Source organism: Aptenodytes patagonicus, chromosome 1, assembly GCF_965638725.1.
Source record: "Aptenodytes patagonicus chromosome 1, bAptPat1.pri.cur, whole genome shotgun sequence".
In the NCBI taxonomy this organism is placed as follows: domain Eukaryota; kingdom Metazoa; phylum Chordata; class Aves; order Sphenisciformes; family Spheniscidae; genus Aptenodytes; species Aptenodytes patagonicus.
The window spans coordinates 193,675,469-193,741,896 of record NC_134949.1 but is presented as its reverse complement, the minus strand read 5'-3'; the positions used below and the strand labels follow the sequence as shown (position 1 = coordinate 193,741,896).

The 66,428-nt window shown below is 41.7% G+C and overlaps 1 protein-coding gene across 2 annotated transcripts; it reads right to left on the bottom strand.

Moving 5' to 3' along the window:
• Nucleotides 1–38,479: 38,479 nt before the first annotated feature.
• On the bottom strand, nt 38,480–62,893 carry DNAJC15 (DnaJ heat shock protein family (Hsp40) member C15). Of its 2 annotated transcripts, none has more exons than XM_076363413.1 (6): nt 62,715–62,893; nt 55,600–55,651; nt 53,603–53,676; nt 46,717–46,793; nt 41,981–42,051; nt 38,480–38,868 (listed from the first exon to the last, which is right to left on the bottom strand). In XM_076363413.1, the coding sequence occupies exons 1-6, from the start codon at nt 62,814–62,816 to the stop codon at nt 38,798–38,800; spliced, it is 447 nt and encodes a 148-aa protein (XP_076219528.1). In that variant the 5' UTR covers nt 62,817–62,893; the 3' UTR covers nt 38,480–38,797. The 2 variants fall into 2 exon arrangements, with proteins under 2 accessions (XP_076219528.1, XP_076219538.1); XM_076363423.1 differs by lacking the exon at nt 62,715–62,893 and adding an exon at nt 62,447–62,527.
• Nucleotides 62,894–66,428: the final 3,535 nt, after the last annotated feature.

Sequence of the window (66,428 nt, the reverse complement as noted above, 5' to 3'; positions counted from 1 at the left end):
TTCTGTCCATGGAGTCAGCTCGGGTGGGTGTTGTGTCTGAGACTCTCTAAAGAGGAACCTTCCAAAATCACTCTGCAGTTGGCTCTATCCCAGAAATAAGCTACTCAAACAACGTTAACTTCCAATGGTGGAGGAGCCCCCCTGCAAGAAAAATCTGCATCTCTAGCTCTACAGTTCACTGGTTGATAAAGAATGGTGATGTTAGCAAGAAAAATTTTCTTGTCCTTGAAGGCTAGCGAAGACATATATTACTCATGGAAAGCAAATATTTGCCAGGCAGTCAAAACTCATTTCAGGACATCATTTTGACCCCTCCACTCTGACTGGCTGTCACCTTGGTGGAACTTGTCACTTGGTTAGATGGAGACAAAAAACCTAAAGCCTCATCAGGGTGGAATCTACACTTTAGTCTTCAGAAGATGAACAGCCATGGATAAACAACATGCCACCAGTCCAAGGCTGATTTTTCTAATAAAGAACTGCAAGACAGGAACTGCTTTGCAGGATGATACTGGAAGCCCGTTGTGGACAATAAAACATATCAACAGAGAAGGAAGCCAGATGGTGGCTCAACAGCAGAAGGTTTCTGAAACGCATTTCCTACTCTGAGAGGTTCTTGATTGACAGCTCTGGAAACCGATGTTTTATCTGTCCACAGGGCAGGACAGGGAAGGCATCTAATATTGTCCCAGCAGAGGTGTACAGAAATCACCTGCCATTTCATTTCCATTCCTATGAAGGCCTTGCCTCATCTGTGCAAACTGCAGAGGAAAGAGACAGCTGCAGAATGCACATTTGACCCTGATTTGAGGCCACAGAACTTCTGCTAGTTAAAAGTTTAGTTTCAGGGCTGGATTTGAATCTCTGATCTATAAAATGGATATCCTACTCTCCTAGTAGGAAGTTATCCAATGACTGAGGAGGGGAAGGCAGCCTTTCTTGAAGTACAAATGAAGAAGCATGCCCTGATGACCTCATTCTTCCTCCTCAACCTTCACAATGAGCAAGATTTGGAAGTATGTAGCTGGCAAAGAGGTTCGTCCTATTAGAAAGACAGCAAAAGAGCTCATGTTATGTTCACACAGCATGTTTTGAGGTGATTTTTAAGTCTAAAGAAAACCCTCTGTAGTTTATAGCCATGAGATGCTCTTAAAACAAAGGTTAGTACAGGGAAATGGAGCAGCAATGAAAAAAAGTATTATCTTTTATGAGCACTTCACTGCTCTTCCTCTTCGAAGAGATTTCAGTGTGGAGGCTGAAATCCCTATTGTTTCAAAGGTTTATGGTCAAGAGCAGGAATAACATGGGATTTACAGCCTTTCTTTGATTTTTGTGGTCCATGCAGTTCAAACGTCTGAAGAAAAACATGGAGGTGCATGCCCAGGTGAAATGGAACTGGGCGGTCGTTTATGCAACACAGAACTCTTGCTTTTCTGCAGTGCAGATCTTTTTGTTTACAGCAATAAAACACGGGCAGATGGTCATAAGTTCAATGATGTATATTGGTCATGCAACCAGCAAGAAATCTGTACATGTTCAGGATTCAGACTTCAAAGTTTTGTTTGTCTTTCAAAAATGATGAGATTTCTGTCATACGCAGTCTTGAGAGAGACAATGGAGGGTAAACTGGATGGATCTGGGCAAAGAGCCCTAATCAAAGGCTAACTAGTGATGTGACTGTCACACAGTACTGTGCAGAGATATCCATGCTAGAAGTAAGCAGGCTAGTTTCGCCACAGGAGACATCATAGCTGTGTTTGTACAGCCTCTGTCCAGCCCAATACACTCTACTTACTGCTCCCAGGTTAAGTGATGTGGTACTGTCTGGGCTGTCTTCTTCTGGACTTCTTCTTTCTACAGGGTTTCTTCTTCTGAAAAGTTTATTTTTAAGTAGTTGAAGCCTTGTTTCAGGCAGTTAACAAGCTGTATTGTCAACAGAAAACTATGAATTATCTGCAGCAAGAGTGGGTGGATCTTAATTGAAAAAAGAACCTGGACACCTTCTTCCTAAATTTGCTAAAAGCCTTGAAATGACCTTATTTGCCAATTTCAAAAGGAGATGGAGCAGCAAAAAGGTTTCCAGAAATAACCAGAATAAGGTTTGAGCTCCCAGACCCATTTGGCTCATACCTGTCCCAAGTTCCCCAATCCAGGCATGCAACAACGTTCAGAGAAAAGCAAAAAAAAAGCTGTTCCAGAGTTTAAGTCATGTGAGTAATTCAAAGCGTTGGGAAGGCTACAAAAGGTCCCTTGCGGGCAATCCCAAGATCAATGCTACTGTTGTTTTGTGTAACTAATCTAAAGTAAGGTTTTCATTAACTCTCTTTATTTGATGCATTGTGAAACAATCCAAATGAGAATGTTTAGGCTGGCAAAAAAAGCAACACAAAATCCCACAAGAGCCCAGCTAAACAGTACACATCAAGAGCTGAGTAACAAAGAAAATAGCTCTTGATACACAAAGTCTGTTTTGCAGCTAAGCTGGAGATGGACAAGTTTAAAGCTATACATGAGTACCAAGGCTCTTCTCCCAACAGAGATGTTGGGAAATTACTACTTTGTGCCATGTCATAGAAGCATAACTCACTACTAAAAAGTTCTTGTTAATCACAGGTGTATTACATGACAATACACGGACTTGGGCTAAGCCACAGCCCCTTTGCTTTCTGAACTACTGAGTGTCTGAGAGCCGTCACCAAATAAATACATAAGCAAGGGAATCTGTGACCGAAACCAATATTAAAACTATTCAGCAGCACTCCAAAACCCAGCCAGACAGTGCATGTTCCTTACCAAGCATTTGCTTTTAAAAGCTATCAATAGCAGGATTTTCACTGGAATGTGGGCATAGAGCTAAAGATGAGAGAGATTTTAGCCACTCAACTAACTTCACAGAATATCCTGTGACTGGAGGCACTCACCACTTCATGCTATAGTCCAGAGAGCAGACCCTAATTTTTCCTTGTCCGGGTGAGCACTTTATCTGCTGAACTGTTGGATAAGCAAGATGTCACACTGCCCCAGTTTCCATCACTTTGTGCAAGGTTTTATCCATCCAGCATGTTCTGAGGATATCTGCCAGACTGATCCCCTAGCTGCAGCTGTAGGTACACACCTCACTGCTCAGCACTGCCAAGGCCACTGCTGGGTTTTCAGATAGTCCTCAAATGTCTTTGCGGCATACCTTCATGTAGCCGTGATGGTTGATAACCATGGTCGTCTGAATTCTAAGTCTGAGAGTCACTCACTTGCATTCTGCGTAACATACGGAAACACAAGAAATCTGGGCCTTGAAGTATAGCACATGGATGGGCAGGACGTTCTTAGAATCATAGAATCATAGAATCATTGAGGTTGGAAGACACCTCTAAGATCATCGAGTCCAACTGTCAACCCAACACCACCATGACCACTAAACCATGTCCCTAAGCGCCTCATCTACACGTCTTTTAAATACCTCCAGGGATGGGGACTCAACCACCTCCCTGGGCAGCCTCTTCCAATGTTTCACCACTCTTTCAGGAAAGAAATTTTTCCTTATATGCAATCTAAACCTCCCCTGCCACAACTTGAGGCCATTTCCTCTCATCCTATCACTAGTTACTTGGGAGAAGAGACCAACACCCACCTCGCTACAACCTCCTTTCAGGTAGTTGTAGAGAGCGATGAGGTCTCCCCTCAGCCTCCTTTTCTGCAGGCTAAACAACCCCAGTTCCCTCAGCTGCTCCTCATAAGACTTGTGCTCCAGACCCCTCACCAGCCTCGTTGCCCTTCTCTGGACACGCTCCAGCACCTCAACGTCCTTCTTGTAGTGACAGGCCCAAAACTGAACACAGTATTCGAGGTGCGGCCTCACCAGGGCCGAGTAGAGGGGCACGATCACTTCCCTACTCCTGCTGGCCACACTATTTCTGATACAGGCCAGGATGCCCTTGGCCTTCTTGGCCACCTGGGCACACTGACGGCTCATGTTCAGCCGGCTGTCGACCAACACCCCCAGGTCCTTTTCCGCCAGGCAGCTTTCCAGCCACTCTTCCCCAAGCCTGTAGCGCTGCATGGGGTTGTTGTGGCCGAAGTGCAGGACCCGGCACTTGGCCTTGTTGAACCTCATACAGCTGGCCTGGGCCCATTGATCCAGCCTGTCCAGGTCCCTCTGCAGAGCCTTCCTACCCTCGAGCAGATCAACACTCCCGCCCAACTTGGTGTCGTCTGCAAACTTATTGAGGGTGCACTCGATCCCCTCATCCAGATCATCGATAAAGATATTGAACAAGACCGGCCCCAGTACTGAGCCCTGGGGAACACCGCTCGTGACCGGCCGCCAACTGGGTTTAACTCCATTCACCACAACTCTCTGGGTCCGGCCGTCCAGCCAGTTTTTGACCCAGCGCAGAGTACACCTGTCTAAGCCGTGAGCCACCAGCTTCTCTAGGAGAATGCTGTGGGAGACGGTGTCAAAGGCCTTACTGAAGTCCAGGTAGACCACATCCACAGCCTTTCCCTCATCCACTAGGCGGGTCACCTGGTCATAGAAGGAGATCAGGTTGGTCAAGCAGGACCTGCCTTTCATGAATCCATGCTGGCTAGGCCGGATCCCCTGGTTGTCCCGCTCATGCCTTGTGAGCGTCCTCAAGATGAACTGTTCCATAATCTTCCCCGGCACCGAGGTCAGGCTGACAGGCCTGTAGTTCCCCGGATCCTCCTTCCGGCCCTTCTTGTAGATGGGCGTCACATTGGCAAGCCTCCAGTCGTCCGGGACCTCCCCCGTTAACCAGGACTGCTGATAAATGATGGAGAGCGGCTTGGCAAGCACCTCTGCCAGCTCCCTCAGCACTCTCGGGTGGATCCCATCTGGCCCCATAGACTTGTGAGTGTCCAGGTGGCATAGCAGGTCATTGACTGCTTCCTCTTGGATTACCGGGGGTCCATCCTGCTCGCCGTCCCCGTCTTCCAGCTCGGGGGGCCGAGTACCATGAGGATAACTGGTCTGACTGTTAAAGATTGAGGCAAAGAAGGCATTGAGTACCTCAGCCTTTTCCTCATCCTCAGTGACAATTTTCCCCCCTGCATCCAATAAAGGATGGAGATTCTCCTTGGCTCTTTTCTTATCATTAATATATTTGTAAAAACTTTTTTTGTTGTCTTTAACGACAGTGGCCAGATTGCGTTCTAGCTGGGCTTTTGCCTTTCTCATTTCTTCTCTGCACGACCTAACGAGATCCCTGTACTCTTCTTGAGTCGCCTGCCCCTTCTTCCTGGGCTTCTAAGGACGCCTCTCTTCAGATCTTCTTAATCCAGCCTTTATCCCCTCTCATCTTGTCTACAGATTGCTGTGGGTTTGTGTATGTGTCTGTGTGAGGTCTCAAGACCATCAAGTGGACTATAGCTTTTTATCTCCTCGGCACATCACACCTTTTAATTTGTTTGTTATATAATTTCTGTTTATTTTATTGGAAGTCATATGGGTAGAGGGGAATTGCAAAGGAAAATAAAAAGGAAAATAAAATTGCAAAGGAAAAATGTCTACCAAGCTACATAATAAAATACATATGACAATCTCATACATAGGGCAAATCTACATGTAAATGGCAATCCGTCCAATTTACAAAGTAAGGAACCAGCAATCGCAACTGAGAACCTATAAAGATTTATATGAATGCATAATATGAATTAATCCTGAAAGATGAAAGGCTACCTACTCAGAGTCATTTTGTCCTGATGGACCAAAAGCTACCAGTTACTTAAACTTTAGTTCAAATATGAGAAACAAGAAACCCAAACTGTAGTGCCTGACTGAGACCATGGATTACCAGTACCTAGTTTCAGGCACTGACACCACTACAGCACCTAAATTCAAGAGAGCAAGTGTGACTCAAGGCTCCTGCCATATGACTGGGGAAGTAGCTACAAAACTTCAGTCTGGGATTTGGCAGGTAGGGGCAGAATCCAGCCTTGGCTGAACAGGTCCCATGCAAACAGGGCTGGACCGTGCCTTCACAGTCCAGCCGTGCTGGAAAAGGAGAAATAGCTCCCACCTTTCACTCAGGACACTCTGCTTTACAGGCATCATGACAAGGTGCGTGATACTGCAGTTAATTGAAGGGGAACAAGCATGGGGAAATTGCACTTTGTCTTCACCACAGGCAGCTTCTAGAAAATCAAGGGTTACAATATCCAGCCAATGATTACTTTATCCAAAACACAGAGGGCTGGAGCTTGTCTGTGGCAGTGACTTTATCTCATCCCAGTTTAGGCTCTCAAGCAGACAGATCCAGTGTTCAGTCCAGCCCAGGATCTTGCATTGCCACCTTGTTAAGGGGGTGCTGAATTCAGGGACCCATCTTCAGCTGTGGCTTACTGGAAATGCTAGACCACAGCTTGTCAACCTTCCTAGAGCCTTCCAATTTTAGTGAAACAAGGGAACAGCTGGTAAATGTTGCCACTTGAAGCAGGGTTTTCAGTGATGAGGACCACGACTGCTGTTGCCCAGGGTGCTCCTAAATCTGCAAAGCACCACCTTGCTGCTACCTCCCCGTGAAAGCAATGTGACTCCCGGAAGGTATCCATCGGCAGAGAACGCTGCCACTGCCAACACACACAGACAGTGATTTATTCACAGCACTTCCAAAAGAGGCAAGTCACACAAAGGTCATGGTGCTGCAGACAAAGCAAATAGCTTGCTATAATGTATGTAGTGAATAATAATGCCAGACATTATAGAATAGAGGAGAGGAGAGGAAAACATGTATTTCCCCTTGCTTAAAACTTATTGAATGATCAGAATCAGGGGAAAATGTAGATTAGAGGATGTGAGTAGGAGAGGAGTTCTCTGATTAAACTTTTTTTCTCCTTCCCTGTCCCAGCTTTAAATACAAAATGTAACATGTAATAGATGTATAAATGAGCAAAACCCGTAGTGCATACCAAATCTGCAATCCAATAATTAGTATTTGAATGTTTTAGCAAAAACTGACTGTGACTACAAACACTTCACAGACTAATTTTCAGACTCATGAGTTTTTACTTGGTTTGCCTGTATGTTCTCTGAGTTCTGTGCCAAAAAAATATTTCCTTTCTTGCACTGAAACGTAACGCTGACATGTGTCAAACTACTTCTTTTGTATGGGCTTAAGCATACTTCCTCTTTCTGCTTTTTGTAGATTCATACATATTAGACACACATCTTTGGGTTTTAATTATAAAATTAATGTAGACAGCAACCAGAAATAAAGCTGACAAATCTAATTTCCCAAGTAACTCAATATCATCTCAGAATCTCTGAGGAGGAAAAGAAAAAATTATGTCCAAGGGGTTACAAGAATGTTTCTAAAGGGACAAATTAAAAAACAAACAAACAAAAAAGCTGATCAGATTAATAGAGGAGCATTTACCTAGTGGTATATTCCGTATTTATCACCAGTCAGGAGAATGTGATGATATTTTAAACATGAAATGACTTTTCATACTGCTTCCAATCCCAGACACTTAGGGGAAAAAGCTGTATAGATACATATCGTAAATGAATCTTAAAACAAAATAGTTTCTAAAAATACTTGTTTAATGACCCTATACAGTGCTGTGCTAGCTCAAATCATGTAAACTCCTTCCCCATTCCTTAGATTTAATCTAAAACTTTTTTCCAAAGTGATTGACCTGTCCCAAGTATTGACAGAAAAAGAGGATTACTGTAAGGTAAGCCGAGAAAGTTGTCAAGTGACCAGTCATGGCCACACTGAGAGCTGCACTGATGTGGAAGGGGCATAGGTAGCTTTCATGTCCCATGACAAAATGTCACAGACACACAAAGATGATCCTGGGCATACAAAAAAATAAACAAACTTACACATGAAAATACAATGCCAGCCAGCAGTTGGTTGTTCTGCCAGGAGGAGGTTAGGAAATACAAAGAAACCCTGAGAGAACAATGCAGTTTGCTAAACAGGAATTTGAACCCAGACTTAGACCTGGTGACGCTTTTTTAAAATCCAGTTATTGCAGTTTTCCACTCCTGTGTCGTCCCAGAAAAGAGTGTACGACTAGGATCCACACGCACATCCACACCTCTAATTCTCAGGCTGCGATGGTGATACATCAGGCACAGCAATAATTCTGAGTCTGGTGTCTGTTTTGCCCGTGCCCTGCAGTGATGGGTTTGTGGTGCTGGTGCCAGGCAAACACTGTTCCTCTTCAGTGTCCCCTTGTTTCCATTTTCTCTACATTGGAAACTGGAAAAACTGTATCTTGTAAAATCTTGCAAGGCCAAAACGTAGCTTTGTTTATGGACAATATTGTTCTTGAAGTGGGGAAGAGGGTGAATTGTAAAAGCAGACATAATGGGTTAGACTAAGTCTTAACCATTCCAGGACCCATACCAAGTAGTGGCTTCCAGAGCTGACGTCCATATGTTTATTATCCCTTAATGAATTTTTCTTCCATTAATTTATTCCATTTCTTTTGGGAACTAATGCAAATTTTTGGCATCTGCTGTGCCATACAGCAAGGAGTTACATGGCTGGACTGCTGACTGTGAAGAAGTATTTCCTTTGGTTTTGAACCAGGCAGTTTAATTTCATGTTCCCTACTTGTATTGAAAGAGGAAAAGACTTCAAAACTGGTTGATCTACCCAAATCTGCCATAATGACTGGTCATTGAACTGCTGTCAAATTTCATGCTCCAAGTCAGCCTTACAGCTTGGTAGAGTGCAGTTCTCCTTGGCAAAAGCAGAGGTCCCAAGCACAGCCTTCTTTCCCTCAGTAAGGTGAGGATCTCTTACAGTGGCAATATTGTTGCATGCATTGAAGAGAGACTTGCTGATGATGTGCTGCTGGAAGGAGTGGGTAGTGATCACACCTTCATTAGGCAGTCGGAGCATTAATAGATTAATAAACATGGTCTATTCATGGAGGTGAATCTTACCACTTATGTATCAGCTGCAGAGAGGCTTCAGTCACTGTCAGCAGCTTCTGTTCCACTCAGTTATCACGGCCAAAGGTTGTTATGCTTTTTCCATCAGCACACGTGCACCAGCAATGACTCATCTCTGTGAGGATAAGGAGGTCTTCCACCCAACATCAGCAGTGTCATCCCAGGTAACGATAGTCTGATCAATGAATGTAATTTTAATGACAAGTCTGGATGTAACTAGACATGGAGATTAATGTAAAAAATTGTTACAGAGCTGGTTGCACTAACTCCAGTGTCAAGTTACTGCCTCCTGAGTAGGCTGATCACAACCTAACCATTATCAATACACTTGTTTGAACTAGTCCCCACGTACAAGATAGACTGAATGTTTCCTTTCTCAAAATACCAATATACAATCAATTGTAAAACAAACAGCTCTGTAAGGATCCAATATATCTACATATGAGAGTCAGACCTTGTCGCGAAGGGGTGATTTCGATTGCTTAAAGAACCACTGTCAAAGGTATTAGCAAAAATGGTTATAATATGATGCTGTAAAAGTGCAACTTATCAAAGTTTGATGGCAAGGTTCATTCTATTACTGTATGGCACAATCATTTGAACAATGAGTCAAAACTACCAAGACACAAATCAAAGTTACCAAGGTACAAATTAAAGTTAACAAGACAAAATCAAAGTTACCAAGTCACAAATCAAAGTTACCATACTACAAGGTTATGCACGATATCGGTCGCTTACCAAAGATCTGTCGTTGGTAAAAGGTCTCTCTGCCTCAAGGAGCAACCTCAAGAGGCATCCCAGCGCAAGGGGAGATCACCACCATGCAGCCACACTGCCTAGCAGGGAGAGCTCAAAGAAGGCTCACTTAGGCTGTCATATTTATGGAATAAAGTGGATGGCTTGTAGTCAAATTACATGCGATGGGAAAGGTATACATATATGTGGGTTTTACCCAAAACTTTCTTTGTTCTTTGATAAATGAGTCTTGGAAAAGCCACCCGCTCTTCATGTGTTAATCACATGATCGGTGTTCCAAGTTCATATGCATCCATGATCACTGTGTCACTCTGCTCCTTTGTGGGTTTTCAGAGAACAGATCGAAACCAGAGGAGTTCTTGGCCCATTAGTGGCTCAGGCCTTTACCTCCTTTGGAGCCTGTACCAAACTACCGCTAGTTTGGTTAAGGGGTCGAGTGCATCCGTCACAGACCTTAGTCTCCAGAGAAGTTGGTATCCTTCTTGACTGCCCTCAATAGAGAATCCAACATCTCAGTTCAGCAAGGAAAATCAAGAGAGTGGGCTGAGAGAACTGTGAAAGAAACTCATGAAGCTCTTCCAGGGTCACAGAGCAACTCAGAAATATCTTCATGGCACGATGTTCTCTGAAGTCCTCAGCTCTCTTCTGAAGGACTGAGCTGGAGCTAGTCTATGGACTGCCCAGCAGCCCAGCTCAGCAACGTGCACTGAGCCGCTTGTCCTGCTTAAAATAAATACAGAGTGGCTCAGCAGCCTTGAGACAAAGACTAGAGGCTTGCAGGTCTGTGTCTTCCCTCCTCCACATCAACCAGAGGCTAGTATATAAAGAGTCTCTGCTTGGAAAGGGATCTCAGGACCTGAAACTTAATGCCCAGTGCTCCCTTCCGCAGGAGCAGGCAGGCCACGGGAACAGCACGGCACAGCGTCCAGTTTCTCTCGCACTGCAATGTCTTTCAGGTGATCTCCAAACCCATCTATGTCTACAAGGAGCCAGCCACAGAGATACAACAGAAGCCTTTGCTTACCTAGCTCAGAGAGATGTAGGTTCTGCAAAGGATGAGGCCCTAGTTTACACTCCCAAAGGTACAGGTTAGTGTGTGAGCAGAGTGCCTGTGTTCCCATTACAGGGAGTGGAAAAGCAAGTCACTAACCTAGGCTGAGAGAGTCTATAGGCTGTTCAGCTACCCAGATGTAGATGCCTACTTTAGGGAGAGGTACATACTCCTGTATCCAGTCAGCTTAGTAGCTCCCCAGACTCCACTCACCAGGAGTATGATAGCAGCTTAGTCATTCTCATTGCAGACACCTACAAGTTCATTTGTGTGGGATTTACCTTAGGCTAACGTGGACCATATCTGCCTTCCAGAGCCAAGGTGGAAATTTGAGACCCAGGATTCCCACTTAATTCTCTAGTCTATAAAAATACTAATTTCATCCATAGCCAAGAAGTGCTTTGAGGTTCTTGTAGCTTTTGGCCTATGAGCCTTGATGACTTTTCAATCACTTCTTTATCTTATACAGTATCAGCCTGAGTTGTGCATGAATGTACTTGGGCTCTAACATGCAAAAGTTTTCAGAATCTTGTAAAAGCTTTCATTTGGAAGTGGAATTTATGCAAGTGTGTGTTAATGATTTGGCATCTTCAAGGGGTTATTTTGAGTGCTATGTTTAACTTCATTACCATTAAATTATTCCAAAGAGATGCTGGCAGCTTGTGGTCTAATGCTTTGAACCAATTTAAAAATTCATATGTAGAGTTTGTGATAGTCCACAGTCAAGAGGACATTTCAACAATGGGAACCAATTAAGCAGCTTTTGGGAGATCAAGAGGTGTTTGCCTCCGTTACACAATGTTGATCCTTTCCTATATTTTTTCTGCATAGAGTGAATTGGCAATCAGAACTTGAACAGGTGGAAATCCATCACAAATACCTAAATCATTTGGTAAAACACAATCCACACAGCCTTTATTTTGCAAGTAATTATTGCCACATGCATGTAAGTAAAGCTGTAAAGCTTCTAGAAATCGAGTTCCATTTGAACAGTCAATCCCAGATGGTTTCCACTCCTAAAGAAGACCATAATAGAAAACAGAATCTTGAGAGAAACATCCATCTCCAATAATTTGGCTGTACCCTGTATGGTCAGCATGCAGCTAGCCCAAATCTCAGGATTGTATTCTTTTTCCCTTATAGAAGTAATGCAAAAGGACAAAATTAGGCAATGATGGGCTTTCTTAATCCTTTACATTATCCTAACACTGGCTGTAGGGACTACTGGTGCTAGGAGTTTCTAACTGAGGAAAATTTGGGGAATACAGCTATTCCACACAAACTGCCCCACTAAATGTTGTTCATCCTTAGCCAATGCTGCACTGAATCACTGCAAGGGAAAAGGAAATACAAACAACTTAATGTAGTTAGATTCACCCATAGGTTAATGCGGTCAGAGTAAAGTCTTTTAGCTACTGACCAAGAGATCAATGACTCATTACAATCAATGACCACTGAGAATATATTTGCTTCACGCTACGATGCTTTAAAAAATGGGGGTAAAGGAAACATCTTTGAAGGCGAAATCCTTGCCTTGTGAGGTGTTTTCTTAATCAGAAGAAACCTTGGTTTTGTAAACATGATTTTTGGGGGTTAAGGGAAATGTAAAGGCCAATTCTGATACTTACATGAGCATTTATTTTCCTGTCATACATTCCCACACCTCCCGAGGTCGTGCTAAGCACTTTAAAGTTACTGTGGGATAGGGGACAATTGGTATTACCACCATAAAAGCTTCCCCTCAGTCCTTCCCAGCATGAATCAGAAGTATAAATTGCTGTGCCTAAGTGGGAGAAGTAAGAAATAGACTGTTCCCACTGGAAAGATAAGTGACTGGAAATGAGCCCAAAAATTTGTGTTCAGGAGTCTCAAAGCTGGAATACTGCTAGAGTAGATTACCAGGGAAACCAGCAATGTGTAGGAACCAGAGCCTAAACATCTGACTCTGTTTGCCTGGCATATATTTTGGAAATGCAGTGTGCATAAAGAGCTTGGATTTACTTCACTGCACATCTCAATAAAGAGATATTTTCTATTAAATTTCTGTAGAACATCATTTCTCACTGGTTCAGTCTTTGATTTCTTAGAAGTAGTGTGCTCCTGTGTACGTCCAATGACCCTGAGCTATAACAAACAGCATCTTCTTTTTGCCTACCTGAATGCACTGGTATGGTGAAAGAGGGAGGAAGAAGGAATCTGTGCTAATTTAACTCCTTATTCTCAGTGACACAGCACCCTCCTCATGTCTTCCTCTACCCAGTGCTGGAGGTGGAACACCCACCCACTCTATATTTCCTCTTTTGAAAAATATTGCTTATGCGCCAGCCTTTTTCCAACAGGCAATTATAGCAACAGTCCCCCCTTGCCATCTCCCCCTCTCCATCCTTCCACTCTCTGAAAAAAGAAAGAATCTTGCTACTTATATATGTATTTTCTAAATCGCTGCTACATCTTCTGGGTTTTGAGTCTTCAGCTGGCCCTGAACTCCACCTTCAAAGGTTTTTTTCCCCTACACTTACAAGAACTGGAAATATATTTCAGAGAATTGTCTTAAAAAACACCAAGGACCCTCAAGATGACCAAGCCCAAACACATGCACACATGCATACATATGCACGCATACAGCTTCTCTGCAAGGTCTACTACGAATGCAGAATTTGCCCTAATTCTGAGAAACTCACTTCTAATCCTCCTCCACACTCACACATACTCTAATGCACTCCCTCTTGTACAAATTCACCCTCTCCCACGCTGACATATATATATTCTCTCTCTCCTTCACCGCTCTCTTTGTCTCTGAGCTAAATTACTCTACTGTGGAAATTGCCATCAGCAATTTTCATCCTTTGCTGCTCTTTCAAGGAGTTTATGCAGTGGTGCAGTCATGATGTTCAATTATATCCTTGATATCTTTTGAGATATTTTCCAACTATTTTCACCCATGTGTTACAGGACAGCAATGGTTCTCAAGACACTTCCATGGACTTAGGGCACGGACTGGACTGGATGAGGTTGAACTTTCATGTTGACTACTTACTCAGGCTCAAACGGATGTTTTGGGGATGACATAGTTCCCATTATAAGGTCTCTGCCCAGCTACCAAGCACCCGCATGTTAACTCATATGTGGTGCATGCTTGCATTTTGTGGGAAGAAGGTTAGTTCAGAGGCTGAAGCAGTGTCCTAGGAATTGGAGGCAGTCTCAGATCCTGGTGTTATCACTAAGGGAATAGATGTCCTTCTGGGGTTTTTGCTGAAGTGTGCAGCACCACCCAGCTGCTTGTTCCCATCCTCACAGCTTGTGGTGAATGGTGTGATGAATGGGGTGAACGCTCTGAGGCTGTTTCAGTGTATAGTCAGCCAGGTTGTCTTAGGTCCAGACATACCCCATGAGGACACTGCATTACTCCCAGGTCAGAGATGTGAGATGCTGTGACCCATTTTCCTTAAAAGCAAGTTTGAAAGGAAGTGAGAAGGTCCCAGCTAAATTCATGGCTTGAGCTCTTGACCCCTTATGAATTTCCCAGGTGGCCATGAGAAAAGTCTTCTAACTTTCCTGCACTTCAGTTTCTCAGTTATAACAAAACAGCACTTTCTACCACACTTAGTAGAAATTTTGAGGATAAACACATTAAAGACTCTGGGCACTATCACGCTAGAGTAACGAAAGACACAAGTGCCCAAGAAATTTTTTGCTTTCCATATGTGAGAATAAAAAAGCAACTAAAACAGGTTAAGATGCTTACATTTGGGATGGATGGGGGAGTGTTATAAGGCTTGCTTATTACTTGTCTGCAGAGCTCTGAGATGCTGTAGAACCAGTTGGTGTTAAAATTACACTGTGATCTACACAGTTTGATGAGCTGAACCAGCCCTGGCAGATTAATTTTTTTTTTTTTCATGTTAAAGCCAGTCCTTCAGATTTATTCTTCGTGACTCACAAAATATAAACAAGTGCATGTATATAACCAGGCTTAAGGAAGAAAAAGTGCTGTGGTTTGACAAAGTAGATGAATCTTTATTTCGCATTAAAATGGTGGGTCCTTCATATTGATTGTTCCCAGGCAATACCTTTGGCGGTTATGTCTAAGAAGCTGGGCCTAAGCACTCATTTGCTGAAGGAAGAAGAGTAGGGATAACTCATTTCTCACCTAAGGGCATGTCAAAGAAGTGGGAATTTAGGAAAACTATAGCTTCTTGAAAAATCTAGATTAATAACTAGTGATCTCCTTGAAAAAAGTTTTTGCTGACAATATCTGTCCCTCCCCGCCCCCCATGAAAACTTGTGCTGCCAAGAACAGCTTTCTGTTCATGAGAAATGCTGATTTTGTGGGAAGTGAAGGGAACCTTTACTCAGCTGTTCTGATCTTTTAAGTAAATATTTATTTATTTTCTGTATGAAGTTATAAAGTTTCTTGGGAATACAGATAATGTAGCAGGAGGAAAAGTAATTACTGTAATTTTGCCTGTGCTTCTGGAAAATAATCCGTCTGATAAGCACCCCATTTACATTTTGTGAATTGCACAGCTCAGCATATGAGCATCTTAAGTAGATGCATGCAGTCCCTATTTTTCAACTACTATCATTCTTATGCTAACAGCAGTACTTGTCCTGGCCTTTTCACTTTTCAAAGACCATGTGATTGAGATGTCATTGACATTAAGCGTGCCTTGCATCCATTTCTTGAGGAACAGCATGGTCGCCGCTCAGAGGCGCTCCCTGAGGGTTAGAAATGCTTCGGAACAGGAAAGAAGAACCACAGCCCACAAGGGCAGTCAGACATCGAGCAGTTGCCCCTTCTTTTCAGCATAGCTTGCAAAGACCCAAAGTAGGTCCAAACCCCTCCCCACTCTGGGAAAGGGATGGTACAAGCATCCAACCAGCTCTCTTCCTTCGTCTTCCTAGAGGTTTATTTTCTAGCAGAGGAAAATATCTGTCCCTCTGATTTTCTGGGGATAAATGGCAAGAATCTGAAAGAAAACCTCATTAATTCCCTGTGCTAGAGATGACATCAAATAAGACATTCTTTAGGAAGTGAAGTGACAGACTGCGGGGGAGAAGGGAATGAGAACTGACCTAGCAACCATGCCTGCCAGGTAGCCTGAGGACAGTCAGTTCCTATCAACATGAAGGAGGACTGAAGGCACTCAGCACCTTGCATGATTAAGCCCAAAATGAAAGCAGCTTTTCTCATCAAAATTGCACTGCCTTCCTACTTCCCAAAAAGCACGTTAATTTGTAAGAATTTGCTATCCTTGGCAGTTGTTTCCAGCTGAGCTCTTTTGACCTCCCTTCCCATCATTTGATGGCAGAGCGATACATGCATGCACACCAGCTAAGAGCTTCAGGACTCTTCAAAGGCAGCCCACAGCTGCTTCCATTGCCCACACCACCTTTTTTTCCTGAGGAAAGTACTATTTGGGCCGGTATGATGCAGAGAAAGGTGGGTACCTTGTCACAGCAAGAGGGGAGGCAGGAGGCGGGCCTCCTTCCCCACCTCAGGGTGGCCACGGTGGCACCCTGATCAGGGAGGCCATGCAGTGGGTGGAGGGAACGGAGGAACAGTATTATCCCACCTTGGCTCAGCATCAGCTATTCTGTGGGAGAGCATTTCCAGGCAAAGGGAAAGGGCCAAGCAGGAGCATCTCCATCACAGCTCGCTGCTTCACTTAAGTGTGGGTTCAGGGTTTGCAGGGATATCTGTGTCACACACTGTCCAAGCGTGTGAATGACAAAGGCAGGATGCCATCTGCTTGGAAGGGTCTGAGGGCTCCTCTCTTTCTCCCTCTCTCCTCCCTGTCCCTTTCCTACCAAGCCTTAACCCTCATGGCTGCTGAGCTGTGGCTTCTCATGTAGGTAGCTAGCAGGACAGTTGTTTATTACGTTTTTCATTTTTGTGCAGGAATCTGTAACTCTCAAACAGTGTTCATGTGACATAGAGCAATACATTTTTTCCACTGAATACTTTCTGCCTAAAAACACTTTCTATCCTCTGCAGAGGAACACACAAAATATTTCTAAGCCATCAGGCTTGTTACACAGATTTTTCCTCACTGCCTATATGCCAAAGCATTTCACAGTGGTAAAAATTATGAGGCTGCGTACAGTGAAATGTAAGGAAAGCTGTTGCAGAATGACACCGCACAGCATGAGTGGGAGAGGGAAGGAGGAGTCAGTCATGAGACCAACAACTGAAGGAGAAATACATTAAGAGTCATAAAACAAACTGCCATTCAAAACTCCCTTTCCACAGCAAGGCCATTACCACCGTTTCTGACAGCTTCACAAAATGAGGATAATTTGGGAATGGTCCTGAGGATACATTTCTGCTCCTGTCCTGTATGCCACAGGACATGTCAGACCTCTTCCATAGCCACACTCTGAAATCCAGCAAAGCACTGGAATGGGGCATTCATAAAGATAATGAGAACAGCTGTAGACAGAGCAAATGGATGAAAAAAGAACAGGGATATAAAGTTTGGCTTCCAAAGCAAAGCCCTTTTCTTACTGGGACCCCACTGGAAGCCCACGGCCTGGTGCCTCCTTGCCTGTAGCTGTGGGATACACATGTACCATTATCAGAGACTGGGTAGGCAGGACCACTGGCTCAGTTTGGTGGGACACCTGCCCTATGAGCTCTCTGTGTTTATGAATTCAGGAGCCCCTAAGTGGATGTGCAAGTTTCCAAGGGTTCTCGCCTACCTTGGATGGGGTGTAAAAAGATGAAGTTACAACTGGATGAGCTGCGTGGCATGGCACTGAGACAGCATGGAGCATCCTTGCATATATAGAGGGTGGTGAGCCCTAAAGGAAGAATGCAAACTGGCCAGTAAAAACGCTAACATGTGGTGGGAAGCACACATACCCCAGCCTATGCTTTTTATTGTCTACTTGCAGATACAGAGGAAAATGTAGTTGGCTCAGGGACCCCACCTTTTAACAACATCTAGCTGCTTCAAAGTATATGAAGAAAATAGTGGTCAGAAAATGGTATTGTGTTAACACCTATCTGGTGCTTTCCTCCCAAAGAGCTCCCACTTGCTACTGCCAGTGTTGCAGCACAATATGACTCTGTAAAAACACTTTTTGTGGTTTTGGATTTTTGTCTTCATTGTACTTGCATGTAAAGAAACACATACCCAAAGTACTGATTGCTTAGTATGAAGAAACTGTCAGTGCAAAATATAAAATATATGTGCCATTAAGTGTTTTCAAAACAAAAGGAGCCTGCATTTGTATAATGACCTCTAACCTTAGTCTTAAAACAGCTCTTGAGACACTGAGCAAACAAAATATTATATTTATCTGTCATCAAAGCTCACTTCTTTTTCTAAATTTCACAATGAAGCTCTACTCTGCTGTGCTCAGCAAAAAGAAAAACACCAAAAGGAAAACTCTTTGTAATAAAGGTTAGATAATCTTCTTTCTTCTTTAGAAAATGTGTCTTGAGAAAAAGATTTTTTTCTTTCTTGCTTCACACTGCTTACTTTTTACATCCCCTCCTCTGCTTCCCACACACCCTCCCTACTTGTTGCTGGTTTTGTGGACTAGCCACCTTACTTGGCTTATAAACAATTACATGCTCTTGCACAAAAGTGCTGTGGATGCCAGCAGTGCTATGAAAATAATACTTTGTTTAATGCCTCATCAGTAGCTATGCCAGATACAACTAGAATTCAAAAATTGAATAGATACTGGAGGTGAATATACAAACTACAGTAGCACCTAGGAAAAAATGATGACTTTTACAGAGCTCCACTTCAGATCAGTGGATGCAATGGGTGTGCTTCCCCATGTACACAATTAACACATCCCTCCATGGATGTGATGTGTTTGAACAGACACTTACACAGCTCTTGTACCTTACACCAGGTCTGATGCTTGCTTGTGCAATCACTGCCTCTGACTGTGCACAGTGTAAAGATGAGGAAGGGAGAAACTAGATCACTGAATCCAGTGGTACTTTTGAATACTTTCTTACCCTCTCTCTGTGCCACATACCAGAAATGTTTTAGGAATGCCTTTCCCTCCCCATATATAACTGTAAGGTATTCCTGAGCAATCAAGATCCTTACACATCTGCTGGCTCAGTATCCAGACTCATCCATTTCTCTGACACATTAAAATATAAAATCACTTGGATCTTGAAGCAGATAACGCACAAATTCAGATGCTGTATCCAATCAGCTTTGATGCCGCTGCTGAAGCTGTCAGCAAGATGGTAATTTACTTGATTTTAAGTGTGCAAAATGTTAGAAGCTGTTTGTGCTTGCATTGGTATCAAAGCAGATGGGGCCTCTTGCTTCCTATGAACAGTATTTAGCCCGCCTCATCACATGCACACCAACCACTCCAGTGCATATTGCTAGGGCTTGCTATTGCTGGTTAACCAAAGCTAATTTCACAAACTTCTTTGTGCATCACCACAATCAAGCACTTCACAGATGCACACTATGTGTAACAGAACTGCAGCCTACACGGAGAATCCCCATCACACATGATGGGTCAAACAGGGCTTCCCAGTAGGCCCATGCAAAGCAGAGAGATGCCAATGTGTTGTGCAGATAACAAATGCAAACAAGAGAGGCAGGTCTTTCCTCAAGTGGTGGAAGCTGTTTCCTGTTCTTGTTTCAAGGGTCATTGCTGTGTTTTAAGCAAAGAGTCTTTGGAGCAGAGAACAAAACCCAAGGCTTCCCATCTCTTTCCTTGACAGGGACATATGCTGTGGCACATTTCAAAGACATGCAAAAGCTGGGCTTGAGTCCCCTTGAGCTAAACACAAAAAACATTGCCACCAAGGATGAGGAAACGGCTGAGGTACTTAATGCCTTCTTTGCCTCAGTCTTTAATAGTCAGACCAGTTATCCTCAGGGTATTCATCCCCCTGAGCTGGAAGACAGGGACAGCGAGCAGGATAAACCCCCCATAATCCAAGAGGAAGCAGTTAATGACCTGCTACGCCACCTGAACGCTCACAAGTCTATGGGGCCGGATGGGATCCACCCGAGAGTGCTGAGGGAGTTGGCAGAGGAGCTCGCCAAGCCGCTCTCCATCATTTATCAGCAGTCCTGGTTAACGGGGGAGGTCCCGGATGACTGGAGGCTTGCCAATGTGACGCCCATCCACAAGAAGGGCCGGAAGGAGGATCCGGGGAACTACAGGCCTGTCAGCCTGACCTCGGTGCCGGGGAAGATTATGGAACAGTTCATCTTGAGGGCGCTCACAAGGCATGAGCGGGACAACCAAGGGATCAGGCCCAGCCAGCATGGGTTCATGAAAGGCAGGTCCTGCATGACCAACCTGATCTCCTTCTATGACCAGGTGACCCGCCTAGTGGATGAGGGAAAGGCTGTGGATGTGGTCTACCTGGACTTCAGTAAGGCCTTTGACACCGTCTCCCACAGCATTCTCCTAGAGAAGCTGGCGGCTCACGGCTTAGACAGGTGTACTCTGCGCTGGGTCAAAAACTGGCTGGACGGCCGGGCCCAGAGAGTTGTGGTGAATGGAGTTAAACCCAGTTGGCGGCCGGTCACGAGCGGTGTTCCCCAGGGCTCAGTTTTGGGGCCAGTCTTGTTCAATATCTTTATCGATGATCTGGATGAGGGGATTGAGTGCACCCTACTGAGGGTGCAAACTTACTGAAGTTTGCAGACGACACCAAGTTGGGTGGGAGTGTTGATCTGCTCGAGGGTAGGAAGGCTCTGCAGAGGGACCTGGACAGGCTGGATCGATGGGCCCAGGCCAGCTGTATGAGGTTCAACAAGGCCAAGTGCCGGGTCCTGCACTTGGGTCACAACAACCCCATGCAGCGCTACACACTTGGGGAAGAGTGGCTGGAAAGCTGCCTGGCGGAAAAGGACCTGGGGGTGCTGGTTGACAGATGGCTGAACATGAGCCAGCAGTGTGCCCAGGCGGCCAAGAAGGCCAATGGCATCCTGGCCTGTATCAGAAATAGTGTGGCCAGCAGGAGTAGGGAAGTGATCGTGCCCCTCTACTCGGCCCTGGTGAGGCCGCACCTCGAATACTGTGTTCAGTTTTGGGCCCCTCACTACAAGAAGGACGTTGAGGTGCTGGAGCGTGTCCAGAGAAGGGCAACGAGGCTGCTGAAGTGTCTGGAGAACAAGTCTTATGAGGAGCGGCTGAGGGAACTGGGGTTGTTTAGCCTGGAGAAAAGGAGGCTGAGGGGAGACCTCATCGCTCTCTGCAACTCCCTGAAAGGAGGTTGTAGCGAGGTGGGGGTCAGTCTCTTCTCCCAAGTAACAAGCGATAGGACGAGAGGAAATGGCCTCAAGTTGCGGCAGGGGAGGTTTAGATTGGACGTGAGGAAAAATTTCTTTAGTGAAAGCATGGTTAAACATTGGACCAGGCTGCCCAGGGAAGTGGTTGAGTCCCCATCCCTGGAGGTATTTAAAAGACGAGTAGATGAGGAGCTTTGGGACATGGTTTAGTGGGCATGGTGGTGTTGGGTTGACGGTTGGACTCGATGATCTTAGAGGTGTCTTCCAACCTCAATGATTCTATGATTCTATGATCAAGGGAACACCTCCCATTTTCTTTTGAAAGACACTCACACCTGCCAAAATGTTTTGTGCAGCACCCAATCCACAAGGCATCCTCAGAGCACATCTAGCAGCGAAGACGCTTGCTTGGTATCACAAAACACCTAATCTGTACTGAGTTTGGCCAGGAACTTCCAGCCCTGTAGCTGGATTTTCTAGAGGATTTTCCCTTCCCTCACAGGGGACAGAGCAGAGGAGGTCTCAAATCACTTGCAGAGGGAGCAGCATGACAGTAGATGCAAGGTGATTCGTGGGGGAAAGAGGGAAACATTAGGGGCCACCCATTGCTCTTTTCACTGATGAGCTGGTGCTGGCCTATGAAGCTCTGCCAGGGCATAGGTGATTCTGGCTGCACCTGGATGCAGTGGCTCCAGCACCAGCAACCTTTCCAGCTGGAAACCCACTGTGTGCAGCCTCCTTGTGCCTGTTGCAGAGCAGGGCGGTAGCAGAGTGGAGGTTTCTAGGATCTGAGCTTGGCTTGTCTCAATGTCATTCAACGTGTCCATATTGTAGGTACAGACCTTCACTCACATTTAAACTAGGAGTAGCCTTGTGGGATTTTCAATGTATTGCATGGACTGCAATGTCCTTCCTACCCATCCGTCTTGTCTGGGAGGGAAGAGCTCTCCTTTTGAGTGTGATATAACCTGATCTTTCCCAACAGCTATTGATTACATTTTTGTCTTCCTTCAAACATTCACGTCAGCTGATGCTTGTGCTCTTTCAATTAAGTAACAACAGGCTCTGTTTGGTGACCTGAGAATATTAAAATACGTACTGGCAAAGGGTAAGTTGCAATATTTTGCCACCGAGAGTTTTATGATACCTATTTCCAGAGAGTAACTAGGTCTCCCACAGTCTTTATCAATACCTATTCTTTATCTGCCTAAAGCTGTCTTAACACGTACTCACAACTCCACTATCTGTGCAAGATAGTGTATCTAGAAGCCACGCCACACAAGGTAATTAGAAGTTTACAACACTAATTTCAGCCTGTTTCTAATCTGAGACCATCTCTAGTACTTTGGTCTCTGAACATAAACCATCCTTTTTTACTTTTGTCTTTAGCTTGCCAAGTACAGTGAGTGTTTGAATTCAGAAAGCCACCTCCTTTTCCCCTCGTGCTCTGCTTCTCTGGATTCCTAAACCTTGCAAATGAAAAGCTACAGTTTTCTTCTTCGTCTGAATGGTTCTCTAGGAAAGGATAAAGAGGTTAAAATTCACAAGATAACCATTTCATACCTGAAGTGTTGAAAAAACTGCAGCATAGGGTTTGGGGAGCAGGGGAAAGAAGGCTCTGGAGAATGATATTTCCTAAAGATTCATCTTAGCAGTTGCAATTACCTTCCTCAATACCCTTTTGGATAAAAGTTATCAGGTAAGAGATCAAGAGAGAGAACATGATTTAGCTCTATCAAGTCTCGATTTACAATCTGTCTTCCCTGATCTGAGTTAATTTTGTGCAACTCTTGTGTCATGTTCCTCTCTTGTGGAGATGGAAGAAAGAATTTAAGTCAAAATAGGTAAGTGTAAAGCCTCTGGAGGCCAAAACGAAATGTCTCTTAATGGCATCTTTATGGCATTCCCAGGATATCACTATATCTTACAGGGCTATTATGAGGGGAATTTCATCTGCTTTACTCAAAAAAGCTTTGGTGACATTCTCAAAAAAATGCATAACGCAGCAATTTAAAATAGCTAAAATATTTGGTTCAGGTTTCCTGGATTTCAGCCCTGCCTAAGAAAAGAGTGTGTGGGGAGGGAGGTGCAGAAGGGAAAGGAGAGAATTAGAAATAACCCTCTCTCCCTTTCTCCTTTTGCTCTCTTTTCCCACCACTCTCTGACGTTCAAAATCAACCCGAGGATCGAGTGGGAGGATGCTGCTGTTCAAGAGCGCTCTCTGCCAGGCTTCTCAGTGGAGAGGTCTGATTTTCATAAGCATGAACAGGAGACCTCTCCCTGATCATGTTTCCAGGCCTGGATTATTAATGGTTGTATTTCCAGCCCTTTAATTGCTTCCTTTTCTGGTGATATCTTTTTTAGTCTTGCTTCAGCTAATACACGCTCGGTACATATTAAGTAATGAAAATGCACAATCAAGGCACACATGCCTTGCAACTGCTGTTTATACTCAAGGATTTAAAACTGGTAACAAGGGAGGTAAATGTTATTCTTAGGAGATAACACTCGTTGCTATGGTGAAGACGTCTTTTGTCACTCACTGTTGGGAAGATGGCGCCTGTGCTATGAATGCTTGATGGTATTTTTGCTTTCGAGATTAGCAATAGTAATTATTCCAACGCAGATACTAACCCGACTGTTTCTGTGTGGATTCTCACATAGATGCTTTGTATCTAAACAGGCTCCTCTCTGCCTTCGCGGTGGGCTCAACGTGACGGTATTGATAGGGTTTTTCAACGCCTGAAGAAACAATGGAAAACAAGAATAGCTTGTGTCTGAAGATAACAATAGTCTTGCAAAAAAATAAAGTATCAGGCAATTTAATTTTTTGTTCTTTAATGTACGTTACCATTTGCATCATATTCTGGAGATCATAGAATCATAGAATCATTAAGGTTGGAAAAGACCTCTAAGATCATCGAGTCCAACCGTCAACCCAACACCACCATGCCCACTAAACCATGTCCCTAAGCACCTCATCTACACGTCTTTTAAATACCTCCAGGGATGGGGACTCAGCCACTTCCCTGGGCAGCCTGGTCCAATGTTTAACCACTCTTTCAGTAAAGAATTTTTTCCTCACATCCAATCTAAACCTCCCCTGGCGCAACTTGAGGCCATTTCCTCTCGTCCTATCGCTTGTTACTTGGGAGAAGAGACTGACCCCCACCTCGCTACAACCTCCTTTCAGGGAGTTGTAGGGAGCGATGAGGTCTCCCCTCAGCCTCCTTTTCTCCAGGCTAAACAACCCCAGTTCCCTCAGACGCTCCTCATAAGACTTGGTCTCCAGACCCCTCACCAGCCTCGTTGCCCTTCTCTGGACACGCTCCAGCACCTCAACGTCCTTCTTGTAGTGAGGGGCCCAAAACTGAACACAGTATTCGAGGTGCGGCCTCACCAGTGCCGAGTAGAGGGGCACGATCACTTCCCTACTCCTGCTGGCCACACTATTTCTGATACAGGCCAGGAGATCCTTCAGCTTTTTAAAATACGTAAAATTTCATTAGGCCTGATCTGCACTGCTCACAACTTCATGATCTGCACTTCCTACTAAAATTTATTCAGGCAATAATCCACAAGAAATTGGTTGTTTTCAGCATTTTATGACTTGTTATTTAACATTTAACAGAATGGCAGTTTATTTTGGTAACAACCAATACTGAGAGGTTTATTGCCATTGTAAACCATAATCAACCGTTTGTATCATTAGTAGCTTTTCCAAGATATAAAAATGGCCAGCTGCATTGGAAAATTGTTTAGCAGCTTTAAACATTTGCATTGAAGATTATGTATGGGGTTATTTCACCTTAAAGGTCAAAAGTATTTAGAGAAACCACTCACTTCAGTGTAAATTATTCAGCAGATTGGTAAAACCCAATCCCAGAAAGACAATACTGAAGCAATTCCCAGCAATTTTTTCAATTACGGTCATGAAAAAGGAATCTGTAGGAGATGGACAATACAGAAGATTGCACTTTCTTTATCACAGCATCAGGCCAGAAACTAAGGCTTGTTGCCTTTATAGATGTTGCAACTGTTTTGCTGAATAATTTATTGTACTGTACTCACAAATAGCTTAATCATTAAGGTTTCCCATTTCTCTCTTAGCATCAGGCAACTGGCCACAGATTTCATAATTGACATGTTTAGAAAAAATCAAAATACTTCCATTTTGATTGGAATAGGTTTTAAATGAGAGCACACGTTTTATAACAGTGTATCAGTTCTTCATCTTAATCCATTATAGTGGGCCAAACCTAAGTGAGTAATTCACAATGAATAATTCAAGTGTACAAATTAGTTTCTATTTTTGCTCTCAAAAATGTATCCACAAGCAGACTGCAATTTCCTTTCTTCTACTTATTTCACTAATATTTCTTTTTACTCCATAGTTGCACAAGTAGTTACTGCAGAATATTCGAGCTGAGTTTAATCACAAAAACTCTTCTATTGCCACTATCTCAGTGGATATATAAATTTGCACAGTTGATGCAAATGTTCACTTATGAATAAAAAAAAATATTTCCTCTTAACACTTGTGCCTGGATGTAAAGTTCATTTTTCCAAACTGCTTGTGCTAGTAAAACTTTCACTAAGCAAAGCTGCTGCACAGAGAGGAAAAATGGATGAAAACCTTCCATTTAAACCTGGGAGGGTTGCTTGTTTTTTTTTTTTTTAATTTATGTTTAGTAGTATTCATTCACCTCTTCTCTTCAACACTGATTGGAATTTCTGGCAGAAAGCTTTAACTCATTTTTTCCTCCAGTCTTCAGCATTATGAAGCAAATTAATCCCTACTATAATTCCAGTGAATTTGAGGACATTATAGCAGAGATTACTTTGGCACCATATTTCTTGTTTAAAGTGCTTACCTGCTCATGCACCCTTTTCATACAGTTAAGAATGATGGTTGCTGGTTTTCATTATTCACATTCAAATGATGTAAAATACAGGAGATGCCACAGCTTTAATTCTCATATAATTTTTGTGGGTTTTGCCTTCTGTGACTTGGAGTGGGTTATTAGGATTTCCAGATATATGCAGCTGTTGCCATACTGCTTAACTGGAAGCAGAAGTTTTCTGAACCTCCACAAATGTGGAGGTTCAGCATCAGGCTGATGCTGATCAGCAGCTGATCTTCATCAGCAGGCTGATGAAGAAAAGAAAACTGAAGAGACGTCCCCCTCAGAAGCATGGTCTACCATGTCAATCCCTTTTGAAGGGAGAAGATAATTTCTCTTTAAAAAAAAATCAAAAGAACAACAAACACTTATTTTTGCCTCCCTCTCAAGTCTAGATAATATATATATGACATGAAAGAAAGTGAAACAAAAGTCCTCAGGAAAAAAAAAAAACAACCCCAAATCTACTGCCTAGTCATATTCAGCCTGTCTTTCATGCTGTTAAAAACTCTCTTCAGCCCTCGGCATTGGTAGCAGAACTGCAGCAATGAGGGTCAGGCAATCCTGCTTGCCAGTCAGAGGCATTAGCAATTTGCTGGTTGCAGGAAAACTAAAAATAAAAGCAGAGTATTTCATAAAGCAACAAAAGCAAGGCAGCCTTCTTTCTACTAGGCTGCATCGGTGTAGCTATAGGCTACCAGGTGTCAGAGATGAAGAGCATTTAGGCCTCTTCAATGCTTTTTCACAAGCATGGATACAAAAGCAGGCACAAAGGTTGATGGAAAAAACCTGCATTCTTACATTTACTTTTATTGACTGAAGTAAAAACTAGATACCTGCCATCAGAATCATTACCAACCTCTGCTGGATTGATACAGCAGAGGAAAATGTGAATCAGAGGGTGGCCTTCCCAGGCATGGATGAGTTATTTAATTGAAACGGTGCCTTTGTCTTTTGTGAAATCATTTTCCCCTCCATATTTTTATGAAACACCGAGTCATTCAAAAATTTGAAAGCACTTATGTTCACACTTTTTGCTGGATTTCAGGAAATATTGTAAACTAACAGGGTTGCCTCCCCCCCGCCCTTTTGTAAGCTCTCACTTACTATGGCTTTTTTCTTCTTTGGTCTGGAATCACATGAGCTAGCCATTGGCATCATTAACAGCTTTCGAGTTGTTGTGTTTTCAACTTTTAAATTGGGCTTTAAAAGACTATGCTTGCGTATTTATTAAGGGCTGTTGGTAACATCAGCTTGTATCAGTAGACTCATTTTCAGGGCTGTAAAATCATTTGCTTGTGAGTTCAGCATCCTCACCCGGGGACATCCTGAAACCATGAATTGACCAGGCAGCAAGGACACCTCAGCACTCTGCTACTTCTGTTTCCTTGTCATCCATGGGCAGGCTTTTGAAATAAGACTTTAACAATATAGAACCAAATTATGTGCCCTCTCCCCCTCCACTCTCAATCTAACAAAACCCAGGTGTTTTTTCAGCTAAGCTTTAAGTCAACCTGAATAAACAGGTCAACTTTCTGAAGCACTGGCTGCTCAGCAGCTAACACTGAAGTAGCATAAGCTAATTTATATTCTGTAGGGTCACTTAAACTCTCAAGTGTTAAGCTAAAGTGTCAGCCAGGTCCCAGTGGGGCAAGTCTCTGCAGCTCTTCGAGCACTTTTTCTTAGGAGGAGAGTTTCGTCCCTCATTAGAATTCGTTTCATATTATGGATTCCTTCCATCCTTCCTCCCAGAAGTGGAAGGACTAATTAGGAATAGTTATCACTGCTGACATTCAAAGCATTATTAGAATTGCAGCCCACTGAAACAAAAAGGGAATTCATATCTATTGTAGGAGATCCTGACAATTCAGGCATTGTTAGACTCCAGTAGGGTCACTTTTAAAGCTTTCCTCAGCTTCAGCTCCAGCAACCTGGCTTTCATGACAAACCAGTGAGACTGGAGTACAACTGATGCTGTCTGGAACTCTGGGTTGTTGTTTGGGGTTTCTTTTTTTTGGGGGGAAGCTGTTTAAATGAGTAGAAAAAGCCCAGGCAAGCTTCTGTGTTTCAGAGCCTAACCCCTCAAGCTGTTCTCACTTCCACTGCCGCATTAACCTCTGCAGAGGTTCTTCATTTGCTTTGGTTACATGGCTTTTGTAAGGTGCTATCTCTAGTTTTGTCACTTCAGAATTTCAGCTGAGCATAAATAGGCAAGCATCCATTGCTCTGGTGGGGGACTTGAGGCAGGGGAGAGATTATACACTAGCCAAACCTGAAGCACGCAGAGGATGCTAGTTTGTGATTGGCATAAGCAGATCTAAGACGTGTCACTGCCAAAGGCAGCTCCTCTCCAGCACCTGTGTGTGCCCCAGGCATTCACAGCAGTGCAAGCCAGAGACCATGTGGTTACGTGGTTCATTGAAATTACAGCCCCATCACAAGCGCTAATGCAAGGGGGAACCATGTGCAAGCCAAGGGGGCCTTCAGTAGCTACATACTATTAAGTTGGTATAAGTAGGTCATGCTGCTGCAACCTGTGTCCACAGAAAATCTGATAGAGTCTCCTAGTCATTTAGGAAGAGGTCTGACATTTTCATTCTGCCTTCAGACTCTGATAAAGCCAAAAGAGCCTAGCTTCACACCTTTTAAGCCATATCCCTTTGCGGGGGCAGGGGGAGGGGGGGATGTTGCTGAGGGGAAGAAGAAAACCCTTTCCTATTTAATTCTCAGCAGCTGGTAATCTAATTAACTTGCTAACCAGCTTTACATATGCAACTTCAGTGCTTAGCAGTAGATAGATTCACAAGTGTGAGGAAGGGGAAAAAAAAAAACAACCTAAAATAAATCACATTTAGAGATTCCAGGCAGATTCCAGTATCAAAATGGAAACACGGTTAAAGTGTCCAGAAGCTTAGGAGAAAAAAAGAATCCCTCTGAGTGCTGCTGAAAAAGATTCGTAAAGTCTACAGAAGTCTTCATTAGAGTGTAATCTTTCCTTCCATCCCCCCAAACATTTTTAAGTTATCTTCTCTGTTCGTGATTGTCTTTATATTGTCATTGACATTGTGTTGTATTAAGTCAGTCTCTAATATTAGATGCAATTATGATATGTGACATTGAAATAGTGCTTAAAGTAAGATTCCACTTGAAGGAGTCACCTTAGATCTATGCCTTTGTAAGGCTGTTTATTGCTTTTGTGATTGCATTATCAAGTATTCGTTGTATACAAGTACCAAGGTGCTAACAGCCAGATCCAAAATAGACAAAAGGAGCCAAACATTTGAGTAACTTGAATTCTGATGTCTGCAGTCAGATTTGTACTCTAGAAACCCCTCCACAGCAGCTTCTTCACCTCAGTTTTGAAAAGTACTGCAGCTATATTTTTGCTTGATTTAACCTCTGGTTCCCCAAAACTATGTTTTGCCTCTGCACATTGGTAGGATTAAGTCTATTAGTGCTAACTGCCTCTATGCCCAACAGATATCAAGAAACTAGGAAAGTAGATGAGCTGCGGATGCTGTTGGAGCCGAGAGGATTCTGGACCCACCACTAGACATGCTGGCACCTACACTGTTAAGTCCAGTGGAAATTAAGAGTTTAAGACATTTTGTGGATTTATCTCAGTATTCTCAGTTAACAATTTTTTCCCCAGACTTACAAAACTGGACCACAGCCTGATCTTTTCATCTCAAACATCACACTCAAAAAGTTTCTGAAGTCAGATTGTGCCATGGGTGACATTGACTTGTGCCTTTTATCTTGAACGAATGCCTGTAACACTGCCTCATCAGTGGCAACACACAAGTGTAACTCACTGGCAATTAACTCCACTAGGACTAGGATCCAGCTACTTCATGGTTAAAATTGTGACAGCAGAAAACAAATTTAGAAGGAGAAGGAAAAAAAATCAACAAAAATAAGATGTGACAAGTGCTTATTTACATAGTCATTTTTCAGGAGCTGAGCTGCACTTTAATACATAAATGCATTGTACCTTTAGTGAAACCTTCCTCCTGAATAGCTAATAAGTTATATTTAAGTGCTTTCACCAATGAACTGACTTACTTTAGTTACTGTGAAATCATTTTTATTATCCTTCTGTCCAAAAAAGTTGGAGGTAGCTAAAATCATTTTGGTTCACATCCTGCAAGCTTATGAATTATTGAAGCCTGGAGGTAGAGTGGCTGCACCAAGAAAAAGACAAATAGCGAGGGCATTTTCACTGTTACTGAGAAGATGGCTTGAAAGGAAGGCAGGAGCCCCACAAACATCTGCAGGGGTGTATTCTTAATGAAGGGGGTGGTGGAAAAGACCGAAGCCCAATCACCAAAGATTGAAATATTTAACTGTGTAATATCAGCATATGGAGATGCCAACCGAGCATGTAAGCAAGTTGCAGATGTTGCTTTGTGGCACAGCACCTGGCTTCCAGCTCGCTCTCCCAGGTATTTAAAGCCCCTGTTGAAATGGTATCTCTGTGCTGTTGAGAGCGATGTGGGCTGGTGGTTAAATAATATGCTAAGATCGGGACAAACATAACAAATAGGAGCTTGCAAAGGACTTTTTGCTCAAAGGGGAATCCCACTGCTTCTTTCCCAGCTGCAAGTAAAGAAAATCTAACTGGGAATCTTGTAGCCCTCTACTTAATACCGGAAACCTGAACTGCTGTCAGTAACCTCAGCACTCAGATCTTTAAGCCTCTCTTAGCTGATCAATTTGTCCCCTACAGCAGTTCCTACCACAGTAATTCCCACTGACGCCGGTGAGGGAAGCACTAAACAATTACGGGCTGGCTGGCTGCTAAACCTGCTAACTAGGTGCTCATGATTTGAGGAGATATTTCTGTCTGTTTAGGCCACTGGCAGTTTTACAAGGCAGAATGTCTTTGCTCTCGGCCCAGCGGAGACTAGGCGGCTTCTCACCAGCTGGTATCAAGAACAAAGGACTGACCTGACCAGTGACACCAAGACTGGACTCAGAGTCCTCTAGAGCATTGGCTCCAGGACACCACCATGGAGCGCTATTAAAATACCAATATTCTGTTTTGGGCAGGTCTCTAAACGTTCAAGACTATTTTAACTATGCTTCTAAGTTCAGCTGAGGCTACAAATGTACTTCGGACTTTATAAAAAGCAAGCAAACTAAAATCCCCTATAGAAACTCTTACAGGATACTTCCCCAATATGACTATTCGGCTATTATACCTCTGCATCCGACTTTCCCACTGGATCTCATACGACAGGACAACGGAGCTTGGGAGGCACCTCAAGAGCTCTCTAGTTGTACCTGCTGCTCAAAGCAGGACCACCTGTGGGGTCAGAGCAGGTTGCTCAGGACTTTATCCAGTGGGTCTTGAAAGACTCCCAAGGGTGGAGAATGCACAACCTCTCTGGGCAACCTGTGTCACTGATGGACTCTCTTTGGGGTAAAAAAGTATTATGTCGAGGCCGCACCTCCCTTTTCAATTTGTGCCCATTTTCCCTCACCCTCCCACCGTGCATGACTGTGGAGCGCCTGGACCCATCTTCTTTATGACCTCCCTGTAGATGCTGGGAGGCTCCTGTGAGGTCCCCTAGCAGCCCTCTCTTCTCCAGGCTGAACGAGCCCCGCTCCCTCAGCCTCTCCTCAAAGGGTGAGTGCTCCAGCCCCCGGCCTTCCTGCTGGCCTTTGTTGGACCTGTGGTGGTTGGCCAATGTCTTTCCTGTACAGAGGTCCCAAAACTGGATGCAGCGGCTAGATGTGGTTGGCCGAGTAGAGGGGAATAGCTGCTTCTGTCGGCCTAGCGACCATGCTCCCGTTCATACAGCGCGCGAGGCTGTTGTCCTTCTCTGCTGCCAGGGCACGCTGCTGGCTCTTGTTCTTGCTGTGCCCCGGGTCCCTTTCAGCAGAGCCACTCCCCAGCCCGGCATTCCCCAGCCTGTCGCGCTGCGAGGGGCTCTTCCTTCCCAGGCGCCGGGCTCTGCCTCTGTCCTTCTTGGATTCCGTGAAGGGTTCCTGTCAGCCCATTCCTGCAGCCTCTCCAGGTCCCCCTGAATGTCAGTCCTGACTTCCACCATATTTACTGGTCCCTGTGATTTGGTGGTGTATTGGGTTTGTGTAGCAAGGTTTTGGTAGCGGGGGGGCTACAGGGGTGGCTTCTGTGAGAAGCTGCCAGAAGCTTCCCCTATGTCCGATAGAGCCAATGCCAGCAGGCTCCAAGATGGACCCACCGCTGGCCAAGGCTGAGCCCATCAGCCACAGCGGTAGCGCCTCTGGGATAACGTATTTAAGAAGGGGAGAAAAAAACCTGCGCAGCAGCAGTCGGAAGAGAGGAGTGAGAATATGCGACAGAAACAACTCTGCAGACACCAAAGTCAGTGAAGAAGGAGGGGGAGGAGGTGCTCCAGGCGCCGGAGCAGAGATTCCCCTGCAGCCCCTGGAGAAGACCATGGCGAGGCAGGCTGTCCCCCTGCAGCCCATGGAGGTTAACAGTGGAGCAGATATCCACCTGCAGCCCCTGGAGGACCCCACATCAGAGCAGGTGCATGCCCGAAGGAGGCTGTGACCCCGTGGGAAGCCCACGCTGGAGCAGGCTCCTGGCAGGAGCTGTGGACCCGTGGAGAGAGGAGCCCACGCTGGAGCAGGTTTGCAGGCAGGACTTGTGACCCCGTGGGGGACCCACGCTGGAGCAGTCTGTTCCTGAAGGACTGCACCCCATGGAAGGGACCCATGCTGGAGCAGTTCCTGAAGAACTGTAGCCCGTGGGAAGGACTCACGTTGGAGAAGTTCATGGAGGACTGTCTCCCGTGGGAGGGACCCCATGCTGGAGCCGGGGAAGAGTGTGAGGAGTCCTCCCCCTGAGGAGGAAGGAGCGGCAGAGACAACGTGTGATGAACTGACAGCAGCCCCCATTTCCCGTCCCCCTGCGCCGCTCAGGGGGAGGAGGTAGAGAATTCAGGAGTAAAGTTAAGCCTGAGAAGAAGGGAGGGGTGGGGGAGAAGGTGTTTTAAGATTTAGTTTTTATTTCTCATTATCCTACTCTGATTTTGATTGGTAACAAATTAAACTGATTTCCCCAAGTCGAGTCTGTTTTGCCCGTGACAATAATTGCTGAGTGATCTCTCCCTGCCCTTCTCTTGACCCACGAGCCTTTCGTTATATTTTCTCTCCCCTTTCCAGCTTCGGAGGGGGAGTGATAGAGCAGCTTTAGTGGGCACCTGGCATCCAGCCAGGGTCAACCCTAGATGGCATCTGCAAACTTGACAAGAGTGCACTTGATGAGAGTCTCCTTCTCCAGGTCACCAACTAAAATGTTAAATAGGAGAGGTCCCAGGACAGACCAGCCTCTGGGCAGAGTACAACCCTGTAACAACTACCTCCTGATCCCAGCCATCCAGAAAACGTTTTACCCATGGAGTTGTCCACTAGAATTTTGTTTAGGTTTCTTTCATTATATTGTATTCGCTAGTGTTTAGGATCTCTACCATTCTTTGCAACACACTGTTCACTCACTTGCCAGACATAAGGAACATCCAAGCTGCCCACATTAATTCCAACAGTCAGGAGAAACCACTACATCCAGAACCAGGCTTTATGCAGTGTTTAAATCATACAACCATTTTGGAGAAGAACTTTGCCACTATTTAAAACTAGAGTTTATTAGATGCAATATCTGCTATATTAAAAAATAACCTAATTAACCTCTCCTTGTATAGGTTAGTATATAAATAAGGAAACTGTAATAGCACAGCAGGGGTGTTTTAACGTCACATGAAGCTGTACAGCAATTATTCTGTGTACCATGACTAACTCTTGAAAAATCTTAGGAATATGAATCGGATGATGTTACCATTGTTGAAATGATATTTCTCATTCTAAGTATAGTTTTGTGATTTCCTAATGTTAGAGGAAGTAGGTGTATTGCTATCTAGGCTGATAATTCAAGTTATTCATGAGAGGAGTTTCTCACCCCATGGTTCATAGATCACCAACAGTCAGTAAGACATGAAATAATGATCTAAAATTCCCTCCCACTCAATGCCCCGAGCAAGTGAAGACTTACAAAACAGGAGAAAGTAAAATACAAAAGCATATTTTAAATGTATCCGAAATGTTAATCATTTGCAAATAGATAATTTTATTTGGAAAACATCCCAAAAGGCTCTAGCATTTTTTTGTTTTCCAGAAAGTTTTTTATTCTCCTCATTTAAAAAAAGTTGGGAACATGGATCTGTAAAAAAATAGCTTGTACAACTACAATATGATGATGGCAGAAGTACAGTGCCACTATTTCTTTAAAAGACTCATAACTATGTTGTATGTGTTCATACCAGAGCAAAACTGGGTATAAAGAAACTCAGTAAAGAGCATAAATTGGAGATGTTTGGGTGGTGTGTGTTGTTTGGTTTTTTTTTAAATTGGCTTCCTATTTACGCAAGAATAATTAACTTAAGACCTGTAATTTAATTTGGCATTATTTTTTCTGTCTTTAGAAGAATGAGAGGTATGTCAGAAATTGCATATACCCATGAAGAGGAAAGTTTTTCTCACTCTCAAATTGTAATAATTGGATTTGGAAAATTAAGTAAAAAAATTCAAGAAAAAATGTTATTTTAAAAGTGCGCCCCAGTACAGATGCAAAATTCCTCATAGGAACCTGAAAAGCAGCATGTATGTGTATAAACATGTGTGTGCTTATACATACACGTACATACACACAGATTCTGTTGCTTGAGAGCAATCATTAAAATGACAGAGCTTAAAAGTCCCAAGATTGTGCTGGCATCACTGATGATGCCAATCCACAAACAAGTATGTCTTAGCAACCTACATGCCAAAAGCTGCCGTTGATGGCCCAAGGAAAATACTAGTTTTATCATCATTCAACTACAAAGTTCTGGAAGTTGTAGCTGGCAATTTAGTGCCAGTCTACCGTGTCGCTTGTCAAGGACAGAGAGACAGACAGAAGCTCATAGAAGGGTGTGAATTAAAGGAAAGACCCTAAAGCCCAACATGTGGGAGGTGACGCTCCTGAAGAAGTTAGCAATACCTTTGGTGGTGAACTTCTTTAAGCTGTTTTGACACTATTTAGTGTTTTAAACTGACCCAGAAGTCGGGACCAGAGCTCAGCGCTCTGGCCCTTAGAACTTGCGGGCTTTATGAACCTTCCATTCTGCAGCGAGGCACAACTTCAGCAAGAAGCAGGGCAAGTGCCATCACCTCCTCAGCCCAGCTTAATCACCAGCCTCATTTGAGTACCAGGACAGATAACCAGGATTTTCACACCAAGGCCAAAGATGCATTGGCCCGTATGGGACACCCTGCAAGCACAGCTACCGAATCAGGCTTTTCAGGGAACTGAACAGACGCCTAATCTGTGGATTTAAGGATGAGAAAAGTGTTAAACTGAGCAAAGACGCGGCAAGAAGGAAGCAGTTTTACACCTATGCAGAAGCAGAAATCTAAGCACACAGAAGAGTAAATTTTTTACCTTTAAAATTACCTAGGAGATCAGGCAAAGGTTTTGTGAATTGTACCCTTGTATTTATATGTCTCAATTCTACCCAAGTCCCATTCTAGGCCAACCAAAGGTTTTGCAAGTTGCACTCGTGCAGGCAGATAACCAGATTTCACTGAGTCTTTTCGAGGACCTATGCTTAAGTCTGCTGTGGCAAGGGTAAAGAAGGCCATTTCAGAGAAATCTCCCACTGACTAAGAGCAAAAACCAGGCAGATGAGCAACCTGTGCTTCTTTAAACAAACTGGGAGTCACCCACAGCAATGCCAAATGAATGCACTCAGTCTCGCCTGACTTCTGAAGTTACAGGGGATACCTGGGCCTAGTTATCACACGAGCAGAAAACCACCTGGGAATTCCCGAGCTAAGAAGTTACAGATAAACACTTTCTGAACATTGAAGCGCACACACACAAAAATGAGTTTGCTTGTTGCTGGTGTTATGGATGGACAGAAATTGCACCAGAACAAATCAACCCCTATGCAGTTCGCTTACACAAAAAGCTTCTGCATCTGACAAGTAAAGAAAATAGTCTCAAGAGGCTAAATATTTCTGAGGTTAAATTAACAGGCTATGCTATTAAAAAAAGTAGTATTCTGTTCTTTGTAGTCGAATTGAGCGCCAAACCAGGTGCTGTTCTGCATGGCAGTCTCCAAAGACATTCCTTAGCCTGCAACGTTAATGATCAGCAACAACAAATTGAGCAGTATTTACATGATTTGCTTGACTACATCTTTCCTTTCACTGTCCTATCTTCATCCTTCCTAACATCATTTAGTAGGTAAAGTGAACAGACGAGCAAAATTAGTTGCTTCCACGGATACATACTTATGCTATTGTATGTGTGATGTTATGGCACCGGACATACAATAATGATGCTTTCACAACTGCTATTCATTAGCTTCACTCATTTTACAGCATTTTCCAGAGATACGACTGGCCAAAGTTAATTTGTTGAATTTTTTAATTTGTTAATTTGTCAAATTCGTTAATCGGTCAGAAGTCTGCTCTGAAAAGAGGGAGAAAGCAGAACTAGAACTTGGTTTTATTTCTTTTTATTAAGAAGGACAATCTCTCTCATAACTAAAAGCCAGAAAAAAGTGTTTTGTCCAAAATAATCAGATATAAATAATTAGATCAGGAAGAAAATTATCAACAACACAATCTCACAAAAATAAAACTCTACTTCCTACAAAGACATGGGAAATTAATTTTTAAGAACAGAACAAGTAGCCACCTTTAATGCATGTTTCAACTGATACTTTAGAATAGCTCTTTATACCTCATTTTACTCAGGAAAAAAAAAAAGGCGGCAATCATATGAAAACAACAGCTAGTCAGTTCAAAATCATTACAGAGAATGTTTTTGCTACCTACCATACACATCAATTTTGCTTTTGAACAATGACTCAGATCACTTACCGGACTCCACTTAAGAAAACGAGGAACAAGCCCACCATCTTGCTTCTCTCCTCCCAAAATGAAAACCTTAATGATTTTTTTTTTTGCTAATACAAACTGGTATACCAGTGAAAGGAGTAATTAACCTTAAATGTGCGTTAATTGGTGGCTACTCCTTTAACAAAAACCAGTTAGGGTTGCTGCATAGGAATAAAGCCCATTATCTTTAAATTAAAGTTTCTTGTATTAGAGCATTAGTTAAATGTCACAAGTGTAGTACTCGTATAGCATACGCCCGTTCCCAGGCAGGTTTTTCCCTGCAGCCTTTTTTGCTTTATCCAGTCAAGTTGTGTCATATGTCCTGCCACTCTAACTCTCAAGAAGTCTCTAAATTACCTAAAGTTAGTATTTTCTTTTGGGGTCAACTTAAAGTTTTTTCATCTATCTTTAATGAAAGTAAGGGAACTGTGACAAAGTGGGGGGAACCTGTTAAAAAAAAAAATTCATATTCTTTCTCCCTTTCAAGGAAAAATCCATATAATCTGGACATCCACCACTGGATGAACAGACAAATGCACGTTCTGGTGGATAATATGAGGTTGGATGCTTTAATTATTTAACTGCTCTTAGCCACTTTCCTCTGGCTAAATAACCTAGGAAATGGGGTATCTAAATTTTATATTTGTAGTACTTCACCGAGTTGTTTGTTGTACCTCGAATGATACGAGTTTGAATGGATACTTGAAAGTTTTTTCAGTCTTGCAATGAAGCCACTAGACTGTCTCATCTCATCATCATCCCCTTAGAGGAGTTAATTCATCTGCAGCCAACTTACCGGTAGGAATTTGCAGCAGTCAAGTGCCTCAAATAGCATCTACTCTCAGCTGTCAATTAAAATGTGTTCTCTTTAAAGTCAGAGATCCATGGCTTCAGTATTGCCTGAAGCCAGCGCTAGGTTGCTAGGGTGCTACATAAGGAGGTGTGTATGATACTTTGGGAAATGGAACTAACGCAGAGATGTGAGGATTACTGGAGAACTAACCCAGTAAGTCCACCCAGAGCCATAAGCAAAGCGACTATCATCAGGGTTACAGTCCTGTTTACTCCCTGCTATATCAGTCCTACACCAGGCTGACATGACTGGACTGACCTAGACAACCGCAGCCTGCAAAATCCATCTGAACTCCATGCCACATGGACCTACCTTCTTCAGTTCCACTGCCACGGAAAACCCTGCACCACCCCAACTGCTACAGAGTAAACGTACTCTGTGACTTGAAGTAAAAGCATGTCCAAATAATTATTTGACAATTTCAGAGACCTTTCAATATGCAAAAGAACTAACCAAAACCAAGCCTCTTCCTTCATGTCTCCAAGCCCCATAGATACAGCTAATGGAAACTGCAGTCTGTAGTCCCGTCAGTCATTTTGTTCTGTGTTGCACCTCTCGAACTGCACTCATGAATAAACCCTACTATTTCACAAATGAACAGATTCAAGCGTAAGGTGATGCTGAAAACTTGCCGTACGGGGTCTGCCATACTTCCTGTGACTCAATACATTGTCACAGATTTTCTGGCAACGGTCAAGCCTTCATCAATGAAGAAAAAACCCCTATATTTAAGACTATTTTTTAAATTTTAAAAAGCTCCAAAAAAGTTTAATGAAAGAAGCAACTACTTCTGAAGAAAGACACAGACAGTAGGAGAACATTTTCAAAGCTTGTAATGGATCATAACTCAGTAAGAAGACACTAAAATTGATACATAGAATCATAGAATATCTCGAGTTGGAAGGGACCCATAAGGATCATGGAGTCCAACTCCCTGCTCCTCGGAGCATAACTGTACATAACTTTACATAACTGTAAAAGATTTCAGTTTGCTTTTAAATAATCTTAAACATTTAATTATGACAATAAATAGGAACAATCAATGCGGTGTTAAGAAACTGTGCAGAGCAAGTAGCTATGAAAGCTGTTGTACAATGTATCTGCTGAATCTCTTATGACCCAAGGCTTCGGATTTCAGTTTTTGGCAGTGGATTCCAACAAGTCTTTTGCTTCATTTATTTTTGTTGCTACGTAAGGTGATCCACCTGAGAAGAAAAAGGGGAAAGGAATACCATTTACACATCAGTATTAAACACCAAACTACTTCACTTGCAGCATCCCCTTATTACTCACTTTCATTAGCTCCTCCTTCCTAAATAGATCCTTTTCATACAACTGCTTAAAAAATTACGTTGATATGAAGCAAACTAATTGATAAGGAAACATGAGAAATGTCATCAAAACTGAAGTCACTGAAGAATAACACTGAACAATTTGTCTCAGAGAGAAGACTGAAATCTGAAATCACTTTACATCGGTGTGATTTAGACTTGCAGTGCAACGTTGCTGCAAACATATGCAAGGTCAGCTGTCTTGAACATTCATCCAAAGCTAATAGCTATTATTTCCACCCACCCCAAAAACTAAGAGGTAAAGTTTTATAAATAATTTTGACAAAGAATCATTAAGTGCGTGCACATGCACACACACACACCAAGCCTCTCCTGTGCTAGACGCCCAGAATTACCAGCCAGAAACCATCACATTAAAGCTATTTAAACATGGTACGCCTTCTAACTTCTAGTCCTGAACACTGTCATTGCTTTACGCTCCATCTAACAATCTGATTACAGTTCAGCGGTCTTTTTGTGTTTGGTTTTTTTACTCTCCCCTTGAGTGCCAACCATCTGCCTACAGCCACCAAAAACAACATTACAAGGTCTGTGTCAGTCACTTATCACCTACTATAATACACCTATATTTTTACATGAAAATATGATTCCAGCAGTACTGTGCACTGAATAGCCTTTTCCAAGGCATCTGTTCAATCATAATTTTTCATTCATCATTTCGTTCATTCTATTCAATTCATCAGAAATGATAATGATAGAAGAAACACGCAGAACTAGTTGTAGACACATGTGGCAATGCTTGCTCAAAGACTTCTTTAGGACATTCCTTCAGGAATCCAAATCATTATAAAGTCATTTCAGGGTGTAATAAAACAACTGGAAAAAGTAATGGCGTTCTCTTGTTCATGTTTTGGTTTTGTTTGAATGTAGCCTTAATAGGTAAGACACACCGGAGGAGGTGAGGCAGGGCAGGGGAAGGGTAGAGAACTGGCTACTGGAAAATGAGTTTATCTTTTTCTTTTTTTAAACCAACTGGCTTTTTAGACAGGAATAGGATTTACTATATTGAGAATTGCTTCTTTCAAAGAGTAGACAAGAGATCAAACAGTAAAGACTAAAAACTGCAATAAACAATGTATCTCAAGTAATTTTTAAATGTGTGTTGATTTTCTACATGTCTAGAGTGCAGGATCTTAAAGTAAATTCATATCTGCTGGAAGTGTTTTCACTACATTTACATCCTTAAGTGCCAATTTTGTAGCCCTCCAATGAGAGAAAATTCAATCTCATGATTGCCTAAGTGTTTGTTTATAATTAGGGCAAGTCCAAAAGACTTCTCTCTTCCTCTTTTTCTGTGAGCAAATATTCTTTCATAAAATTAGTAACTGATAAATTAACATACAATGTATCAATATAAAAACACTTTAAACTGAACTATGTAAAGGTTAATAAGCAACCATTTTAGTAACGCTCACTGGGGATGTTATTATGCAAACTTCTACGTATTTCTTATTTATTTATTTCTAATAATTCTCTCTTTGACATTTGGGATCTCAGATAACATATGTAACTTTTAAAACCTGTAATTATTGCCCTTTCTTCTATCAACTCCATCTGGTAAAGTATTATTTTAAAATAGCACTCTAATGTTGAGTATTATTTTTAAAAGCACACCTGTGCTACCCACAACCAGAAGAAATATACATAAGCAAACAAGTCTCTCTGTGATGCCACGTGTTCAAGATTACTCCAGGCCCTAGCCCTGCAGCCAAAATTACACAAGATTTTTTTCTACGGCCATGCCAGAAGAGCTGCAGGGGCAGCACAGAGGCACAAATCCCTTCAACTGGTGTTCCTACTGAGAAAATGCTCCATCACACAGGAGGGCTCACTACATCCATCCAAACCTACACTGTGCCCGGCTGCCGGTGCATTACAGCTGTAAGAGTGGGTTGTTAAAATGTACGATCTTCGTAAAGGGAACTGCCTCTTTAGGTCTACTCAACACCCACATGGAGATTCACAGTTCTGGCTCACGTCTCTAAGTACTGCGACAATAAACTTAGAAGTTCATTATCAAAAAAATTTTGACCTAATAGGTACTTTAGTGGTTAAGAGGCCTCTGACCATCGTAATATATTGGAAATGCAGAAGATAATTTCTCTTCTATGTCTGTGCAGTTTATACATTATAAAAAGGGTAAAAAATGAAAGTGTGAAATCAAATAAGCAGGACAACTTTAGAATTAAACTGAGGGGTGAAGACAGCAAAGCAAAGCATCGACTAAACACTTCCCATGGCCAGTGGTCCCAGTTATTTTTTCATTTTCTTAAAATGGGGTGCTGGCAGGGAGCCCTGTAATTCTGTCAAAAAGATATAAAAACCCTCCGATCTCCCCTTTTGACTTCTGAAATACAGTGCAACTCTTCACCATCTGTTATTTTAAAGTAGAAACAGCAATGAACATATGGGCTTTCTTTCTCAACCAGCTGTAGTGTAGTTAAAGTTATAATAATAGCCTCTCTGTATGATAAATTTACATTAAAAACCTGGCCAGTAAAGCAACAGTGCCCAGCTTTACATTTTTTCTAAGCGAATTCCAGGAAGTCTGAAATTCATCAATGATGTATTTAGTGACTGCAGAACATTTCCGCACAGAAAGTTACTTTCACACACGTGACTGGTCCATCTCAGTTCAAAACATGTCAGTTTAATGTAAAAATGTTATAGCTATTTTTTTCTTATTTTTGAATAAGTTTCTTTAAAGTGTGGAAGGCTGGTCCCTGAGCTCATAGTTTTAACTTGAAGCGGCACAAGTCTAGAAAACAACATTAAAGAAAGATGGGTAAAACTGTGGTTCATAAAGCCTGGTTTATCTGAGAGAAGACACACGGAAGCTCAAGTCTATAAATAAACAACATACATTTGCACTCAGTGGGGTTATTTACACAATCAGTAAAGTGAAAGGATCTCATTTAAGTCTCGTCCTTTCCAGCTCTGGTTAAGAAAACTAATAATTATTTACCTTTATCAGGATGATTCAAAATCATGATTCTTCTATGGGCTGTTCTGATTTTGGCCTTGCCAGCAGATGGACTGCAAAAATAAATTGAAGTGTTTACCATAAATGCCACTGCGCTTAGGCTACAAATTAACAGTTTATAACGGCTTCAAAAATAATTAAAACTTGAGATTTTCACCATCTTGTGGACAAAACATAAAACTGCATCTCCGAGGAAGTAACAGTAACAAAGGCATGTAAGACACCAAGAACAACATTTTTAAAAAGCCTGTGTATTTGACATACAAATATCTTTCAGGTTTTTTTAAAAAACACAATACATCCACTCATTTAAAATACCCAATTTTTGGGGGGGGGGGGGGGGGAAGAAAAAAAATGGCAGCTCTAGGGTGTATCTAGCTGGTTATTCTTATCATTAAATGCAGAAAACACATTTTTTCCTCCTAGAAAATAAGTATTTACATGACCAGTGACAAAACAAGAAATATTTAATATTATCCCATTTTCTTCTACTGTAAATATTTTTATAGCTACTATAAATAATTCTTCTTTCTGCTGGGGCCTGAAAAAAAAAAACCTTTGTTATTTTTGCAAAGCTGTTCAATGTGTTACATTCAAGGACATGCTGATTTACAAGTGCTACATAATGTTGTCTCCTTCAATGACAGATACATAAAATATGTACTTGGCCTAAATTAAATATGTACCTTACCAGACAAATAACCACTTATGGATGGAGCATGCCAACACAGTAAGGCTATCATATGCAATAGGACAGTTTGAATGGTTTAGTTTTTCATAATTTGTTAGCATGCAGAAATGAAGCAGTTTTTTCCACTTCAGGTGACTTCTTAATCAGTGATGATTCAATTAATTAATCTTTTTGTAGATACAGTTTGAATGCAAGGTATCAGCCTAACTACATTCCTGAGGTAAACAACCTCTAATTGTTATTCTGTCACAGGGAAATTAGGGTATGTTGCAAAAATAGTTCATAGAACTGCATAAGAAAAGAATACTTCAGTGGAACAGAAAGTAACCCAGAAAGTAAGAATTAAGCAGAGGGTGAAAGGCCTTGAACTATAAATATAAAAATGAAATTATTTGTTATCAGACAGCTAAAAATAACAATCATATATATTTTGATTTGTAAAGCTGTTGTTTAATAATAAAAGGAAAGTTGATATACCAAAGCATAACTGTGGAAAAGTTGCATATTATGGAAAATCAGGCAGTTCTGCTCTAAGAAGCAACTCTGAAAACGGTGTTTTACATCAAATTTGCTTAGTTTATGAGACATTGCTTATCCCGCAGTCAGACTGGTCTCTAAAGATTCTTAATCACCATCAAAAAACCCTTTAATGTCAAAATCACATTTTCGTTGAACTGGTACAGCCTCACAACCTGAGTCACACCAACGTCATGCTGCTTTCTAACAACACCAACTGGCTGAGAAGTCTATCACCTTGGTGGGAACAGTCGATACGCTGGAAGGCAGAACTGACATTCAGGGGGACCTGGAGAGGCTGCAGGAATGGGCTGACAGGAACCCTTCACGGAATCCAAGAAGGACAGAGGCAGAGCCCGGCGCCTGGGAAGGAAGAGCCCCTCGCAGCGCGACAGGCTGGGGAATGCCGGGCTGGGGAGTGGCTCTGCTGAAAGGGACCCGGGGCACAGCAAGAACAAGAGCCAGCAGCGTGCCCTGGCAGCAGAGAAGGACAACAGCCTCGCGCGCTGTATGAACGGGAGCATGGTCGCTAGGCCGACAGAAGCAGCTATTCCCCTCTACTCGGCCAACCACATCTAGCCGCTGCATCCAGTTTTGGGACCTCTGTACAGGAAAGACATTGGCCAACCACCACAGGTCCAACAAAGGCCAGCAGGAAGGCCGGGGGCTGGAGCACTCACCCTTTGAGGAGAGGCTGAGGGAGCGGGGCTCGTTCAGCCTGGAGAAGAGAGGGCTGCTAGGGGACCTCACAGGAGCCTCCCAGCATCTACAGGGAGGTCATAAAGAAGATGGGTCCAGGCGCTCCACAGTCATGCACGGTGGGAGGGTGAGGGAAAATGGGCACAAATTGAAAAGGGAGGTGCGGCCTCGACATAATACTTTTTTACCCCAAAGAGAGTCCATCAGTGACACAGGTTGCCCAGAGAGGTTGTGCATTCTCCACCCTTGGGAGTCTTTCAAGACCCACTGGATAAAGTCCTGAGCAACCTGCTCTGACCCCACAGGTGGTCCTGCTTTGAGCAGCAGGTACAACTAGAGAGCTCTTGAGGTGCCTCCCAACTTGAGTGGTATTATGATCATACGATATACCTGTGCAGTAAGCTGTGTTTAAAAATAAATTAAAATAAATTAAAAAAAAACCCAAACCCACAATGATTAAACCTTAAATACGTTTGTGTTTGTACACTTATACAATGTACTACATGTTTTTTTAATGTAATTGCCTAATTTCTTTTATTATGTCATTTATGTTTTACAAATAATGATTTAAACATTTTTTTACTAATGCATATATATATTTTGTACATTAACAAAAAATTACATATTTCCTATGGAAAGAAAAAGAATGTATCTTTTCATAGAGGAAATGGTACAACACAAAGTCTTATCCATTTTTATCTAGAATTTTAACTTACGATTTTCAGAAATGTTTTCTAACTTCAGAAGTTCAGCGTTAGGGATTTGATAGTTGTAAAGCACTGTACTTAGGACAGCTACACTAGCACCTATTTTGTCTAATGTTTGGAAAACACTCCTAACATTTTCATGTCCCTTGTCTCAGACATTCCCCCATCTCTCCCATCAGCAGTTCCTTCTACAGAGTACATAGTTGTTAATATTATTGCTAAGTTTATACTGAATTTCAGTAATCGGTGCTGCTTCATAACAACTAATGCAAAAACACTAAAATTTAAAATCAGTCAATATTTCCAATACAGTACTTTGTATCTTTGGATACCTTTTACATAGTTTAAATACAAATAATGCACATGCATGTTTCTTACAAGATCTGCAATCTTACAAGATGGTTATTAGAGAATAACATTTGGAATGTGTAATGGGCCAATATATTTGAAATTTAAAAACTACCATTAAATGCTCACGTTTATCATGGCTGGTATTTATTATTTATACTGCCCATGCATACTCAGCACTTGAAATAATGAAGAAAGTCTTTGCCTCAAAATTTAATATGTCTTGGAAGTGATGACACAGAAGACAAGTGTTACAATAATAAGATCAGGGCCTAAAGAGTTTGTCTAGTTTGGGCATTTGTGCATACCCTGGCATATTCCGTAACACTTTAAAACTCACTTGCCTTTTTTTTTTGGTATATAAAATACATGTAAATACTATGTAATAATACATATTATACTGTATATAAAATACAGTAAGCAGTGAGTTAAAAGTGGTCTAGAAAGTGTGTTTAAACCACGTGAAAGTTTCCTATGAAGATGTTAGCCGTGCTTCTACACAATTAAAGGCTCAATCCTTTAAACATTGAGAAGAACTTTCCTCAGATCTGATTAAGTCTTGATATTTGCAAGACTCAGTCCAAACACAACAAGCAGTGTCAGTGCAGACTCAAGCTATTAAAATTAAAAAATGAAAGGGCACTGATTTCAGATGTAATGAAACTTCAGTCATGTACATGAGCAGTGTTCAGGCTAGCCATTCCCACTGTAAACACACTTTAATAAGCTGCCATGTGCTACTCTGGAGTATCACTGAATTTGCCCTTATAAAGTGAAAATGTTAATACATTATCAAATTTAAAGGCCAAAGGAAATATTTCTGAAGAGCATTCCTATAAATCTCTTCTTCAGCGTGCAAGCATGAAATATTTCAAATAAATGTAATGTTTTATTTTACAATTTCTTAAAATGAATGCTAAATCTGCATAATTTCCATTATGTTAGAAGCAAACACAAATAGCGCACTGAACAGGATTTTAAGTCCCAGTTTTCACCATCTGAAATAATTTCTTCTGGGGATAATTAAAACCATCCTCCTTATCTTTTTTTTTTTTTTAACCTTAAAATTCAGAACTGACCTAAACCATAAATAAGAAATCTACTACCTAAGGTCAGATCTGCTCCTCTCAACTGTAAAGCCCTCAAACTCACCGCCTGCTTTACAGAAAACACTAAGGCGTGTGCTACCATTGGCCATCCAAATGTTTTTGAAGAAATCCACTGAAAAATCGATTGAACACTCAGCCTGGAAATTATTTCCCATACCTACTCTATATGACAAGTCTCTCCAAGTATTTTTGTTTGCAATATGCCGCAACTTTTTAAATCCAAACAAATCAGAGTGGAGAAAGAAAAAAATAATATTACTGACTTATGAAAAAAATGAGCAAAATTTATTTGTTTTCTTTGTTTATTAATATAATCTATAATATTACTTATCTCAAGGGTTTTTTTGGAGACCAGGCCATGTGATTGCACTAATTAGCACAGTATGTGCTATTCTGATTATTTCTAGAGCACCGATTCTCCACTGCTATATGTTACCATGCCTTCAAGCCAAAACGCAAGCCGCATGTTTTATTCGCATTTTACTGGTTGCTTTTTAGCTTAAGCAGAATATTAGAATGGTTTATAAGCCATTAGAAGTCTTTTAAAAAAAAGTTACGATTTTGGCAAGAGTATTCTACGTTCTTGTAACATGCATTTTCTTCATTCAATAGTTACCAAACAAAAACATATTAATGCAACACACCTACCTTACACCTAAAATAAGACTAGCTTCTCGCCTACTCATTTTCTGTTCAAATCCTCCTTTATAGTATGATGAAAGACTCTAAAATGAAGAAAGGGAAAACAAGCAATAATTAGTTTCATGTACAAGGTGCCAGGACCTAAATCATATTTATATGACCTCATTCAGAGCATTACATTCATCTATAATTTATTTCAAAGGCATGGAATGACTACAAACCAGATAATATGAAAGGACTTCTCCTGAGTGTTAACACATACAAAAAACAACTTAAAATTAACTATCTGTGTTTTTACAATCTTCTACTGCTAATAAGAGATATTAATAGCTACAACCATTAAAACCCTGCCTTCAGGCAAAAGAGTCCAGAATCAGAGTACATACTAGCATAGAGTGGTACAGTGTGTGTGTTGGGGAGGGCAGGGGAGGGAAAGGGGGAAACTTGTTTAAAACAGCTTTGGTACCACCGCAATGGAAAATGGCAGAAGTCACAATACTTTGGCATCCAAGGAATTATGGACAATCACTCTGAAGTCCAGATATTTCTACAAAGAAAGTAGGTAAAAACAACAGTAAAAGTATAAGAACAGATAAATACCGACTCTTCATCAGTATATTGTATGTTTTTTCACATGAAGGAATGTTACTTCAAAAAAACATACCGAGAGTTCTTTGAAGGAACCCTGAAAAATAAACAAAAAGAAAACAAAAAAAAGGCTTAAGCCACAACCTATATTTCAGGAAATCACTGAACTGGAGAACACTGGAAAGTAGCAGAGTATATGGGGAAATCCTAACCAATTTTGCCTTTACATCCTTCCCTAGACACTGATGACGATTTGATACAGGATCTGGGGTTAGTTTTTTAAACTCACTGGCATGTGAGACTTTAGCCACCGTTTTAAGAAGGGGAGAAAAAACACGAGTGGGCAAAGAACATTAAAAAGAAGGAGATGGAGATGAAAGTAAATCATTACAACAATTAATTGTCATAAGGAATGGGTTGAAAGTATGTTTGTCAACTACAAAAAAAAAGTTACTGAACTACCACTGATGGTTAGCAGTGATCTCCTCAATGTAAATGTTTCTATAAGAAGAATTAGGGACGAGCCCATTGCTACACAAATAATAGTCTAAGCTGCACAAGTCCCAGAGGCAGCAGGTGTAGCTCCAAGACAGCCTGCCTTTGGGAACTGGCACACAGAAATCACTCAGCAAGACTGAAGTTTTTTCCTCAATGCAAAACCTATCAACTGGGGAAAAATAAGCTTCTTTTGTTGCTATCAAAGGGAAGCCTGGCCTGAGAGCTAAGATTATTTTTAAGTGTTCCTTTTACCCCCAAGTAAAAATGTGCCCGGCCCTTAATAAAACACTTTTCTCACTAAACGTATCCATTCATATTCAGTGAGAATTTTGCCTTACATTTACACAAACTCTCTCTCATGTAATTTCAGAAGCATTAAAGCATTTAAAGGTCTCTGTCTATGATACCTAAGCCAAGCCTTTAATTAATTAAGCTTAGGAGTGACATTCACCCAAAAGCATGGTTCAGAAATACTTCACCTATTGCTACCATGAAGTCACACACAGCCACAGAAAAGATTTTTTGGTGTGCTGCTGTGATCTGAAACTAATTGTATCTTCCTTCTTCCCATCCCAAACCATACAGAAAATAACCACTACCATAACACTACAGGTATCAAAGCTGAAGCAACTGTGGACGTGTCATGCCTACAACAAAAATTCGTTGAGGCCGCTGCTACAGCTACAGGGTAGCACTAAACAGGTCTGTAATAGTGCACACCGACATTACAGGTTAGAGTATGTAAGACTAAGGGAACACACAGGGCTTCTCCAGTCCTCCAAGAGGAAACGATGCTAATGATTTAATGGCCACCAGATAACACCCTTGAGGAGGCAGAACTGCACAAAAATTTGTAACGATGCCCAACAATTACTACAGCCAGGAGAGAAAAGCACACTTTAATGTCCTCTGAAAGATTTTCCAGAACTTCTCCCAAAGCAGCTTAGGTGCAGATGGATTTCTGAAAAGGTTAATTCTTCTCTGCCCTTCAACTCTGGCATACAACTCTAGTACAGGAGGACACTGGTTCGCTATTCATGTAGAGAAGAGCAATATTTGAATTATCTCTAACAGCTCATCTCTGTTCTTGGTAGATTTCATCTAAAATACTATTTGAAATAAGAGAATAGGGAGGGATGGCTATAGGCTTAAATTCAGAAATACTTTTTCATGTTTTTAAAGCCTACTTCCTTGACACTGTTCTAACCTTGGGAAGCCTTGATTTGCTTCCCTTCCAAGAGGAATGAAAAAAGAAATTCTGTTGTCTGTGGCCTTTGGCACATGAGCAAAAACAGTTTTTTGAATTGGTCATCAAGAAAAAAACATTTCCTTCTCAGAAGTGAAGCACGTAGCAAGAATAATCAATTCTTAAATTAAGATCTTGATCCTAAACAGAATTTAAAGCAAAAGGAAATTAGACATAAAAGCCATTTTTCCCATTGGTTAGAATAAGGGGAAGAAACATTGAGTCTTCATTTTAGCAAACATCTTGGCAAATTTCTAGTTCCCTAATGAAACAACTTTTGCACGCTATTCAAATTAAAGCAATTTTTTTTTCCTAGTTGTAAATTCTAAGTCATGGCTGGAATGAAATGAAACAATACTCAAGATATTTTTCTGTTATGAGAACTCCTTGATGAGGGGGTGGTTCTAGACATTTATTAACCCCAGCTATTGCAAACAAATTCTGTACTGGAAAAACTATCAAAATGAGCTCTCCATTTCTTCATACTATTTGGGGTGAGGGGAGGGGCCATCATTTAATTTACTTCATTTCCTTGCATGTTGTTGCTGTTTAGCAACTTATGGAAGTAAATTCTGCTTCCTAACAAACGCTATTAATAGGTTGGGGGGGGGGAGGAGGAAACAGAAAATGGCTGGATGTGCTCTGCAAATGTCTATTCACTCTTGCAAATTTTCACAAAAGCAGTCAGCTAAGAAAATCCAGTCCATTTGGACCATGACATCTTCAAGATAACTTGTCCTGGCATAGCACAGGGAAAGCATAATCACCGTTTCCATGCCAGGTAAGAGATTCAAAACTCCGTAACTGAGACCATCCATCATATTACATGAAGTAGTGAATTTTTCTGAAAACTCTATGTGTTGTTCCACCACCAGTACAGTCCTCCATTGAAAAGGTAACAAACACTGGGGAAAAAAACCCAAACCTACAATAACAAACTATTTAGAAGCTGTGTTATAATACAACCTACAATTTGCTAAGATCAACTTTAACTTCCTTAACTTCAGTTAGAAAAAAATTTATAAAGTGGACTGCAAATTGCATTATTCTCTGGAAACTTTATTTTCAATGAAGGACAAGAGAGATGGTTGCTACCCTTACCTCTCAATTCAGAACTCTATGAGTCTGAGCAGAATCAGATCCAATAAGGTAAACACAGTGAAAAAAATCTCTAATGAAGTGGTATAGAAGACACCCTTTTCTTCTGGAACACAGAATTTTCAGGATTGTGGGATTTGAGTATTTTGACAGTTCGTTTTGCCTAGAATTGCTGTTTCCATCTTCAATATCTTCTATCTATCTTTCAACCTTCAATGTCATTGATTCAACAAAGAAAGGTAATGAATGCTATTGAAATACTTCCTTTTTTTTAATTTCATATTTTAAGGACATATTAACATTATAATTAACAGCATTAAGGCCTGTCTGAGGAAGAAAAGCCAAATGACTACTTAGTGCTACGCACCTTCTACTGGCAACAGATTCTTGTCACTACACACAGAAACAAAACAGTGTCACTGGCATTTGCGACACCAGTAACAAAACTAGTCTCAAACTAAAAAAGCGCTTCTCTGGAAACGAGCATTATGACTTGTCATACAGGGGAAATGACAATGTTTCCTCCTATGTCTTTCTCCACTGAAAAAAAGATGGTAGAAAGCTTCAGGACTAAATTACAGCAGCATTTACGCTTCATATTTAAGAATATATATTTAACTGCCGTAAGTTAAAGTTAAATGAGAGGTAGAAATTCAGAATAAAATGTAACACTTTTACTTGCCTTTACTTACTATTTTTGACTAAAAGATGAGTGCAGTTGTTGACTGTACATGTTATTTATTTAGGTAAGTAAACAGAAAGTGCCAAATACTCAAGATACAGCAAGCAGGCATTTTAAATGATCGCTTCATAATTGCTCAACTTGACCTTACCCAAGTCATTTATTAGTGAGCAGGAGGAAAGGATAAACAGCACCTGGATTACCTTGTGTGACTGCAACCAACATGAATTGTGATTTCTATTGCAAACGGCAGGAGGAAGAGTGGGGGCTTACAGAGAGAACAAGCTAGCTTTTAAATAGGCAGCTGCTTCACAGTCTCTCAAAAAAAGGAGGTGATGAAGGACAGGGTTTGATTCTAGAAAGCTAGAGTAACCACTGAAAATTATAGTGACCAAGTCAGGTGCCTCAAACACCATAGGAAACCAGCAAAGTAACACTAAGCCTAGACACTAAATGTCACATGAGATGCTTTTTCCAGTAAGCATAGATAGAAGTACTGCCTGATTTCCTTTACCGGTATAGTTTAGAGGGCAATATGCTGTAAAGAAACGCGATGAAAGTGCTAATCCACAGATTATACTCAGCAGCTTCAAATACCCAAACAAAATCATGTAAAGCCACTAAAATAAGAAGTTTGGACAATAAGCACTTACATAGGATCTTTGTACCTAATGTTTTCTCTATTGTTTTAAAGAAAAAATTATAAATAGGAAATAATTGATAGTTAAGGGGAGAAGAAAAAAAACTTGGAAAAAACTACAATCCAAGAAAGTAGTAGCTGTAGAGTAGTAAAGAACAAATAATCTTGGCTAAGAATCATACAAGGGTCTTAAATTTGGACTATGATGGTAGAAGAAAAATATTATCACTACCCTCACAATGCAAAGCTGACAAATACATACAGTTGATTGGCAAACAGGGAGAGTTTTTACTGCATTCAGCAGATCTCGTCTTGCACTGAAAACTTGTATTTTCAAGTTCAGAAATAGAACAGCAGAAGAGAGATACTCTACTGGAAATCAACATACAATTCTGGGCTGTAAGGCAGGATGTGAAGGCAGACAGAGGATGCAGCTCCAGGGACTAGGAACACCAAGAATGCAGAAGGTCTTTGTGGTTGTTCATGAATTCTGCAGTACTCTGAAAGTCACCATGGTAAAAATGAGATAGGCCTGTAATGAGCTTGGCTCAGCCAGTATACCAGTATTGAGGGGTACAGTTTCCTAGGAACAGACACCTCTCTGTGCAGTAGCATGTCATATGTCAATCTGTTAAAGAGAGCCACTGCCTGCTTTCTTATGTGAACATGTCTGAATTTAGATTCTCTAGCCTGTATCTACAAATGGATAGAAGAAGAAATGCTGGAGTTAAACTGCTGGGGAGGCAGGGTGAAGATTGAAGCACTCCCTACTCTGAAGCCACATGTCCTTATTGCTAGCTACTTCTAGCAAGCCTGCAAGTCAGGCTGTATCCATATCATGTGGAAGCAATTTAATTCACAGTACCTAAAGTCCCTTCTGCTGTTTTGGCAGGCAACTTGGGAATCTCTCAAAAAATTACTTTGAAAAGGAAAAAAAAAAAAAATTGGTGTTGGTCTCACAACAGCAATGCAATAGAGGGACAGAGAGCAAAAACTGATCCAGGAGCACCGTTTCTGGCTGATGCACATCGCAATTAAGAACAAGTGTGGACCACCCCCAAGAGGACAGCCCATGTTTCAAGCCTTTACCTCCCCAGTAAGCTTGCATTGATCAAGCTTGCACCTTCAGCACATGAACACGAAGTACAGATGGCAAATGAATTTGGACCCTAGCATCTGTCTATATACTGTAGACAGGCTCTGTGTTGCAACCGGTTTCACATTAATAGGTACAATGTTAATGATCACTTTTTTAAAAAACCCTACCTTTAATATATTTTTCAGGAAATAATAATCTGCAACAACTACTCCCCCAACACCCTCACCCATCAGCATCAAGAGGGGAACTGTATTCCTTCCACTGTGGATATGTGTTCACAGACTATGAACTCTGAAAGAACACACTGCCACAAGCAGACATCTACCTCATTGGGAATTACTTTAATCAAACAGGAATGGAACATATTTATTTATTTACCAGAGGACAGTATAGCCACTGAAGCAAAAAAGTAAATGCTCTTGAATATTCCCTGCATATGCTCCTCTCACAACACTCCACCTCTTCATTTTTTTACCTCATTATATTTTTAAATCTGTAGGGCAAAACAAAGAACAAAAACTTGGTTAAAAGTTCAAATTATCTGGGGAAGAAAAAAAGACAACTCATGTGAACAAGAAAACAAGCTCCCCTATCTCTATGGCAACCTTTCCTAGAAGTTTATCAATTTGTCTTCTTGATTTTCAACACTTTATCTGAAAGAAAAATGACTAAATTCTTTCATTTTTAGCTTCTTAAAATGAAACCGCATGTCATCACTTTGTAAGCTCTAGGAATTAGCTATTTTCTCACAGCGCACTTCAACAATTTATCATACACTTACTAGCAAAGAGTTCTGAAACATGGAACATCACCAGGAAAATCAGAACTGTTTATCAAACTCACAAACGTCTTTTAATATAGCTTCATCCACAGGGATTTAAAATATACCAGATAATATGCCAAAACATACACAGTAAGGAGCACACATATCCTGGGAAAAAAAAAAAATCTAAGTAGCACTTACCGTATTTAACATAAAATGTCTCCTTTCTAAATACTTGAAATATAAAATCATAAATTTAACATAACCTCTAAACTTACAGAAGTTGAAATCCTCTTTGCTGTCTCTGTAATTGCCTGCTCCAATGGTTTCCAAAGGTGGAAAGCATAACGACCTGAAAAAGATTGAAGTTAAATGAAATTATAACCAACATTCACTAAGAGGAAAAAAAAAAGTCTCCAACTTATGTTCATCAGCTTACAGCAGAAAGAATTTTGGTTTAAAAAAAAAAAAAAACAACAAAATCCTTCATTGTTAATCTTTTTGTCTCATTTATTTGCTGTACAGCACTGTTGTACTTTACTGCTTTTCACGATGTCCCTCAACAGCCATTTTTGGATCCTGCCCAGCCAAAGTCCCACACTAAACTTGCTATGGTTTACATTTTTCAATCTTTGTACTATTGGGGGAGGGAGGGGAAGAAGTTCAGTATACTTCATCTAAAAACCTAGTCATGGACTGCAAAGATCCATTATGTTTGCTCACAAAATAAATACATTTAAATGCATTTCAATATGATAAATGAAGATATCTGCCTTGTGAACTTTCAGAAAAAGGGCAGTATGAAACATTAGCTTTGGATATACATTATTTATTAAATCCTCTTCAAAGGTTATGCCTTCAAGAACAGAAATCTATGTACTACATGTTTCTTGCTGTGATGTTTTATGCTTAATCACACATTTTGTAAGTACTGCATTTTTTATTTTGTTACAAAGAGAGGATCTTCTGGAATTCAGAGCCATTCAACTCCCCACCGGCAGTGAACTTCTATAGCTAGGAAAGGCTAGAGGGAACTCTATTAGACTGCATTCTCAGAAGTACAAACCAGGCCTATCAGCTTCAGAATCAAGATTTGTGCCATGTTACTGGAGGATTTTCCCTGTAAGTCCCCTCTCCCCAATTATTGTTTTGATTAACTATTCATTAGCAACGTAACTTGCTATTATACACAATGGAAAAACTTTTTATAAAATGTCGCTCTGCTTCATCCAAATAGCATCTTGCTTTTATTCTTAATATACACAATGTGTCCATAGGTTATTTTAGTCATCTAAGCCTATGCCTATGTTAACACAGAAGTTAAAACCACTGTTAAGAGTATCACTGCTGAAATGCTGTGATGTACTAATGTATTACCTCACCTTCTTAATGCTTTCTGTTACCACTTCTTTGCTAGCTGCCATTAATTCTCCAGCTCAACCAGCAGAAGAAATTCAAAGAGCAGTCCCCTTCTGCTTCTATACAAACACCAACTGCTTAATGGGTGTACATCACCAAAGATCTTGTCTTTCCTTCCCCTAATCAAAGAAACAACACAGCTGTACCCAGCAAACACCTGCTGAAGTTTGGTGCAACTTGTTCATCTATTGCATCTATTCTTGGTGGATGCATTTGCACATAGCTGACCATGGTTGCTTTCATATGCTGAAAATAATGGAAATCGATTTGTGTATTTCAAAACCAGAACAGACCACAGTTACTTAGTCTGAGTAACCCAGAGTATAAATCACGTTAAGCCCATGCCCTGTGTTCAGACTAGAACCTATTTTTCAGAAGAACATACAGTCCAGATGCAAAGAATTCAGGTAACAAGCAATGTACTATGGGAACAGTTTAGTATGATAAATCACTGTAGCCACTAAAACCTATTTTTCTCTATTTGAATTTGTTGAGCATCACCTTCACATCACAAGATCCTGTTGCACTCTTCTGTACTAAAGAGCCTCCACTTGCAATATGTTATTAAATAAACAAAGTAAACTTTCCACATTATATTTTGCAGACAAAGAGCAGATGGAACCTTTCAGCTGCTGCCCATAAAATTAGTTTCTCCAGCTGTGACTTTTTGAAAAGAATTTTGGAGCTATGTCAAGGATTTTGAAGGGACAGGAACTATAACGGGACACAATTCTCCATAGCACTCTCAAGCGACCTTTCCACTTTCCAGTATTTATATTCATAAAAGCTTCATTAACCCTTTGGAAACAGCAGCTCGCAAGTGACAGTTCTACACTCAGCTGGTAATTTAGCTTACCTGCAAATGCAACAGTTGCAACGCCAAGTCCAACTGCTATCATAGTTCTGGCCTAAAGCAGAAAAACAGGAATCAGAATAACATGCAAATTCTAATTTGAAATATATGCACCTTTTACTTTAACAGCAAGTACTTCTGATGTCAGACGTGGACATTTCATGTATAATTTACAAGAAAGATAGAAATTCGTTCTGTATTCCACAGGCTACGTTAGATTTTCTAGTCCAGTCCCATTAACCCATGCCAATGCATCAGGTTTAACTTGGAACTACCCGTTAGCAAATCAGTGAACAAACACCGACAAAGCAGCTCACAGTATGTAATGATAAAAACACAAGGCAGATAACTATTCAGGATTACTTGAAATTATCTGTGCAGACTAGTTCAACACAGTACATAACAGAAAGCATCAGTTTATTACAAAAGCGTGAAGAGCTAAAAAAAAAAAAGAAAAATATCGCTTTGCAAAGTCCTTCACTGGGAATCTCATCATGACATTGCTTGAAAATGGTATTGGAATATCAACTTAAACGCTACGGCCACAAATGTACGTTAATGTCTTCTATCTTTCACACTTTGACTCATGGAAGCCCCAGTAAAGACATGAAGCCCAGTAACCTCTTTTCATTACTTAGTGTCAATCACTGGCTGGACTCTATCTTATAGTACAAATATTTGTAAATAGGCAGACTTCTGACAGATTTCAGTGTTCATTATCAGGTAAAATTCACTTTAAGTCTAACTGGGCTCTTGGAACCAAACCCACAAAACAGACTTGAATATCTGATTCAGACAACAGTAACTCCTACTTTTTACTAACTCAAAACCCCCAGCTTAGGTGTATGTATTTTCCTACGCGGTGCTTGAAGAAAGTCAGGCATCTCAAGAAGGACAATAAGAAGTATCTCCATGTTGAACAAGAAGCTGCTGAAAGATATCTAGTAAACCTTGAAGAAGGGACTGACTTCTCACACGTCTGCAGAATTCAAGAGTAATGAACATTGCAAGTGTTGGGGGCATCTCTCCGCTTCTGAAAAGCCTACATGTAATCTTTGAAACAAATGAAATAAAGTCATCTGTGGCACTACCTGTCTTATCATATGATAGTTCAATAATACCTTGAACTTTCCCCCAGGGAAACATGAGAAATCAGATTAGGCCTGTTTAGCCTGAATTCAAAACAGAACGACAGTGAAAATGCTTTTATCACCAGACTGTCTCTTCTATGTATGACTTACTGCTGCATTTACCCAATAACCAGTTTATACATTTTCTACCAACAAGCCTGACAGCAGGACTTAAAGCCCAAATTTCAATGTGAGTGCCCTAATAACTGGATCTGGAGCCAAGCTGCCTTTGCTACTAAGATTCCTGGGGCTAAAGTTCTCTTTGTACGCAATCTCATTTCTAGGCAGAGAGGGAACAGGGGAAGAGTTGGGAAATACCGGTTTTAAAGCCTTCTAGATCTGGCTTAGTAGGGGCTAGAACACAGGTTGACAACTTTCCCAGCAAACAGGCAGCTGTACAAGATGTAGGCACTGCCATAACCCTCAGTGGCTCCTACGGCTTCGGCTCTGAAGGCAAGTGGCTGTGATTGCTGCCTATAGTATTGAGCTCAGTATGGAAAAAGTGGTAGCCCGCTCTGAGCTCATCTATAGGAAGCTGTATTCCTCTGTATCTAGCTTCTGGATCCTATGCATTTTAACTAAGTACCTACCTCCCACCTACCCGGATGGGACTATTCTAGCTATTTAGATAACATAATACTCCAATTGCCTAGAGGTTTCTAGCAGAAAGAAGAGAGACTCGCTAAACATACTGAAAGTGAAGCTCCAAAGTTAAGACTGGGGGAGTTCTGGCCTTAAAATGGGCTAGACAGGGAGATTTTTAGTCACCTAACTCTTCCATTTCAGTGTAGCCTTCAGTCTCGATATTAGCATTCATTTCTGAATGTAAAAATAATGTAGTAGTTTTATGTCTGTTGTTCCTTTCAGTTCCACAAAATTTCCCCTCATCTTTAGACCATGAAAAAAATGTAAGTACATTACCTTAAATGGTAGAAGATATAAAATAGCAAAGCATACAGTTCCATCTCCTCACTAAACTAGAACTCTTTTCATTTCTTCTCACAAATCAGTTTTCCCAGGCTCTCAATATTCAAACCTTCTAAAAAATTCCTTTAATTCATCTGTTTAGACACTAACCAGAAACAGCCACAACATTGCTGAAAATATCATAAGCCCATAGAAATTCTATATTATCCTATTCTGTGGTTTGTGACCATGGATTTATATTCAGGAGATTTTCCTTGGCTTGTGCAGTGACAGTGAGAATCTTTTACTAAGTGGTTACAGTCAATTAAGAGCTCAACAATGTGTGAAATAGATCACACTGGCAAAAAAAAAAAAATATTTATCAGCTTGTGCTTGTCCAAATTAAGTTATACTTACTTGTCACCAAAAAGGTGGTTTAAGTCAGCAGTTTACAACAAGGCGTGCAGGCTGCAACAAGGCATTAGCAGCAGACACCTCATCACAGATAAGGCCAAGCACAGAGACCAGGCTAATAAATAATACCTGGACTCTTGTCAGTTCAGTGCAGAAATAGCCTAAGTGTTTTTACACAGTAGTCTGGGAACACAATGTAGAGACCCCTGAGGGCCTTTGATAGAGTCAGCCATGTCCAGTGGGATATACTATCTCAATCTCAGTGGAAAGCACTAGCAGACAGTGGAAAGCTAGTGCTGCCTGGAAAACAGCAGGTAAAAAAGCAGCACGGCAGCAGCTCTATAATAGGAGCAGTACACAGGATCAACAGGAATATGAAGACAAGCCAGAAAACTAGGTAAAAGTGATGGAATGCTCAAGCCAGAGAGGCATGAAAGATTGTCCACATTTTGAAGTGAGGTATGGCCACCAGAAAAGCTGAGAAATACTGGTTTATGGTAACGCACCTTATTTGCATTATGAGCAGGTTAGAGAAGAGTCACTTGCCACATAGTAGCAAAGAAGTGATAACTTGTGGTAACACATACCAAAGCACCTTGAATGTTTGTTATGGTGTGAATATAACCTAACTACACATATGCGATAAAAACTGAATTTGAATCAATGTAAGAAAGATTGCATGGTTTGTCTTTTACTGACACAGCCTCTCTCACAAAATTAGTGGCAACTTCAAGTACTAACCAGTCAGTCTTTTAAGTCCAGCTTGACTCAGTTTCCTTTTTCATGCTCACTTAACTCAGTTGATTATTTAGAAGAATAAGTCAAGGTTAGTCTGGTGCTTTGAAATGTAGAGTATAAAGTGCAAAGCTTTAATTAAATGCACTCCTTTCATGTCAATATTAAATGCAAACAACTCACTATCATTGTGGAGTGGATCAGTTCATTTACGGCTTGCTAATACAACTACCACCATGACCATTTTTGGCTCCCATTGCTTGAAAATGCATTTTATTTCAGACTCATAAAGGCTAAAAAAAAAAAAAAAAAAAAAAATAATAATATTTACTGACTTTCAATTTTGACAGAATTTACCTTCCCCCCCTCCAAAAAATGCCATTCAGAAATTTCTAAGATGTAGGTTTTAAATGAAAGCATTCTGTTAAGATCCAAGAAGGAAAAATAAAGAAACGAAAGATTAAAAAGTAACATCTGTCCCTTTCTTTATTCAGTGAATCAGCTCCCAAAGGTTAGTCATCAACCCTATTCTATTCTGCTGATCTCAGTATTTTAATTTTACTATATAGTTCAGTTTTCAGTAACAAACCCTTTTAGATACAGAAAACAATAAAATAAAAGTTTTGCTAAATCTACAAAAACTGATTTTTTTAAAAAATTCTTTTCAGAAACATGTATAAGAAAACACACACATTAGAAAGGCAACTGCAAGACCTGACTTACCAAAGTGTTTGGCAAACAAAAGAGGATAAAGCATACTAATTAACATACAGTATGTTTAGAGGTATACATCATATACTGTTAGCAAACAGAGATCCGTGGCCTCATCCTTTAACACATAATTTTCCAGTAGTCTTAATTTTTTAGCAGAAGAAACAGGGAAGAATGATAGTCTTTCTGCAAGTTTCTAATCCACAGTCTCTGCTAACTTAGCCATACTAAAAAAAAAAAACCAAACCGACTTCTGTAATTCCTAGCATTGCAGCTTCTCCTTCTATGAAGTTGAAAAAAGTTAAATTTATAAATATCAAAAGAATTTCAAATGCATAATTTTAAAATTTCAGCGCAACACTATTATATCTGACCACAGGCTACAAGAACCACCTTTACGAATGTTAGAACATACCTGCTTGCATAGGATTTGTATTTTATACACTGGTTCTTCTAACACAATTAGTGAAAACACCCTTCTTGGTCAAATGGAAAATATTTTGCTTTTCTCACAACTAGCTTTCAGACAAACAGTGAGAGTTCTACTGTCTTTTGCCTCAGAAAGCTACAGTGTAATGGAATAAAAAGCACAGAGAAAATAATAATTTGTTCTGATGGGTTGGATGGCATTTCGTTATTAGTCCATGCTTAATCATGAATCAGTAAAATAGGGAGTATATACTTACACTGAAATAAGTACACAAGTGTAAATTGCTTGCTTAACTAAAAACTTTGGTTTAGGAAGGTTTGGTTTGTTGTTTTTTTAAGTGCTGTATGCCCCTAAGAAGTAGGATACACAAGTATATTAACCAAACGTACAAAAATACTTCTGAAACTACTTTTTCCCTTAAATAAAAATTCTTGACCTGAAATAAATGATTGTTTGGTATGGAAGCTAGAATAAGGCTTCTGTTCCTCAGAAGAGTAGGTACTACAGCTTATTGGAAGACTGTTTCAGAGCAAACCACCTAATTAACTCAGTATGGAGCCAGATACATTTTGAAGTGGGATTATATTATAAACTATCTGCAACAGATTTGATTTCATAACCTAATGTTTTCCTTCCAGTCTTACCTTCCTATGAAATTTATTTTCCAATATTGAAGTAAAAGTAATTTCAGCTAGATGCTGTTCTCCATACTCACCCAATTCTCATGTCAATTTGCGTCATTTACTTTACAGCAACTTTTTTGGTTTGCATATAAAATTACGCCTAAAGTTTCTGACAGTTTTTCATAGGAAATGGTACCTGAGCAACAGATTCACTAATAGAAGCGTTACCATAAGGCACTCAAATTGATCTTCCTGAGCGTTAACAAAGGCTTCTTGTGGGTATCTTTGAGAACAGACTCTTTATGCTTCTACTGTTGTTCTGTCGCTCCAAGCTCCAAATGCTTTTGTAGAACAGCTACCAGAGTAAAAGTGACCAAGATCAAGTGACTACAGCTAACATCCAGGACATCTCACATCCAAGATTCGAGGTAGGATATTGAACAGAGCCCTTTCAGCCCTGAAAGATGGATGCTGCTGTTAGACTTCACTTCTCCTACTACTCTTTCCTTCCACTGTGGCAAGAAGTCCTCGTTAACCCTGTACGAGGTCAGAGGAACAGATGCACAGCACTACAGTTGATCTTGCTTTTTCTCTCTGGCAAAATTTTAGAATTTGGTTACATGCAACTTGACCTCCTTCTGAATTCCTTAGCCAGGAATCCAATAAACATGGGTACTGTCCCTTTTTTCACTACCTACATAATACCATCTAGGGAAACTCCGAAACCAACCATATGCTAACAGTTTACAAAGTATGCATGCCTAAAAAATACTGTATTCTCCACTGAAAGGCCTGGCTAAATAATAAATTTCGACAGAAAATTGCAGCAATCCAGAATCTAGTCCTCTAAAAACCTACCACAGTCTCTGGACCTTAGTAAGAGCCTGACAAAACAACTCACACCAACAAAGCAAGCCTTACTAACCCTAGATGCAATTTTTATCCCGGGCAGGTAAGAAGCCCCAAAGACTCCACAAAATCCACGAGGAATTTCCCTGCTAGCATTCCACAGGAAGAGTACATGGACATGACAATAATGAGTTTCAGAGCAAACTTCTTAAGATTACACAGCTTGCTGTTAAATACACAGACTCCCCTTGGGGGAAAAAAAAAAAGAAGTCTTAGACTGTAGTAACAATGAATAAGTAACTTAGAAAACTATGATTTTAAAAATCGTATTTTTTTTAAGAAGAAAAAGAAATGTTGTAGAGGCAACAGCATACACACAATGAAGTACGGCAAACACATATTTAAAGCCATTTTAAAACCATGAAATCTTCACCATCCAGTGCTTTAAGCAGCGATCCATGTATTTTTCCCAACTTTTTTCCAAAGAGAACTCTCTGTCCCGTGAACCAGTCGAAGCGACCAGAACGAAGGAGTGGGATAAAGTCACAGCACCCTTCCCACGAGACCGCGGTACGGCATAGGAACCTGTAGAGGCATTTTGCCTCCCCTTCGAGGCCCCTCCAGCCTCTCCCCCATGACGAACTGTCAGGTGAGAACTGCTTTTCTGAAACGGAGCTCCACAAAACCATTAACACTCAAACCTGCGGTAATAAGACTCCCACAGTACGTGAACATTTCACAGGTGTCATCTCTTTACGGCAGGGGAAATGCCATTTTAGGCCTTGTCTGCTCACGCCTGTGAACGCTGAAGCAGCACAGCGCTTTACGGGGGGGGGGGGGGGGCCGAAGCGCTCGCCTGTATCCCGCTGCCCACGCTGCGGCTCCACCCGCGCCACCAGGGCCACGCACGGCCTGAGGCGAAGGGGGCACAAGCCTTCTCGCCCCGGGCGCTACCACCCCGACCTCCCTGCCCACCCCCACGGGAGATGGAGAACGCCCGCCCCCCCCAGCCCCATCCTCCGACCCGCTGCCCCGGAGCTCACAGACGTTACCCCGCGGGGGTGTGAAAGCCCTGGGCTGGGAAGCAGGGCAGGTGGCGGCCCCACGGCCCGGGGGAGCCCAACCGCCACCCGGGCCCGCGGGGGGAACCCGTCGGCGGCGCCGAGCCGAGAGGGAGGAGCGGCCCCGGCTCCGCGGGCAGCGAGGGGGGGAGGAGGGGCAGAGCCGGCCGTTGCCCTCCCCTCTCCTCGGCCGCCACTCGCGGGATGCGCTGCCTCCCCCTCCCCCTCCCCGCCCCCACCCAGCCCCCGGCGCGCTCACCAGCCCTCGGTCCAGCTCGGCTTGGCCCTTGCCGGCGCCCGTAGGGACCCTGGCGTACTCGGCATAGCGCAGGCCCTCGGAGGAGGCCGCGGCTCCTTCCATGACGGAGAGGGGGAGGGGAAAGCGCTACAGGTCGTCCGGAGGGACAAACCACTCGGAAGGACGGACCCCGAAGCTCCTCCCCTCGCCAATCTTCCGTGCGAGGGGCGGGGCCAACGCTGGCACGTCACACGCCACGCCACGCCGCCTCGTCCGCGCGTCACGGCCTCGGTGCGGCAGGGGAGGGGCGGGGCGGGGCGGGGCGGGGAGGGGCGGGCGCGGAGGCGGCCCCGGTGGCGTGAGGGGCCGGGCGGTGCTGCGGCGGGGGGCGGGATCCCTCACCGGCGGGGCGAGGGATCCCTCACCGGCGGGGCGAGGCCCTCGCGGCGGGGAGGGAGCCGGTTCCTGAGGGAAGTCAGGCACTTAACGCTGGGTCGGAGACCGGGGACGGACGTGTCCTTCATTTGTCCTCCCGGCTGGTTGGAGGAGCTGGAGGGCTGGAGGTGGCTGCTTGCTCTAAATCCCAAGACAGCCAAGAAAGAAGGGGGGGGGGGGGGGGGGATGGGATGGGAGAGGTGAAGGGATGGGAGATAATTCATGCATAAAAATAGGACAAGAAGAAGGAGAGAAAACACTTGGGAGAAGGAAGGGCCGCACAGAGGTGATTCATGCCCTCTTAAGAAAGAACATAGGCTTTAGGAAGGGGGAAACATATGTAAAGGAAAGGATAAAGAAAAATTCATCTGGACAAAACAACCCCAAGCAAAACCACTAAAAATGCTTTTTGATATTTATATGTTTGCACCTTAGTTGATGTCTCTATATGTTTCAGTATATTTATATTTTGATTCCTTGAAAACGCTGACACTTGGGATCATAGTTCACCCTGCTGAAAGTCTTCAAGTGATAACTCGTATGCAGAAGCTGCCAATCACCTTTAGTCCTGTGTCACAAAACGTAAAGTGCTCAATCTCTTTTCAGTACAGCAGCGTAACAGCTCTTCTTTTGCCCTTATGCTGGTTTTCCTTCTCTCCTGCCTGGTAGTACTGGCAATGGGACTGAATTATCTGCAGATTGCTAAGCGGTGCGACTCAACAAAGAGAATTACTCCTCTTACCTCCTATTTCAAACAACGATTGCTCTTCTGAGACATCGTTCTGAGCACGTGTCATGGTTTTGTACATCTGATTGATACTCATCAATCCTACAACACCGAAAGGCAACTGCTTTAATTCATCTCTAAGTATCTTTTTAAAGTACAGCTGGTATTAACCATAAAGGTGAGTTGACCATATATAGCATTTCATTAATCTTAGACAGATGTATAAATTTAACTTTCTACAGCACAGAAGCCATTGGAAGTTGTATGGTGATCCATTTGGGAAGAAATACATTGCTTTTTACTTCTTCATTTAACATATAACAGACAATCATATGATTAATTTTTTAAACCTTCAATGGAATTGCATTTCTTGTAATCTTAAAACCTATTTTAAAATCAATAAAAATGTCCCCAACTAATAATTTTTTATAAATATAAATAATTTTTTGTTCATTGATTTGCATAGAAGTAATGCAGAATAGCATGTCACTTACTACTTTTTTGATTAGCAAACTCAGTTTAAAAAATAATAAATTGAAAGTATTGGAATTTAGGGGTTTTTCCTCAATTTTCCTCTTCTGCATTTTATTGCAACTTGTTTAAAAAAAAATCTAGGTCTCTCCTGATGACGTAATGGTCTTTGTTAAAAGATAATCAGCCATAAGAGAAGAAACATTGTATTTGTTTTGGGGAGAAAACTGAAATGGCAGGAAATAAAAAGAAGCCGAACAAGTAAGACTAGGAGAAAGTAAGAGGCAAATCTATGAAGTGAAAGACTGCAGAAAATAACACCTATTTTTTCCAGCTTCTGCAACTTTTACTCATATTGAAAAGTACCTACTCATAAAAGTAGCATCTTTGAGTCTAATGGGACAGTAAGGTGAATGAGAGTTACTCATTTTAGCCATCACGTGTGTTTGGCCAGGCAACTGTAGGAAATACACGTGGGTGGCTCTAAACAAGAACAGCTGCGTTGCTTTGAAAAACTTGAAAGACTCAGAGGGCAAAAATCAGCAGAACATCAACAATAATGAACTTTACCAGTGCTTTGCAATTCTGGACCACCAAAAACCAAAGTAGTTTAGAAGCATTTCCCTAATATCCAGGTATACAACCATACTTTACAAAATCTACCTAAGTGGTACGACATAAAATCCATGTGAAGTACAGGAGAGTGAGGAATCCCAGACATCTTGCTGGCTTATGGTCAACTTGTCCACCAGGAATTACTTGCTTCACCACCTTCCCGGGGATCGAGGTGAGGCTGAACAATCTGTATTTCCCCAGATCCTTCTTCTTGTACGTTCAGGCGGTGGCTGTATATTCCTCCCGGGTCACCTGCCCCTGCTCCCACTTCTTGTACACTTCCTTTTTATATTTGAGTTTAGTCAAGAGCAGCTTGTTCATCCATGCAGGTTTCCTGCCACTCTTGTTTGACTTCCTGCTGTCAGGATGGACTGGTTTTAAGCTTTTAGGTAGGGATCCTGGAAAATCAAACAACTCTCCTGGACTGCTCTTCAGTACTACATCCCGTGCGATCCTTCCAAGCTGATCTCGGAGACCCCTGAACAGGTCAAAGTTTGCTCTCATTAATTCCAGGGTTGTGATTCTGCTATTTTGCCCTAATTCTACTGTCTCATGGTCACTGCAGCCAAGTTCTTCCCCATTTGTAAGTATCGGATCCGGGAGAGCATCTCCCCTTGTCAGCTCCTTGATCACCTTTGCAATGAAGTTATCATCAATGCACTAAGGACACATCTTATGTCATTGTAAGGGTAGCAAAATTTGGCCTTTAAAGACACTGGGTCATACTATGGTCCATCCAAATACATGTAGGCAAGCTCTGAGAGGGAAAACGGTGCTCTGAATGTCTTCCTCGTATCACCAGCTATGCTACTGCTCCTACTTTCTGGACAGTGAGACTCAGGAAGCATATAGATTAAGCAGAAGAAACCAGATAATCAACACAAGGAAAATACATCTTTTGCTAGGAGTGAAAGACTGTAGGTTGTTTCCCTTGGAAGCAAGGAGGAATGAAAGCAGATGGGTCTTTGGTTATGGTTCTCTCCCAAAGCTCCTCTCAGCATGGCACAGCTGTGTGCTACGCTATGCACAGGATGGTGCTGGTAGAGACAATCTGTCCATTACTATTTTAATTTAATCCTAAACACTGGTATGTTCCAGCATATTGTCACTATTAATGTGTAGCAATGTTGTCCATATTTGTTATGCCATTTAAGTTAATTGTCTGCATACTTTTCCTGTAAATGACTTTCCTAAACAGTCTGTGCTACAGTATTCCATGTTGCAGTCAGGATCAATGCTGGCAAGAGTCTGTCAGGAATGAAGGAGAATCTAGAAACAGATACCAGATTAAAGCTTGTGAAATTGATAACAGGGAGGGGGGCCTTTTGGATTTACTCTTTACCACTGACAATTTCCAAGTGTAAGTGTAAGTGTAGCACCTGGCCAGTGACATTAGAATGGCAGGAACTAAAGTTTCATGCTGAAGATTAAAGTTTCTGAGGTCAGGCAGAGAAGAGAGTATAATTGAGAGTTATCAAGGAAATCAT

Excerpts from the sequence above, each read along its gene's own strand:
- DNAJC15 (XM_076363413.1), bottom strand. The coding sequence starts at position 62,816 with ATGGAAGGAGCCGCGGCCTCCTCCGAGGGCCTGCGCTATGCCGAGTAC. Across the intron at positions 46,794-53,602 it reads CAAAGAGGATTTCAACTTCT|AGTCTTTCATCATACTATAA; the intron begins GTAAGTTTAGAG and ends TCTTCATTTTAG. Across the intron at positions 38,869-41,980 it reads TTTGAATCATCCTGATAAAG|GTGGATCACCTTACGTAGCA; the intron begins GTAAATAATTAT and ends TTTTCTTCTCAG.